This window comes from Solanum stenotomum, chromosome 4 (genome assembly GCF_019186545.1).
Source record: "Solanum stenotomum isolate F172 chromosome 4, ASM1918654v1, whole genome shotgun sequence".
Lineage (NCBI taxonomy): Eukaryota > Viridiplantae > Streptophyta > Magnoliopsida > Solanales > Solanaceae > Solanum > Solanum stenotomum.
Genome location: NC_064285.1, coordinates 31,575,972 through 31,648,060, shown reverse-complemented (window position 1 = coordinate 31,648,060; position 72,089 = coordinate 31,575,972). Strand labels below are relative to the sequence as shown.

Genomic DNA, 72,089 nt, shown 5'->3' with positions numbered 1-72,089 from the left:
TGATTAAGTATGGTAGATTGATGATGAATTGATGACTTGTGAGCATGGCCTTGAAGGGGCAAGTTATGATTTATTTCTTGAATGGTGAATTAGATGTTGATCCACTTGAATGGTGGAGGTGTTTGCTTACTATGTACATTGTGATCATTGCCTTGAAGGCATAATGTGAGGAATTGAAGTATTATCATGTTGTTGTATATATGAATGTTAAGTGAAGCATGTGTGTGATCTAAATGAGTGGATGAAGATCATGATTAGAAGCTAATTTGTGTTAGGATTGTAGGTGATCTCTCTATTAACACTTGTAAATAATGGTGATTATTTGAAAGTCTATTCTCACACAGACACACATGAATGAACGAATGAATGAGTTTAATGAAAATGTTATGAATGTGGAATCTATTGAAAGACTGTTTCTCAATTGTACTCTAATGAATGAAAAAGCATGTTGTGAAAGGGATTTCTCATAATAAGGGATTCACAGGTGAAAGGCTATTCTCATCTTTGATCTATGAGCTTTCCAATGAATGAATGAATGTTGGTTTTGGGATGGATGCTCATCTGAGTTGAGGCGGGGTATCTAGTAGCAATCCCTTATCCTATAACAAACTAATGTGAATAATGTAATGTACTTCCTGGGGAATAATGCTGAGCACCGAGTGGATATGGATTGGGATGGGTGTTCATCTGAGTTGAGGTGGGGAACCTAGTAGTAATCTCTGGAGATGGATGCTCATCTGAGTAGAGGCGGGGCATCTAGTAGCAATCTCCCTATCCCTTAAACTATGTTCCCACATAGGTCTAGCTAGTGGATCTACTTAAGGTTAAACAAAGGATGGTCCTACCTTAGAAAAGTAGGAATCTCTTTATCCGGTGAGGGTGACACCGGGATTTCATGTCAAGCTCACATGGTCTATGTACGTTAAGGCTTACCCCCACAATAATGCTAATGAACTATGGTTTCTTAAGTATGTACTACTTAATGTGGGTGGTGGAATGGGATGCCCTCTATGCATTGCACAAGTAGGCATTTGAGAGAGGTCATGTTGTGTTCCTTATAATGTTAATAAATGTATGGGCTCTTGTAATGAAGCTAATGAAGAATGTTGCCTCTTATATGTTTTGATGTAGATGATGCATGCTATACTTGCATTGTGTTATAAGTTACTTCCTTGTCTTGACTATTGTAAATGAATGTGCCTTGTCTATGGTGACTTCAAAGGAGTACTTAATGTAAGTAGTAGTATGGGATGCTACTTGAAAATTTCACAAGAATAACTTAGAGTTGTTTTAAATGTTGGTCTTAATGCGATAATGTGATGTTTATGGTTCTTATATGATTTATTGTGAAAAGGTGCAGAAGACGAATGGTAAGTTCACTTTGATGATCCAAATGTGGCACCTTGGTGTGGATGGCGGTATGGGACGCTATCCATACATTTCACAAGGTGTAGCATGAAGGTTACTTAAGGTGGAGGCTAAAGGTAAAGGTAAAGGTATATATGTATATGTGATATTGTTCAAATGTGAAAATGTGACTTGTATGTTGGTTGTGACTTATATTATGCCTCTTATATAAATATTCATGAAGTTTTATCAAAATGGTATACTGGCATGACTTTCCAACAAAAATGTCCTTTTAAGCATGTTTTTGCATGGTCATCATACTTAGTACATTTTTGTGTTCTAACCCATATTCTTTTATTTTTACTACAAGTGTAGTTTGCGGTAATTAAGTATCTCTGTAGTTGGAGCTTGAACTAGACTTCTTTCAAGACATCTTTTGGTATGTCCTCATAGATCAAGGACAAGGAGTTTTAATGTATCTAGTTCCTTTATGTTTTAATAGTATTGTTAAGATTTCGTTTGTAAAAGGGTCGTGCCCCTATCTTGTTAAGTTTTGTCTTAAGATGGCCATGTGAGACTTTAGTATTCCGCTGCTTTATAGATGAATTTTTGATTGTTGGTTTTATTAAGAAAAGTTTTAATTGTGCACTATTTTTATTACCTAAGCGATGACTAGATGCTATAAGGCTTGTATAAGACCCCTTCGCGATCGAGTACGCCATGTCACATCCGGGGCCTAGACTCGGGTCGTGACAACTCTCCTTTGTAATTCCATATCCTAGTATAATTTGTATAGATTTTTAAGCTTTGTGGTGGTGTTTTTGATGCTGTAGTTGTCAGCAGCCCTTTTTCTTGTTTAATTGGCTGTTATTATGGTTTAGTGATGGTTTTAAAGTGCTGGAGGTAATTAGGGGGTTGGTGTGATTCTTATAAGAGCCGCATACGATGGTTGTTAGATTGAACGACGTGAAATACAACTAGTTATTCTACCTCGGGAGCTTGTCTCTCCTTTCAGATGGTGTTGGAATGCGTTTAATTAAGTTAGCTTGTGATTGTTGTTGTTATTTGCTTCACTTTGTGGTTTGGACTTGGCTAGTCAGGAGTGTGGTAATAGTGTCTTATTGATTAGTCATAGCTTGTTCTTACAGCCTCGATGCTTTCCACATTGTTGCATTACTTTTGTTGGGCAAGCTTCATAGATCAACCATTTGGCCTTTGGTTAGAAGGTATGTCAAGGCTATTATTTCTCTTCTGGCATGATCCTAATTGCCTAAGATTGTTTTGGTCAGTGTATTATAATTACTTGACCTGTAGCCTTGTCCTGTTAGGTTGGCTACGGCCTTCTGATATAATGTCTATCCGTGACACTCTACTCCTTACTTAGTAGCCTAGAAAAGCAGGTCATGATTTTGTATTGACTAGTTATGATTACTTGTTATTGTTGTGATGTTTTATTTTCTAGTTGTTTCCTATGAACATGTTTTGGTCCTAGAAGACATTAACATTGCAGTGAATTGGATCCAAGTAACAACACGTAAGAAAAAGGAATGAATATTCCTAATTCCTATAGCCTCTTGAAGAAAAGTGTAGGTGTCCTCGTACCATTCCGCAAGACTTTAGTACACTTTTCCTAGTGTGATGAGATCACCAAACCTAAAGCTCTGATAGAATGTTCGTCATGACCCAAAATGAGTGCTAAAAGGAACCCTCTCTTAACCACCTAGGTGGGAGAACCAACCAATTAAAACCCCAACTTATATTAATTGTTCAACATACGAAATACAACCATGATGTGGAAGTTCAAATCTTAGCAATATGAAAACAAAATCAACTTGAGTCTATTACATATTACCTCCAAAACCAAAAAGTCATCACATCAAGGATATCTACTCTGAAAATACCATATGAAAGACACTAAATTAAGCAAATAAATTGTTATGTTCAAAAACTAAGGACATCATGACATAATCGAGAGAATCCAACACAGGCTAGAATGAATAGATCTACCTCTAATTTGATGTGCAGGAGACCGATTAGAGCTGAGGGCGAGTCAAAGTTGCTGGTACACTAGCTGCAGTACACAAAAGGAAAATGAAGAAAACACAAGTAGGGGTTGATATAAGACTACATGTACAGAGTATTTATCATTGGTAGACTCAAAATACAAATATATATGCAATAAGTAATAGTATAAAATCATCTATAGAACTTAACATGGGGCAAGAAACAAACAACATGAACAAATGACCACAACACTAAAACAAGTATGTAATCAGTCAACAATATCAAGAACAGACAAGTGAGGACTCATGCCTCCACACCACACTCTTTTGGGAATTAGATTCTTGAGATTGAGTACATTATGTTATTTTAATATGTTCTTCTTTAGTTTTACCTTGTCAGAACATGACACTCGATTCAATAATATTGTGCCAACTCGTGACAATAGATCAAAATATATCCCGGCAGTTTGTGGCACCTGATCCAATGACATAGTTAACTCATCATTATTTTCATCACATTAAACTTCATTAACAATATTTTAAAAAGCCTTATTTATTCAAGGAACACATTAATAGAACAAGTTCAAAGTTATGGATTTCGCGACCTTAAGATTTTAGACCAATCACAAACAATACTTGAATTAGCAAATCCACAACAACCAAGTACATAGGAAATTTCACAATATTACTCAATTATGATCAATCATTATTAAGAGTTATTCTATAACATAGAATAAACTATAACCTATCTCAACCGAAGAGCCGAAGTCAAGCAGGCTGATTCTCCAATGCTTTTCCTTTCCTCAATGCCTCCAAACGTTTCCAATCTATCAAGAATATAATATTCATAAGGAAATGAGTCTTTATACATCCATATTACTATATATATCTACCTTAGTACAATAACCCATCCCAATCAATAGGTAATTCCTAAAGTTCAAGCCTAAGAGTAAGTCTTAATTCCTTAAAATAACATAACTCTAATGCATTTTATATAATACAATACACATAATATTTAATTATCTATGCCAGTATGTCGAAACTTGATCATAATATCATAATAAAATGTAAATCACAATCTGCTAATTATGGCACGTTGTACAGTAGTACACAATCTTAACTAAGAAATTATTAATGTCACTCAAATTGTAGAAACACCACAAACATCCATCCAGTTTGTGTATATCAAGACCTTCTCCTTAGTTCTTAATTACATATTCTATTAGCTGTAGAAAAATTCCATCATGTATACACCTAGCCCCTCAATTCGAATATATTCTATTATATATATATATATATATATATATATATTGCTGACAAAATATTCTACATAACACAATTGTATTGCATTACAGAAGGGGACACACACACGATATGTGCGAATAACGCCCAACATTACACTAATGAATAAATCATATGCATGCCATTAATATAAACAATAAGGTTTAAAGTAATAGGTCACCTTAAGACGTTTCTTGAATTTCTTATGACAATCACGAGGCTCTTTTTTATTTTTTCTCTTCTACATATTATTTATTACCCTTATTATTAAATATGACTAATTATAAAAGTAATGAAAGTAGCCCACTACAAATTTTAATGCTCTTTTCTTTAGCCACAAACTTAATTAATTATTAAAATTACCCCATTAATTTTATTATTGCAGTTACGAATAGTCCAAAATACCTACTAAGAATCTATCACAACATTATTTTATGAGTTAAGAAGATCTAGTACTCCAAACAACCTAATGGGTTGTTAAAATGAGTAATTTAGTTATGTTTTTTCATGTATGAGGTTATGCTTATGAAATTAACTATTCTATTGGGATTTAACTTATCACCGAGAAAATTTTGAGGTATAGGCTCAAATAGGGTAGTTTGTAATAGCAACCTCAAGTTTTAAACTACATGCCCCTGTAGTATCGTCTTAAATGACCTAGCTAGTTGATCCAGAAATAGCATATGAATCATGATATAGATTTCTACCTTGGCAAACTGGCTCTGTCTTTTCACTGTTAGAGTTACATCACATGGTCTTTTATCAGTTAAACATAATATAACACAAAATGAACTAAGTTGCTTTTAAACGTTTTATGAAGAGTTCATCCTGATTTTAAGATGCATTAAACATGTTCTTGATTTATAATTTTTCATTAATGGCTTTTATATGTTAAAATCTTGCTCATGCATATCATGTTTTCCCCCATGTCCTTTTATGATCATATTTTACATTTTTATGCATATCTCTCAATATAAGTACATTCCATTTACTAGTGAATACTTGTGCCTACGTTGTTTTAAAATGTAGAGTTCGACGATCTTCCTTCTCTTGCTCGTGGTTAGTGGATTGATTTCTAGATAGAAGACTTGGTGAGTGCTCATGTTCCGAGGCCCTTATCACCTATGTTTAAATTCTTTTATGTCTTTAGTTTCTTGAATTCTTTTACGTCCCAACCGCTCATGATGTATTTGATTGGCTTATCAAGACTATGATTAGATTTCTACTTTTATATCAAATTCATTTATGATATAAGCCTGTCTAGTTAAATTCTCCTATTCTCTATTATATTTTATTGTATGCATGTAAAATGGCTTGTGTAAGGGTATACTTTGGATCATGACAATCTTGGTAAAGGTCCTGAAATGAGTGACAAGCCATGTTAAGTAGAATCTTGTTCATGAGTGGAATAAGTTGCACGATTATGAATAGGAGGCTACAAATCAGTTAGAAAACTGCACTTCCTTCATTACACTAAAGTCGTTCCATAAATTTTATCACTATCAAAACCCTACTTCTAAATTTTGTCCGATGCTTTTCAGGATATGGCCCTTCAAAGAGATTTTTTGAGGAGGAATTTGAGTGACAATGTCGGGCCTGAGGTTCCTCAAGTTTCAATTGACCCTTTTGCCGAGCAAGTTAATCATGCCAAATTCTAAGTCATTTTCTACATATTGGCTCAAGCGATGACGACTCAAGAAAATAGAGAATTTATTTCTCTCGTGAACCAAAATGTGGGTACGACAATGATAAGAAGAAAGACTTCACAAGGATGAATCCTACAGAGTTCAAGGGTACCAAGGTTGATGAGGATCCACAAAACTTAATCAATGAGGTTCATAATATAGTGGGAATTATGGTTTTGTCTACCATGGAGAAGGAAAATTTGGTCGCTTATAAATTAAAGGGTATTACTTAAGTTCGGTTTGAACAATGGAAAAGTTAGAGGGTTGTTTATGCGGGTCCCCGTGATTGGGAGAAATTCAAAGGAGATTTTCTTGATTATTTCATTTCTCTTCAAATGAGGGAGGTAAAAGTGTTTGAGTTCATAAATCTTCAACAAGGGAATATGAGTGTGAAGGAGTATGGTTTGAAGTTTACTCAATAGTCTAAGTATTCTCCGACTATGATTGCCGACTCAAGGGTAAGAATAAATAAGTTTCTGTGTGGTGTATCCGACTTAGTCGTCAAATAATGTCAAACCGCTATGCTAATCAAGGAGATTGATATATCTCATTTGCTAATACAATAGATTAAAGAAGAGAAACTCAAAGAGGGGGCAAGGGAATCCAAGAGGGATCGTATGGGTGATGGTGACTTTTTTCATTCAAGGTATGGTGGACAAAGTTGTTTTTGAGTGAGTATTCATATGTGTTATTGATGATCTTCCACGTATTTCTCCCGAAAGGGGAATATACTTGAATATTGACATTATCATAGACACGTAACCTATTTTTATTCCTCTTTACCGTATAGCCCCAGAAGAACTTAAAGAGTTTAAAGATTTAGTGCATAAGGGTTTTATTAAACTAAGTATCTCACCGAGGGGGGGCTCCAGTTTTTTTTGTTCAAAAGAAATATGGTTCCCTCTGAATGTACATTGATTATCGGTAATTAAATAAGGTTACCATAAAGAATAAGTATTCTATTCCAAGGAAAAATGAATTGTATGACCAACTACAAGGATCAATTTACTTCTCCAAGATTGTCTTTGGTCGGGTTATCACCAATTGGGGGTGAAGGAGAATTATATTATGAAGATGGCTTTTTGAACTCAGTATGGTAATTATGAGTTTTTGTTGATTTTTTTTTACTATCCCACGGCGGTGTTTATGGATTTGATTAATAGGGTCATTAAAGAATAACTTGATATGTTTGTGATTATGTTTATTGATGATAGTTTAATACTTACGGAATAAGGATGAGCATGTTGAGAATTTGAGGATTGTACTGTAAATAATAAATGATTGGGAATTGTATGCTATGTTTAGCAAATGTGAGTTTTGGTTGAGGTCTATTGCTTTCCTTGGCCATATTGTCGCCTCCAATGGTATTCATGTTGATCAGAAGAAAACTTAGGCAGTTAAAAATTGACCTAGACCTTTATCCACTTTACGCATATGGAGTTTCTTGGGTTTTTCCAATTATTTCAGAAGATTTATGGAAGAATTCTCTTCTTTTGCTTTGCCGTTGACAACATTGACTCAAAAGAAGGTGAAACTCCTATTGTCGAAAGCTTGTGAGAAGAGTTTCTAAGATTTCAAGGATAGATTCACTGCATCCTCTAATTTAACATTAATGGAAGGATCAAATGGTTTTGTAGTTTATTGTGATGCTTCACAGATTGGTCTTCATTGTGTTTTGATTCAGCATGGGAAAATAATCGCCTATGCATCAAGGCAATTGATGGTTCATGAAAAGAATTATCCGACTCATATTTTTGACTTGGAAGTGGTACTGTTTTCCCTAAAGATTTGCTGGCATTTTTGTACGGTGTTCATTTAGATGTGTTTACCATCCCCAAGAGTTTGAAATATGTGTTCACTTAAAAGTATTTGAATCTTTGCAAAATAAGATAACTATAGTAATTGAATCATTATGACATGAGGGTCCTCTATAATCCCGATAAGAAAAATGTGGTGGCGGATGCTCTTAGTCGACTATCGATGGTAAGTGTTGCTGGTGTTGAGGATGAGAAGAAGTAGTTAGTCCGTGATGTTTATAGGTTGTCCCGATTTGGTGTGCTCTTGGTTTATTCTATTGAAAGTGGTGTGCTTTTTCATAATGGATTGGAATCATCTTTGGTATCAAATCTTAAAGTTAATCAAGTTCTTGATCCGTTGTTAGTTGACTTGAAGCGGTCGATTTCAAGCCATTGAGTCTTTCTTCGAAAGGGTAGATGAAATCCTTTGATAACAAGGTCGGTTATGTGTTGTGAATGTTGATGATTTGAGGAATAAGATTTTGATAGAAGATCATAGTTCTCGGTGTCCTATTCAGTTTGGAACCACTTAGATGTACCTTGATTTGCGGAAAGTCCATTCATTGAATGAGATAAAGAAGGATATTGAGGAATTTGTGGCTAAATGTCCGAATTTTAAACAAGTTAAAGTTGAGCATTAGAGACTTGGCGATTTGGCTCAAATAATTAGTATCCATACATAGAAGTGGGATGATTTTAATATTGACTTCATTATGAGTTTACCTCGTACTTGTTGTCAGTTTGATTCAATTTAGGTTATTATAGATCGAATGAAAAAATTGGCTTGCTTTCTGCCTATTAAAACTTCATTTTAAGCAGAGAAGTATGCCAAGCTTTATATTTGGGGGATAGTGAGGTTTTATGTAGTGCCCTTGTCCATAATCTCCAATTCTGGTACTCAGTTGATAGCTTTTTCTTGAAAATCGTTTAAAAAAATGTCTAGGTACTTAGGTTGGAATTCATCTATAGGTTTCATTCGCCCATTGCCCAAAGGATCTCAATTCTCTGAATTCAATTTCATCAAAATATATGACGTTTTAATCTTATTATCAATGGGTCTTCAATGCTATGATTCAATTGATTGGTTGTAGTCTTGTTATGATTAGTTTGATTTAGTTACATGTTTCCCATTTTCTTCCATATGGCTCCAAGCCTTAGTCATGAATTTTACTATGAATTTATGAATATATGAGTTTTTGAAGAAAGTTATGAACTTATGAATGATGTTTTATAAAATTTAATGCATTATTTATGAAAAGGTGTTTTATGATATAAATTATACTTTTGTGATAAGCACCAACGAAATTGTGAAAGGTTTTCTACCATATTAAGAAACCATTGTTGGTTTAAGGTTTCCTCTCATAGGCATGATTAATGATTTAAGGATCTACTCAATGATGATATAAGCTTGCATGAGTAATTTTGTTATGCTTTTCCATGTATGAGTTTATATCTATCAAATTAACTATTCTATTGGGATTTAACTTAGCAGCTGTCATGACCCAGGGGTACACCCTAGATGTAACATGGCGTATAGAACCCCGAAGGACTTCATACAAACAACTTAACATATCATAATATAAGCAATAGAAAAATAAGAGTAAAAACGCATTTCAAGTCTAAAATTTTCATAAAAGAAAAGAGGAAGTTTAGACTCTAAGTCTCAACATAGCCATCTATTACAATATTCTAAGTGAAAAGAGATACAACCCATATAACAAAGTCCGAAAAGGGAATATAGGAAAGGAACTACGATCAGATAACATCCATCCTCGAATCGTAATGACTCACCAACAAGCTAGGAGAATAAGAAAATCCAAGCTTTAGCCACAACGATGGTCACCTTGAAAACTGGACCCTACACTTGGGAAAATGTAGGAAAAGTAGGTGTTAGTACAAAAATGTACTAAGTGTGATAGCCATGCATAAAAACATTTAAAGATGCAAAAAGGGAGATTTTATTTGAATGCATGCAATTTACTAAGTTTGAACATCATCATGAAGATAGTGGAAAATCATAAGTCGTAAGTGTATTCAATACATGGATCATCATAATATAAGAGAAACAGTTCATAAATATTCTCTAAGCATACTTTTGCAATGCATGAATAAGACCCCATAAATCTCACCCACGCTAAGTTAACCTCTTTAGGCCTATATTCATATTCATTACCTGTAAGATCTTGGATCCTCATTTAAAAGCTTCTTGAGTAACCATAGTTCATAATTCATATTCTTGTTCTTATTATTGTGGGAATAATCCTTAACTGACATGAAGCTATATGAGTTATACATGGACCCCCGGTGTTACCCACACCAAAAGGGGTTGTCCTACTTGCCTAAGGTAGGACCATACTCTTAGCTTAAGTGGATCCACTAGCTAAACAATCTATGGGGCATATAGTTTATGGGATAAGAAGATTGCTACTAGAAACCCGAACTCAACTACGGTAGAAGATCTCTATCACATGAGACATACTTTGGGAACCCGGACAAAACTAGTGTAAAAGGTCCTATTGGGAAGCCGGACTAAACTAGTGTAAAAGCTTCCATCTCATATTCAATATCCATTTGGTGCTAAGCATGGATTCCCACAGAGTTCATATTAAGTCTTGACTTACGTTCGTATACATAGATGAATGTCTTGACACTTAGTCTAACATAATTCATAAGATAGCTCATTAGATCATGCATGAGAATAACTTTTCACCATCCTTGTCTACATATAGATTCAATAGGTGAGTAATCCTTTGAACATGTAAATGTTCATATTGTGAGAAAACCTTTCACATCATATCATATTCATGCATAAGTGTGTATATGAGAATAACCTTTCAACAACATAACAAGTAGATCATAATCATAGATACTTCACTATCGAAGTGTTCTTAAAGCATATACAAAGACTTCATAAACATGCATAATATCATAATTTTCCCTATCAAGGATCAGAGCTCATATCAAATCAACACATCTATAATTCACTACATTAGACATGGATATTAATATAATTCAAGTAACCCAATTACTACAAGCATAATCCCATAATATCCTTCATTCATCCACTAACCCACATGACAAGATCATAATTGGGAAATATAGGAATTTCAAAATAAAAAACATAATAAATCATCAATTCAATTATAATATAAAGTAATTCAAGCATTGGAATCATTTTTGAAAGGAACCCACGGCTTTGGAATCACACCCTAGATTTTGGGGATTTCTATCTTTGAAATTGGGATTTGGAAGGGGCTCCAAGGATGAATTCTATTCATGGATGAAGAGCTACCATCCTTAGCAATGAAACCCAATGAATTTGAGAATAAAACCTTGCTCCTTGAACCCTAGCTCCAACTTCTTTCTTGAAGTTCTAGAGAGAAAATTTTTTCGGTGAGGATGAAGTTTGGAAATTGATTTGGGTTTTAGAAATAATGGGGTGAATGACTTAATTTAGTGGATTTAAATACTTATATAGGTGATATAATTTAGGCTAAAAATGACATCACTTAATATTAATTAAAACTGGAAAACCCCAAAGTGCCCCTAAACTTTACCACCAAAAACTAACTCCCAGGCCGCATCCACGACCCTCACTGATAGACCGTGCATGAACCCATGGGCCGTGCTGGTTAAGGGTGGGTTGGGGTTCAGAGACTTGGTTTTAGGCCTTGACCTATGGCCTCTCACCCACGGGGTGTGGACCCACCCACGTGGCATGGGTTCTACCATGGTTCACTACTGTAGGGCAGTTCCGAGGGCCCTCCTCAGGACCCATGGTTGGTCTTTGGGGGTCGTACCTTTGCGTTCTAACACGAAACCCTCTCTTTTTAAGTATGGGGAGTTACGTATACAACTCTAACCCTCATGTTAAGCTCTAGTTTAGCCTTCTAGTTTCCGGAGTGTTACAATATCTCCTCCTTGGGAACATTCGTCCTCGAATAATGATCTAGACACCCTACGGAAGTAAAGATCCAAGACTAGCTGCCAATCATGCATGAAACATCAAAATAATGCACAATTTAAAGGAGGAAACATCAACTCTATCTCAAACTTAATAATGCATCATAAGGAAGTAGAAACTACATCTAACAACCCATTATGCAAAGCTAAAAATATCTCATATTCATAGGAGGAACTACCTTATCCAAACTAAAAGCATAGTCAACAAAATCTCAAAGAGCATTTATGCAATATGCTTCCAAAAAGGACAACTAAGCATGTTCATCAATTTATCTCATGAAGCATATAGGCAACTCTTACTCAATGCACAACAACATGAGGAAAATCAATCATATAAACTCACTTTCTTAAAAACATGAATTTCTTAAGAACATGCATAACATAAGGAAATCATGGAAACACATAAATCACACATGACTCCTAAATAAGAAAACTCTAGAGGAAGTACTTAACTCAAGCTTGAATAGGAGTAGAAGGAAAAAGATTAGGATATCGAGACTTCATATTTGTCTCGGCCTCCCAAGTAGAACCCTCAACTATGTGATTCCTCCATAATACCTTCACGGAGGCAACTTCCTTGTTTCTCAACCTCTTGACTTGCCGGTATAGAATCTCAACTGGCAAACTCATTTGGCAAATCTAACTCATATGAAAACTTGCCAACACTCATCAAAATCTCCTAAGGACCCACAAAATGAGGGCTAAGTTTCCCCTTCTTTCCAAGCCTCATAACACCCTTCATGGGCTATATTTTCAAATAAACCCAATCATGGACATCGAATTCGAGATATCTCCTTCTAACATTGGCATAGGACTTTAGCTTGCTTTAGGTCGTTCTCAACGTCTCCCTAATAACCCGAATCTTCTCAATGACCTCATGCACCAATTTCAGACCTAGGAGAGCAACTTCCCACACTTCAGTCCATCCAATAGGAGACCTACATCTCCTACCATAGATATCCTCAAAGGGAGCCAAGTCTATACTCAAATGATAACTGTTATTATAAGCAAACGAATGGTGCATTCCGCTTGACCATCTATTTGATGGTGAAAAGTTGTGATAAGCTTCACCTTGGTACCTAGCCCCTTTTGGAAAGACTTCTAAAATTTTGAAGTAAATTGGGGACCTCGATCAAAAATTATAGACAAGGGTACTCCATGTAACCTTACTATCTCCCTCACATAAAACTTAGAATAGTCTTCCACTGAGTAGTACACGTTGATAGGAATAAAATGAGCGGACTTAGTCATTTGGTTTACTATTACCCATATCGAGGCATGTTGCCGATGAGTATGTGGCAAGCCTACAATAAAATCCATGTTCACATCTTCCCACTTCCAAGAAGGAATAGCAATATCTTGTGACAAGCCTCCCGACCTTTGGTGCTCAACCTTAACTTGTTGACAATTAGGACATTTTTCCACAAACTTTGTGCTGTCCTTTTTCATCCCATTCCACAAATAGACTTCTCGTAGGTCACGGTACATCTTGGTGTCTCCCAGTGAATAGAATACCGAGAACTATGGGTTTCTTCTAAAATTTGCTCCCTCAAGCTGTCAACATTTGGAACACATAACCTACCTTGATACCTTAGTACCCCATCTCCCCGTTAGAAGAAAGTTTCAACGGAGTTTCTAAGTACCCCCTCTTTCAACTCAACTAAGATTGGATAAAGACTTTGCTTAGACTTCAAATCAATCACAAAGGATGATTCGAAACCATTATGGACCATGACATCACCCTTGGTGGAATCCACTAGTTGAACACCTAGTCAGGCCAACCTATGCACATAACGAACCAACTCTTTCTTTTCATCCTCTATATGAGCCACACTACCCTTCGACAATCGAGTAAGAGCATCCGTTACTACATTAGCTTTATCAGGGTTATAAAGGACACTAATGTAATAATCCTTCAATAACTCAAATTACCTTCTTTGGTGAAAATTCAAGTCCTTTTGACTAAACGTATATTGTATACTATTGTGATCGGTGAAAACATCAACATGGACCCCACACAAATAATTCCTCTATATTTTTAAGGCAAACACAACCGCTGCTTACTCAACGTCATGTGTAGGATAATTCTTCTCATGGACTTTAAGTTTCCTTGAAGTATCGACAATCACCTTACCATTTTGCATAAGCACACATCCCAACCCAACTCTAAATTCACCAAAATACACCACAAAACCATCCGTACCTTCCAGTAAGGTCAACACCAAAGCGGAAGTAAGTATATCTTTCAACTCTTGGAACCTTTTCTCACAAGCTTCCGACCGCACAAACTTATCTTTCTTTTGAGTCAAAGTCGTCAAAGGATAAGCAATGGAAGAAAATCCCTCAAGAAAACTTCTATAGTACTAGCCAAACCCAAAAAACTTTTAATGACGAAAGGAGTTAGAGGTCTAGGAAGCTCTTGACCTCATCCGTCTTCTTCAGATCTACTTCAATACCCTCAATTGACACAATATTACCAAGGAAAGTTACGGATCTTAACCAAAATTCACACTTGCTAAACTTTGCGAAACGTTGGCGGTCTTTAAGAACTTGCAACACAATGCTCAAATGGTCCACATGTTCATTCTTACTCTTTGAATAGATGAAGATATCATCATTAAACACAAACACAAACATGTCTAAGTATTGACTAAACACTCTATTAATAAAGTCCATGAACACCGCCAGAGAATTAGTCAACCCAAACAACTTTACTAAGAATTCATAATGACCATACCGAGTTTGGAAAGCCATTTTGGGAATATCAATGCTTCTCACCCTCAATTGGTTATAACCCACACAAAGATCAATCTTGGAGAAATAACTAGCCCCTTAAAGTTGGTCAAACAATTCAACTATCCTTTGAAGAGGATACTTGTTCTTGATGGACACCTTATTCAATTGACGATAATCAATGCACATTCTAAGAGACCCATCCTTCTTCCTAACAAACAACACAGGAGCACCCCATGGAGAGATACTCGGTTGGATGAAACCCTTCTCCAGCAAATCCTTTAGTTGCTCTTTCAACTTTTTTAACTCCACCGATGCCATTTTATAAGGTTGGATTGAGATAGATTGCGTATCCAGTAAAAGGTCAATACCAATATCTATTTCCCGTTCGGGAGGAATATGATTTCACGTATCATGACACTTCTTTCAATTCTAAGTGCCAACGATCGTTAGTCAGTATAATAACCCAACTAAATGAGTTGGGGTTGAATCCCACAAGGAGTGGTACGTGTTTGAGAATCAAGAGTAAAGTACGAATATGTTCAAGTCAATCATAAGAATAGACATTTACGAATAAAAACATAATTCAAATTAAGGGTTGACACAAGTGTCAAATATGGGGGGTTTTGATTCTAACTATCAACTACAACAACAACAAATAACACGAATTAATAAGTAATGAGACGGGTTCTTGGGATGTGATTGGATTATAGGCTAATATTGACAAATGGGTAATTGCAATTGTTAGTAAATAGTTGTGAATCAACAAATAAGCTAGACTTTAGTAGGGATAAACTTTCTCTCGAACAATTGACCCTGAATCAAGTTGGTTTCTCTCGAACACCAACAATAAGCAATTAAGAACTGCCTACGCTTTAGTCCATTCACTCTTTCGAGCTGAATGTGTGGAAAAAGATTTAGGATTCACTCTCTCGAGTAGAACCCATGACATCCCAATACCCATAGACTATTAATTCAGTAATCTTAGTTTTAAAACCTCTCTCTCTCGCAAGCCAAAAACACGAAGGTAGAGTTGCATTTGCAACTACAACACTATAAATTAAATCACGATTACTGATTGAAATCACTTTTAAACAATATTTAAATTATTAATTAGCAATACCCATAAACTAAATCAACCCATAATCACATAATCACACCCCAATAATCGGGGTTTTAGCTAGACATCATAAAAAGATAGAAATCGTTACCAAATTGTGTTTCCATCAACTGGGTTAGATTAAATTCATCTTTACAAAGGTCCAAATTGAAGAATCGCAAAGACCCACCTCCAATTTCTCAAAAATGGAAAACTTCAATTCTTCAAAGCTAAGGAGAACTTAGTCTGAAAACACATAGTTCAAACTCAAAAATTACTCTAATGAATGTTCAGAATACAATTTGATACTAAACATAATGTTTGAAAATGTATTTATAGATGCCAAAAATATGCTGCGAAGGACTATTCGGTGCAGTAAGTCGGAATGGCCGATCAGCTCGGCGATCTACCCTTTGGTCAGTTCCATCGCCTTTTTGCTTTGGCCTTCAACATCCTCAAGTTCTATAACTTTGGGCGATCCAATCACTACATCGTGGAATCGTTTGGTGACTAGCCGACTTCTTCTTTCTATCACCAAATTGATTTTGTCCTTCAGGGCTTGGGACACTGGAACTTTGAGCGAGGTAATAGCCATTCAGCGACTCGCCCAATGGATTAGGCTATCAACATGGCTTCTTTTCATTGTTCTTTCAGCTGCCTTGTTCTTTTTTACTCGTTAGTGTCCATGCTTTGTTTCTCAATCCAAATACCTCGAAATCAAGGACTTTACATCAGTTATTGGCACAAAATAAGAATTTCACGACACTAAATCTATCCAAATGATGCCCTAAATGAGTCCAAATCATGGACTCATCAACATCCCTAACTTAAACTTTTGGTTGTCCTCAAGTAAAACTCAAGTTCAGCAGTTCAAAAAGGATATCTCAAATAGTGCTACACAAGACTCAATCATGAATGCACACAAAAAGACTCAAATTACTCATGCAAGGATCAATTCTGCACTCAAAGATTCAAGTTGTGACTCACCAACATCAAAGATTCTCAGGATCACAATACTTGCTTCAAATGCACGTTCAAGCTCCACAAAGGTACTCAAATGCCCTCACACAAAGAATGATTCCATATTCACAAACAATGGTTCAACAATTTATATCTCCGAAATCACAATCAACACTCAGACTCAAAAATATAAAGACAATGCATGACTTCACCCATAGGTTTGCCCTTATTTTCCAATAAACAATTGTTTCAGCTCACTCAAGATCAAAAAAGTCTTTTCAAGGCTTGTAACGAGGATGAGTGCAAAGGTATGTTCATTTAGGCTCAATGGTTGTAATCTTTATGAAATGTGGTATGAACAATTCTTTCTTTCCAATTTTTTTTTATCATACTCATTCATGCTCAAAAGTCTTCCCATTATTCATCTTCCATGGACTTTTGGACACCCCATTTTCTTTGCACTTTAACAACTTTATTCCACAAATTTTTCATTCTTTTTCTTTTTCAAATTTCTTATCTTTTTCTCTCTTTTTTTTATGGAGGGGTTCCATCTTTCTCAAAATCATGGGTCAAAGGGGACTTCTTTGCATTTCTTGATTTACCTTCTCTTTTAACCACATAGTTGGCTATTAAAACAAACCACAAATCATGAGGATTATGGGTAATGGATAAAGAAAGGTCACAATTTCTTCAAGTTTCTTCCAAGAAAAGGTTAAGGCTAAAAAGGTGTTCAAGCGATGTTCACAAACTCACAAGGTAGGCCACAAAAGAGGTATAATGTCAAACTGTTTCACACTCTTCAAAGTTGCCCAAGATCATTTCAAGAGATTGCATCACTTAGTCAATCGTACCAACAGGGAAAATTCTAGGTGTCGTCACACATGGTTCACGGTAAGCTCATCAAACAACGCATTGACACCAATGTCAAACAAGACACCACACTTTCACTAGTGTGCAATGTTCATCAGAAGAGACTCAATTTGCTAACTGGCTAGTCACAACGAGATGCAAAAATTTCACATAATGTCTACGCAACTTCATTTGGCCTCATCAAAGCCGCACATTCATTGCCGTTCAATTATAAGTACTATTCAAGTCATAGATATTGTTCAAGACCAATACTCAAATTTGCAAGAGAACAACCACATTCAAACACAAACAAGAGGTGTCACAAAATTTTTGAAAGGGTCTAAAAATCATTTACAATTGAAACAAGGAGCCACAAGCTCAAACATCCACAAAATAAAGTGCTAAACACAATATATAGCTCAAAAACCCAATATAAATAGAAGAATAATAAAAAAAATGTGGCCCTTACCTCACCACAAAATAAAAGCTATTTGTCCTCAAATGCAAGTAATAAAATATCCAAAAGTTAAATAAAAATAAGATAGAGAGGGAGGTAAAGAGGGATCTTGACTAAAAAGTTGCTCCGTCTGTCGAGGCATCAATGCCCGGTGTTGTGCTCTGAACCTGGGGTCTCAGCACCCTCAGTAACATCAACAACACTACTAGCTGCACTCAGCCATAGTCGTCTCTATCAGCGATGTCTAGATCACTGGCTGTATAATTGTCTTCTCCAGATCTGGCAGGTCTACATATATGCTCTCCTCCCTCACATCAATATGCTATTCGTCGGTCTCTGCCTCTGACTCGTCAGCTGCTATGTCATCCCTATGTTCATCTCCGGTGGTAGCCGGAGGAATATCAGAAGTCTCTGGGGCATCAACATCATCAGTGGCCTCCAGTAGTCAAGTGAATTCTGTAGACTTTAGATAGTCCACGTCCTTTCTCAGATCCGCAACTACGGCTTTCAAAGAGGTAACCTCAGAGATCTCCCCCTGCCTACTCTCACAAACCACAACTTTCTCAGTGAGAGTGTCAATGGAAGTCGGGAGGGGGGGTAAGTGCAACTAAAATGGCACCTTCAATCATCCATGGCACAAAAGCCTCTAATCCGATAACTCTCACATCGGCCGAATATGCCAGGTGCCCCATCTTCAGGATCATAGCCTGAGTGATCTTGGTGGGCTGGGCATAGGTAAAGGCACCCAAAGTCTTATGAAGAAAAAGAAGTCAGAGCAAATTTACCTGAAGCCCCGGAGGTCGGAGTAGGCAAAGATGCCTCTACAGGTATAGAATCGAAATCCACCTCCGAAAAAGTATCTGTCGGAACTGCTCTCCTCCCATCAGCCTCCTCTTGTGTGTACTCGACCTCAATACGCTGAATGTCGGTGGAGGAAGATGGGGTAACCTCAATAATTCTCGTATCATCCCGGGGCACTCCACCACGCTGTCATAACTCTGTGATCAAGACCAGGAATGGTAGGGAAGTTTGCCTCTGCTTGTCCCTCATGGTCATCCCCTGCTCTATAAGGAGTCCCAGGTTGATGCTCCTACGAGATATGATAGACCCAAGGCAGGCCGCCTTAGGGTGACACATGATGGACTCATTCTGGGATGGCGTGATGGTACTGCTAATAAAGCCAAACCAGAATCGACCAGCAATACTCTGATCTCTCATCTCTATGGGGACCCTAGCCTCGATTCACCTCGAGGTGGTATCAGAGATCAATGGAGCAAGCCATCCCTTCAAGTCATCCAATGACTGAGTAGTTGGCAAGCCCTTATATGCTACTGTAGCTCATAGACCCCTACCAAGTATGGTATTAATGTACCTACCACTGCACCCGACTTTTTTACCCCAGACCATGACCGAATTAACCAATTTGAACTTACTGACCTTCTTCTTTCTCATAGGTACGAGATCACCATATGCTCAGTAAAATTCCCTGACCCATCTAGGAATATAGGGGCGTCAGGGCCTGGTGAACTACTCAAATTGGTGGAAATGGAGGGTATCCCTCACCTCGGAGTATCTTCCCTCAAGTCCCTCTGTAGATAACAACTTCTCCTCAAGGATAGTTTGCAATCCACCAACTTTTAGTCCGTTAAGTAGCCATGGTGGACGAACCACTTATGGTACTGCAGCTACATGAGGTGGTGGAGATGGCATTGAATCTGCTGTGGTGGAAGCTGAAGGGACTTTAGCTGATTCATGGCGAGATCTAGCACTGATCTCAGCCCACCGGGACTGTAAGGGATGTTCATCCTCAGGCTTAGATAATGTAGCCTGGAGTCAACAGACACTCTCTCTCTATCGGAGGTGCGCTCCGAAACTTCAGATGTTGGCATGTTACCTTTGCCCATGACTCCTGTTGGAGGCTCTGCTTTTCCCTTTGTAGGGAGATTTTCTCCTCCTTCATTTTGCAATATACCCCATTCTCTTTTGTGGGTGTGAAACACCCCATAATTTGGTGAGTTCTAGATCCTTTGGTAAGAATTTGGAGTGTCGTACGAGGGTTAAAACTTGTAAAATGGGTCCCGTACTTAGAATTGGGGTTAAACATCCAGGTACGACTCCCCTAGGACCACCCAAGGGGTCCTTGAGGAGGACCCCAAAGTAGTCCGTAAAACTTTCAAAATATAGTGACCTACGAATGGCCATTTATGGCCAGTAGATCAGACCACGCCCCATAGGTCAAAGGTGTAGGTCAAGGCCTACACCAGGCCTGCAAATATTAACCTCAGGAGCAAACCACGAAGGTGATTGACGTCCAATAGCTCCACCTATGGTCCGTAGGTGGAGCGGCGTAGCTGCTGCAAGTTTTTGGAGTTTTAGTTTTTAGTTAGGTGTTTGGGAATTAATTAGCTAATTAATTAGGGGTTAAGGTAGGTCAGTTAATTAGTTAATTAATCACCTATATAAGCTAATAAGACCCTAAACTAAGTCATTAAAGCATTATAACCCAAGACCCCAAATCAAAACCCAACTATTCTTCCTTCGAAGAATTTTCTCTCTAGAACTTCCATCAAAGAACAAAGAAAGAGACCAAGTAAAGCTTGAAGGAAGATGATTTTCAATACAAATTTGGAAGGATTCTACACCTAAGGTATGGGAGTTGTTTATCCTTATGAAGATATCACCCAAGGAGCCCTTTCAAAAGCTTTCAACTCAAATCTAGAAAACCCAATTAGCTAGGGTTTCAACTCAACTCCATGGATTCATTTTAAAGTTACTTTTAAAGGTTGAATTATGTTTTTTTATGAATGTATGATTGATTTTATATGATTTTAACTCAACTCCTTCAAGAATCCATGAGACACCCCCAACCCTAGTTATGATTCTTCTTTACATTATGTGATGGTTTTGCATGTTGGTCCAATTGATTTGATGTGAGTTAATTATGATGTAATTTCATAATCAAAGTATGATTCTACTTGTATATTTGATGAACCTAAGATTTCTATGGTGAATTGATATTTCTAGGGTTATGTCATGAAAGAGGCGAATTGAGGGTTAGAGGTGACCTTCTAAGATTGATGAACTTCTTTATGTAATGCCTTAGATTAGATCACCTAGACTTGAATTGATTTGGGGTAAAGCTTCTAGACATGAATTGACTTGATCATGACATATATGAATGATCATGTTTGTGTAGTGTTGGGATTGAGTTTATATGTTCCTATATGGCTATAATTGATCAAGAATGAGGCATGTGGTTAGATTACCTTGAGAATTAGGTATACTTGGTGATCATGTGAGGCATGGATTGAGAGTAAGGCTTGTAATATCAAGATGACTCCTAGTGATTGAGGGTAAAAAGCAAAAATGACTAAACGAAGGGTCTTAAGGCTCCAAGAAGGAAGCCATTATGTATGTTGAATTGTGTATGGCCTTATTGTGAGAAGTCTTCATCTACATGACCTCTAACATGAGCATATGAGTTTATGCAAGGAATGAATGTTTTACTTGAGTTATGATTATATCTATGTTTCATGTATGGAATGCTAGATGTGTGAAAGTTCTGATATCTATAGGAGAGGTAGGTCTAGTCCATTGTTTCACTTCTTCTATTTTCTGAGAATCAACTCAGATCCCTTCGCTAGACACAATATGCCTAAGAAAAGCAACAAATTGCAAAAACAACTCACATTTTCTAAACTTAGCAAATAACAGGTGATCTTTGAGACTACTATAACTGACTTAATAGAATATGTTATTAAATAATCATTTTTTTTGTTTTCTAATTAACGTGGATGGGGAACCTGGAAAGGTGATAAATATATCTAGTACTAGTACAGAATAACATTATTAACTACACTAATTAACATAAAATTGTTTAGGTTTTGTAGTGTTGTCACACAAGATAAGCACGCCGCCCGCCTGCTGGCCGGGCGACTCGAAGTTATCTTCCGGTCAACTGTCCACCCAGTCAAGTGCAAAAAACATAGTAGAATCAAACTAAAAGACTGACTTTCATTCATTATCATTAGTCCAGCGTGAAACTAAGAAAGAGAGATGTGCCTAAGGCGGCGTGTAAGCAAACTGTGCACGCTAAGAGAAGAGGAGAGATGTTCGCAATTACTACCACAAGAAAGCCGCCCCTTATCTTCTAAAGGGGCCCATCACAACCCCTCGGCAAAACTGGGATAAAGTTGAGCCAAAAGATCTCGATTCAAGATAAATTCATGAAGGAGTGGTATCTCTTTAGGATCTACTCCATTTTCTCCTAGACTTCCTAGGTAAATCCATTTTATTATTCAACAATGAGCCACTAGACACTATGTATCTACTGCAAGTACTTAATGCATATATACTTTTGTTTATAATATATGTACATATAGATATTTTATCCACATAGTGAATAATTCCGGAATAAAATAGAAAAGGTGATTCACTAGCATAGGAAACCTACTGAAGCCCAAGGTAAGAGAGGAGCGTCATGGCTAGAGGTCGAAGAATCTCCAACCCCGACCATCTAAGTGAGGTGATGCCTTTGAAGTAGCGAACCTATAGGTGTGACTGAACTCGCCGATCAAGTGTATATTGATGAAAATAAGATTCTTATGAGAGGAGTTTGCAGCTCAACCCTCAAATGCTTCACATGTTATTCCTCATTCTAGAGTAAATGAGGATATCATCAATAATGATGATAACAAACAAGTCCAAATACAGCTTGAACACTCTATTTATCAAATCCATGAAAGTCGTGGGAGCATAGGTTAGAACAAATGACATAACTACAAATTCATATTGACCATACCGAGTTCTGAAGGCTGTTTTTGGGATGTCACTATCTCTAACTCTGCAATGATGATAACCGGATCTGAGGTGTTACATTGAGAAATGACTAGCACCCTAAAGTTGGTAAAACAAGTTATCAATCCTGGGATAGGATACTTATCCTTGATTGTGACCTTTTTCAACTGCCTATAGTCAATGCGCATTCTGAGAGAACCATCTTTCTTTTTCACAAACAGCACTGGTGAACCCCATGGGAAAATACTAGGTATGATGAAGCCCTTTTCTAGAAGGTTTTTCAACTGGTCTTTCAATTCCTTAAACTCAGTTGGAGCTGTTTTATAAGGAGGAATAGATATAGGCTGGGTATCTCGAAGGAGATCAATTCCCAAGTTGATTTCCGTTTCGAGAGGAACTTTGGGAAGATCTTTTGGAAACACTTTTGGTAACTCATTTACAACAGGAACTGACTCAAAAGTTAGGGTTTTACATCTTAAATCCTTAACTTGAACTAGATGATAGAGATAACCCATATAGATCATCTTTCTGGCCTTAAGGTAAGAAATAAATCGACCCATAGGCGCTAAGCTACTACTCTATCATTCTAAGATTGGTTCATCTGGAAATTAAAAATGAACTATTCTAGTTCTACAATCGACTAAGGCATAATAGGAATGTAACCAATCCATGCCTAAAATTATATCAAACTCTACCATTTCTAACTCTACTAGATCTGCTGAGGTGACTTTCTGAGAGACTATGACAGGTCAATTTTTGTATACCCGTCTAGCTTTAACTGGGTCACCGACTGCAGTAGAGACTAAGAAGGGTTATGAGAGAGTTTCTGGACTAACATCGAATTTGACTACTATATAGGGAGTTAAAAAGGAGAGAGTAGCCTTGATGAGTCCACGATTTGGACTCACTTAGGGCTTATTTTAATATATTTAGTTTCCTCGAATACATATTTTATCTCAATAATTGATGTAAATCCTTGAATTTCAGGTATTTGGACTTAGGGACAAATCATGGACACTATTGACCAAAATAGAACAAGGCAGTTGAAAGAACGAAGAAAAGAAGGCCTGAGGATTGCCTAAACCATTGGACACGTCGCCGAATAGCCTTGGTCTCGCCTAATGTTACAGTGTACCAAGCCCTGAAGGATAAAATCAAGTCGGCGATAGAAAGGAGCAGTCGGCGAGTCACCGAACTGTTCCGCGATGCAGTGCCTTATGGCCCAAACTTACAAGATCTTCAAGGATACTGAAGGCAAAAGCAAAAAGGAGATACAAATGACCAAAGGAAGGATTGCCAAAAGGATCGATGATCCCGACTTATTGTGCCGACTAGTCCTTCACAACACACTTTTTGACAACTATAAATACTTGTTTGAATTTTTTGTTTAGGATTCAATTTTTAGAATATCAAGTTTATTATTCAGTTTTAGAGCTTAGAACTGCGATGGAGAGACATTTTTCCTTAGCTTTGAAGATTTGAAGACTTCCATTTCTAAGAATTTGGAAGTGGGTATTGAAGATTCTTCATCTTAGAGGTTTGTAAATACAATAAATTGATGCTTTGGCTGTAAAGTTCAGTCATGCTTTTTTGGCCAGAACCGAGGAATCCGAAGAAAGTTCCATAATAAAATGGTGGATAGATAGAAAGAAGAATGCCGCTAACCACTCTGCAGCCCCAACATAGCATTATAGCTCCCTATAATAGAATATTTGGACTCACCAAGCACCACAAACTATTGTTGGTATTGGAAAAAGATTAATGTTTTGAAGTAGATGAACGAACTTTGATCTAGTGGTAGGTGTGTAACATGTGACACGTTGGATTAGGTGCATCTAACAAAAGTTTAGTATTTAATTGTAGGAGGGTAAAGGAGCAGACACATTATCCACGGAATGTAGAATTGTGCCCCAAAAAATCCATGTTAAAAGCACACTCTGTGTAATGAATCTCTCACTTTTACCAGAAAAGGCGTTGTTCCAAGTAGAGGTAGAGCAGAGCATCAACCCCAAACCGTTCTTAGTTTATTAGTAACAAATATCAACATTGAGATCTCACGCACATTCAGCTTCTACGACACTTCAATTCAGCAAGAAGCAGCCACCACCTTCTTTACAATCAACCAATGGGAAACAAAGTTCTATTAGTTGTCCTTCCAACCTATATATGTCTTATTTAGGGATTTAGTAGCGAAAGAAAGATCAATAATCCATCAGAGCATGAAATACATTGATGCTAGGAAGTGGCTATTAAACTGTGCTTTATCTTCCAACCTAACTTTTAAAAAGTCTATTCTAATTCCTCCTAGTTGGGATGGTATACGATCACATTGCGGAAATTGTATTCTTGATGAGAGTACCAAAAAGTTAAAGGAAGCAAAGATCAGTTACTTGTTTTACCAGTTATACATTAATTAGATTTAATCGTCCTCTTCTACTTCACTTTTAACCTTTTTATCTAGAAATTTGTTTTATGACGATTCTCTAGTTTGTTCTCTAATGTATCATACATTTAATCTAATTATCACCTAACCACATGGGAATGCATTGTTGACATTTCTGCATTTGACTTATTGAAAATTTATAATGCAGATAAAGTATATGAAGGAAATGTATTTATTAGACCTCAATGATTTATACGAGAAAATTTCTCATAAAATGCAACAGGTATGTCATAAGCACCCCCTTTAAGTGCTTCATCATAGTTCCATCATTTGCATATTTTATTCTATTGGTTATTGGAAACTCCTCAAACTGGGAATTGATGCAGGAAGCCCAAGACACTAAATTCTCATTTTTTTCTTCTTCAATTGATGGAAACTTCTCAAATAAGATCCTTTCTTGTTGATTGTAATCTTGAGAAATAATGCTCTCATAGTTGTAATGCGGCTAATTCTTTTTTATTTCTAGCATCTGCAACATTTCTGTGTGTTGAAGCATTGTGAATGATTGTGAAGTCTTTTTTCGTTTTGAAGCATTGTGAATAATTGTAAAGTTGATGTGGTAGTAGATACCATAAAATAGTTATTTTCACATGAAATTTTTCTATTAGTTTGTTCTGCTTTTGGAGAAGGAATTAAGGCCTCCCTAGTTCTGCTAAATTGTGTGAACCATCCTAGCTATGTTATTTTCCTCCCTTTTTCATTGCCGTGGGTAGTTCTAGATGCATGAATTTCAAAAGTTTGCTAAGGGCAAGAAACAGGACTTTGACTAAACTGATTTTTTAGTGATTTTAGGAACGACTCTCTTCATTAGCATCTTCGAAATGAGAACATTAAAAATCTCAAGATGTTCAAGGTGACGCTGGAATGAATTATGCTTTTCAAGAGGCTTAACAAGCAGGATATTCTACTTAATCACAACAATAAACTGGTCATGGTTGAGAAGCACATAAGTTTCTTTCTTAGTTCCAATTGGGCATGCAACACGACTTCTTCTCCACAACAGCGGCAACTTCATCAATCTTCCATGCAACTTCAGAACCCACAATCTCTTGAAGGTAATACTAATCCATCGATGCAGCCCATACATTGTTCTATGGAGGTGATGCAATAGAATTATCTCAAAAACTTGCAACATATTTCCTTGTTTGGTGTTCCGACAATTTCCTATTCTCAACATCACATGATAAATATGGTAAAACCTGGTTCTAGATGGGATTTGGGACAAGGTAATTTGTTGAACTCGTCGCAGTAGGTGGCAAGTCGGTCCTTGCAACAAAATCATGTTAATTGTCTTCAACATGATAACATAAATTTATTAATTACACAGTGTGGAACGAACCCAGTTCTGGCAAATCTCGATCCTCTATAGCAAAATTTAAGCGTCTGGCAGAGAATGTCAGATGATTCCACGATTTGGACTCATTTAGGGCTTTATTTTAACAAAATTTGTCTCCTCAAATGCATGTTTTATGCCAATGAATGATGTAAATCCTTGAATTTTAGGTATTTCGATTGAGGAATGATTCATGGATACTATTGATCAAGAAGGGAACAAAGCAAGTTAAAGGAATGAAGAAATTAAGACATGCTGATCGCCAATGTCATTCTGTGAATCGCCAAATTGCCAAGATACCGTCTAAAGTTACAGAATGTTGCAGCTAAAATGGGGGTGAATTTGGCTAGCAGAAATTATATTCAGCATGTCACCGATCTAGTCGGCGAAGGACAACAAGGGTGCCAAAAGTGTTGAAGAAGATCCAAGCAAGTGCTGATGGGCGAGATAGAATGAAAAAAAGCTAATCACAGAGTTATTTGGTGACCCCAGCCTGGATCGCCTAAAGTTACAGTAGCCAAACCAAGAAAAAGTGAAAAATGAAGGAGCAATAAAGAACAATCGATGAATTGTCGATCTGTCGGCGACACCCGACTTACCTCGCCGAGTGGTCTTAAGCAGTGACACATCAGACTTGTTTAAATTAGTTTTGACTATAGAGAGAGATTTATTCACAAACGTGCGAATAAACCTAATTAGAGAAGATTTTTAGTTGATTTCCTTGTATAATTCTCATTTTGTACTCAACTATGGGAATGAGGATAGATGTTGATTTTTCTACTTTTGACATTAGTGGCTAAAACCCTTCTCTAGGGGTTTTTACTCTGAAGCCAATTGTTCATTTTTGCTAAGTGGGTATTGTTGAAATGCAAATAATGAGGTTAATTTGAAGTGGGTATGAGTTGCTGCTGCGTTTTGATGTTGTTTAGCATATTTAGTGTAACAAGTCTTGTGTTGTGAGCTTGCTCGAGAGAGAACCACCGAACCAAGGTAGCAAACTTAGCATCCTTAGTAGTGGGTTATCCGGATTTCAGCTTGAGAGAATTAAAGACGAAATCTATTCTTTGTATCTAGCTCGAGAGAGTGGATTTGATGAGGACAAAGGGATGTGCAACTTTCGATTAGTGTTGAAGTTCGAGAGAATTCATCATAGAAAAGGTAATTCTTCGAGAGAAAGTTATCTTATATATGGCCCGACCTATGCACAACAAATTACCCTATTGTAAGTATCAACATTCACCCTCTCAGTAAAATTCGACAATTGTCTGGTCAATTCCCCAAGTTCTACTTTAATATTTGTTTATTTCGTGTTGATTTGTGAAATTTGACATTTGAAAGTATAACCCTAAAGGCGTAACAAGTGTTTCATTGAAGAGATTGATGTCACAGCTTCATCTTTGAATTTTGAAGGAAAAACTACTCCCTTGGGACTCGACCCCAACTCACTAGTTGGGTTATATTACTATTGAACGTTCGCTGATACTTAGTATTAGATGAAGTACCTTTGATAGAGTTTATCAAAATGGCGCCGCTGCCGGGGAGTAGCGTTACATAGAATTCTTTGATTGAAGATTTTATACTCTCAAATTTGTTAGCTATAATTGAATTAGTTTTTGTTATATACAACATCAATAGTGTCTACAACCCAGCTCAATCGAGTGGAAACAGTGCAATTTGCATCCCACAAACTGATGAGAATGCGATGTTTGAAGTCACTAGCACAACTCTTCATCTACTCCAAATGAGGGGACTATATGGAGGGCTAGATCATAAATGTAATGCCCCTCAAAATGAGGTAGGAAGAACTAGAGCTTCACATGTGTTTTGATGGAGTATGGTTGTCCCGAGTAGTGTTTAAAAGAGTTTCATGAGTCAACGTCAAGGCACGTGCTAGACTCTATGTTGAAAAGGTGTTTTTAAATGATGGTTTAAGGAAGAGGCATGTGCCAAACCAAAGGGACAAGGCTTGCTCAACCTTGGCCAAACTACTGCCCTATGACCACGGACCACTTCACGGCCAGTGGTCATGACCACGGCTCGTAAAAGTGGCCGTGAAGGTCACTTGTTGGCAAAGCTTGCAAGCCTATTTAGTCAAGCCACTGCCTCCAAGTTCACGAGCATCACCACGACTCGTGGTGTTGACCACGGATAGTGGGAGCTTCCGTGAACTTGACTTGGCCTTGGAGGGCTTGGCAAGTGAGGGAGGCTCACTGCCTCAAGGACCACGGGAACCACCACGAGCCGTGGGCACCCTCACGACCCGTTTAGTTGGGTGTGGTCCCTGACAGGCTGCCTCAAGAGAAGGATTTTTAAGTAATTTCGTTTTAATTGTTTATTATGTTGTGTTGATTTTAAATGGTTTATAATATAAATATATAGGGTTTTAAGTCTTTTAACAAGTCATTTACTCTCTTTTCCCAAATCAAATCCCAAAGTTCTTCACTCTCAATATTTCTCTCTCAACTCAAGGAAGAAGGAGAAGTGGAAACCTAGGGTTTTAGATTTCAAGCTTTCTTCATCAAATTTTCGTGGGATATATCAAGTCTAAAGTATGATGACCCTTGATCCTTGATTATCCTTTCTTTCAAGGAGTCTATTCAAAAGGGTTTCAAAAGTCTTCAAAGAACAAAACACCTTATTTCTATTATAAGCATGGGTTCATTGATAAATTGTTTTCGAAAGCATTATATTGGTGAATTAAAGTAGAATTGATGATTTTATATGAACTTTCTTCAAGAATCCATGTTTTCACTAAAACCCTAAATTTGCTATGAAGTGGGTCTTTTTCTATAAATTCAAAGTTGATGGAGTTATGTGTAAAGTGAACTGTATTGATATCTCTTGTGGTGTTTAAGTTTTTATTTATGATTAATTGTTGATAATGGATGAATTAAGGGTGGTAAGCCTTATGGGTGAAGTATTGATGATTTTGGCTATGGCTTTGGATTATGGTAAGAAAGCTTGAACTCTCTTTATGGAATTGATTGTTGTTGGTAGGTTGAACCCACCTTTGGTGGAAGTGTTATATCTTATTCTTGTGTGGTATTATTGGGAATTGAGGCCATGAAGGTCAATATATGAGTGTTATTATATTGTTGTATTTTTATACATATATGAGGCTATATGTAAAGTCCTATGTGAAGCTATATGTAAAGTTTGTGTGAAGCTATAATGTGAAGATATTCTAACGGTATTAATTTCATAAGGTATAAAGTATTATTATGCTAATGTGGAAGCATGTATCTGTTGAAATTGTGATATGTGGTGATGATGGACTATGATGAGTTTTCATAAGATGATGTTGTAGATCATATGCTAGACTTGAGTATCTTGTCTTGTGTCATGGAAGCTTGATTATATATATGAATGTTTGGTTGGACTATGACTTAGTAATGGAGCTCTTCCTATAAATGCTAAAAGAGGAATTCTAGGCCAAGACTTGAATTGGTAGGCTTAAGCATAGTGCCTTTTTATGAGTCTAGATTTCCTAAGAAAATGTATAACCTTGAAGGATGGGCCTTAGGGCGATGTTCCCTTCTTGAGTGAAATGATAGACTTAGAGATTGATGGAGCCGGAACGACATGAAAATCCTTATCTAAGAAAGTCAAATGAGCTATCCTTATGAACCTAGATTGGCTATGACTAAGAAATGGGGCCATTCTTGGGAAGAGGTACTATGAGTTGGTTGAACTAGAAAAGGAACCCTCTCTAGTACATATGTGATTGAATACTCTATGGAAACCAAGGCTAAGCACGGAGTGGATGTGGTTAGGATGGTGGCCTAGTTGAGCATGAGATTAGCACAATGAACATCCTTGGACATCTCTTAAACCATGTACCAACATGGGTTGCTTTTAGTTCTACCCTTGGCAAGTAGAACAACCTCCACGGAGTAGGATAGACTCCGGATTCCATACCTTGCTAGTGTGGTCTATGTCGGTTAAGGCCTATTTCCATCATGTGGGATATGAACTCTAGTATTGGATAGGTTCTATAACGTGTAGGTAGTAGTATGGGATGCTATCTACACATGGCACGAGTAGGCTTAAACAATGCTAAAGTGAGTTCCCTAAGCCTTAGGGCAATTATGTGATTGTCCCATATATGCTTGTTTGTCTCTTAGATGGTTTTATAAAGAATGTTGACTTAGTGTGTTATAATGTAATGATAAAACCCTTGTCTATGGTAACTCTTAGGAACACTTAGGTGTATATGAAGAGGTTGTATGAGCGGTCACTTCATTATTCACTTAAGTGTGGCTTAGGGTGACTTGAGATAGAGGCTTAAATGGTAATGAAGGAATTACTTTACTATCTTGTTTAAGTATTGTGCACTTGAATTAATTGAGTTGTAAATGATGTGAATATGGTCTTAATTGTGAATGGTGACTTGAAATGTGGGTTTATTCTTGTGGTTGTAAAGGTTTGTTAAAGAAGGTCTTAAAAGCATACATTCCTTGTAAATGTCCGTTGTGCATGTTTTCTTGCATGGTCATCATACTTAGTACTTATTGAACTAACTCCATATTTATCTATTGTTATAAGTGTAGGTGGTGGGAAGTGAGGAGATCTTTTGAGGAAGCTTGGGATATTGACTCTTCTCAAGAAGCTTGGTATGTCCTCATATATTCGAGGACATAGTTGTTATCTTTCTAGTATTTCCACTTAGACATTGTATAAGACTTATTTTTTTCTATTGATGGAAAGGGCCGTGGCCCTAAAATGTTCTATTCGTGTCTAAGATGTTACATGAGACTTAGAAATTCTACTTCTTTACATTTGAAAGACTTTATGAGTATTATGGATTTGTTTTAAAAAGTGTTTTTATTCTTTACGGGTTTTTTCTTACCGAATGCGATGAATGAATGCTAAGGCTTGTATAAGACCTCCGAGAGGTCGAATACGCATGTGACGGCTAGGGGGTGCTCTTGGGTCGTTACAATGAAGACCCGCATGAGCATGTGAGAAACTTTACAAAGTTTTGTAGAGCTCTTTCATTGATAAATGTGTCGCAAGAGTCAATTCAGCGGCCGTTATTTCCACTGTCCTTAATGGGAGAAGCTAAAAATTGGTTAGCCGAGTTACCAAACAATTCCATCACATCATGGGAGGAGTTGGTTATAGCATTTAACACAAGGTTCTTTCCTCCATCAAGGATGCTGAAAGTTAGAGACGAAATTCAAAGTTTCAAGCGACGGGAAGGGGAGACCATCCATGAAATGTGGGTGAGATTCAAGAAGCTCCTACTTAAATGCCCAACTTATGGGATATAGACGATTTGTTACTTCAATATTTTTACCGACGTCTTGATTCGGTTTATAAGGGAGTGGTTGATCAATTGGTACGAGAAGGAATAATGTTACAATCATTTGAGGTAGCTTCGTTTCTTCTTGATGACATGACTAGAATAAACCAATCGTGGTACACCAAAGAGGATCAAGTCTCTCAATTTTGTTTTAGATTAACGCAAGAGCAACTTGATAAAGAGAGAGAGAGACGGATGAAAACATCAAAAATATGTTAACCCAAATGGATTTTCTACAAGACCATATGAAGGAGACTTGCGGAGTGTTTAGAGTTGAGGAGGGTTCTTCTTCCGATTACTCAAGGGTGGGGGAGAATCAAGGTTGGAACTCCAAGAGATATGACGAGGGTTTCCACCCACGCTATCTATAGCGAGGCAGAAATCAAGGTTTGAACTATCATAAGGGAGACGAACAAAGGAGATACTATCAAGATTGGGTTGAGAAAAATGATTATTGGAGAAGGGAAGATGATCACGAGGAGAACCATACTCACTCAAGTGAGAGCCCAAAATCAAAAGTGAGTGCAAGCAGTCCTCGGGTGAATGACTTGTTGTCACGCATACTTGATAAAGTTGAAGGTTCGGATGATTTGTTGAAAGGGATGAAAGATGACTTTTCATCATTGAACAGTAAAGTGAGCTCTCATGCCGATGCCATCAAGATACTTAAAAGACAACTGAGTTTATTATCAATTCAATTGAAACCAAAGATAAACATGGAAGATGATGATAGAGGGCTGGTTGTGGTTACTCGTAGAAAAAAGGTGGCAATCGGTAATGTGATGGGAAATGAAGATGCTCAAAAGCATGAAGAAGGTAAAGGAATGGAGGAACAAGAGTTACTTATCCATCAAAACCTTTCCAAAGAACCACAAAAGGAAGTTTAACCCCATGTTCAAATTCCAAAAGTCATGCAACCTTTACCAAAAATACCTCCACCATTTTCCCAACGCTTAAAGAAGAAGAATGAAGTTGAGAAGCTCAAGAAGTTCTTGCCAGTGTTCAAGACACTATCAATCAACCTCCCCCTTGTGGAGGCATTTTTGGAAATGCAGGGATATGCCAAGTTCATGAAAGAGGTAGTCACAAAGAAAAGGAGCTTGGATTTTGAGAGAATTGAAGTTTCCCATTGTTGCAGTGAAATTATGACTAAGGAGCTGATAAAAGAGAAACAATATCCCGGGGCACTCACCATCCTTGCACCATTGGCATGCTCCAATTCTCTAAAGCTTTATGCGATTTGGGGGCAAGCATCAGCTTAATGCCATATGTGATATACAATCAACTTGGGTTGGGTAAACCAAAAGAAACCACAATGAGACTCCTAATGGCTGACCGTTCTATCAAACATCCTGTAGGGATACATTACGACATCTTGGTGAAGGTTGATAGGTTCATCTTCCCAGCCAATTTTGTCATTCTTGGTTATGAAATAGATGCTGAAATTCCCATTATTTTTGGAAGACCATTTGTACCAAAAAGAAGAGTTTAGGTAGATGTTAAAAGCGGAGAATTGATGTTTCGGGTGAACGAAGATGAAGTAACATTCAATGTTTGTAAATCAATGAAACACCCAAGTGACATACATGTGGTGTCCACTGTTGATGATTGATGAGGCGGTGGCTAGCGTAAGGTATTTGATGTGCATGAGTGAACCTCTTGAAGCCGTACTTGCTAACTATGATGAATTTGAAATTCAAGGTTATGAAGAAGTAGTAGATGTTCTTTCAAGCTTGGGAGGGTATTCAAAGATTCCATTGAAATTGGAGATTGATTTGAAAAATAGAGAGAGTCCTCCCGCAAAGCCACCAACAGAAGACCCACCAAGTCTGGAATTAAAAGCACTTCCCCTCATCTCTGATATGCTTTCTTTCGGGCAAATAACACCCTACCGGTAATCATTGTGGCTGATTTGATTGAATGGCAGGTGAAATTGCGTCTTGAGGCGTTACGAAGGCATATTAAAGTTATAGGTTGGACCATAACGGACATAATGGGCATTCCTCTCGATATTTGTACGCAAAAAATTTAGCTTGATAATGATTGTAAGCCTAGTGTTGAACATCATCGAAGATTGAACCCACCAATGAAGGAAGTGGTAAAAAAGGAGATAATAAAGTGGTTGGATGCAGGTGTGATCTATCCTATTGCGGATAGCAAATGAGTAAGTCCGGTGCAATGTGTACCGAAAAAAGGAGGTATCACGGTAGTCCCAAATGAAAAGGGGAGCTTATGCCTACAATACCGGTGACCGGATGGAGAGTGTGCATGGATTACCGAAAGATAAATTAGTGGACTGAAAAGGATCATTTCCTCATGCCGTTCATAGATCAAATGCTTGATCGACTATCAGAGAGAGGTTGGTACTGCTTTCTAGATGGATACTCTGGTTACAACCAAATTTCCATTGCGCCTTACGAACAAGAGAAAACCACTTTCACCTATCCTTATAGAACATTTGCATTTAAAAGAATGCCATTCGGGCTATTTAATGCCCCAACAACATTTTAGTATTTCATGTTATCCATTTTCGCGGACATGATAGAGGATGCTATGGAAGTATTCATGGACGACTTCTCAGTCATTGGAGACACATTTGAAGAATGTTTGGCACACTTGGGGCAAGTGCTCCAAAGATGTGTGGAGACAAACTTGGTTCTGAATTGGGAAAAATGCCACTTCATGGTGAAGGAGGGCATAGTTCTCGAGACTAAGGTGTCACAAAAGGGATTATAGGTTGATAAGGCGAAGATTGAAGTGATTGAGAAACTACCTCCGCCAATTTCAGTGAAGGGTGTTCGTTGTTTCTTAGGGCATGCCGGTTTCTATCGGAGGTTCATTAAAGACTTCTCAAAGATTGCACATCCTCTATGCAAATTCTTAGAAAAAGAGGTGAAATTCCAATTTGATGATGCTTGTATGGTGGATTTCCGCTGCTTGAAGGAGAAATTAGTGTCCACCCCGGTCATTATTAGTCTTGATTGGTCAGAATCTTTTGAAGTAATTGATTAATGTATCAAGTGGCATTTCATCCAATAGTAAATGCCAACAATCGTTCATCTGTATAATAACCCAACTACGTATGTTGGGGTCGATCCCACAGGGAGTAGTTCTTCCTTCGAATTACTTTAATAAAAGTACAATGACAATCTCTTCAATCAAACATTTCTTGCACAATTAATATTGAAATCTCAAATTCTTGGTTTTAACTACCAAGTCAAACTTATAGCTCAACATAAACAATCAACTATTAGAGTAAAACTCGGAGAACTGATGAGCCAATTATTGAATCTCAAAAAAATGGGAAAACATTACTGCTCATAATGGACTAATTTGTTGTGGGTAGGTCGAACCATATATAGAGTAACTTTCTCTCAAACAATTACCTTTTCTATGTTGAATTCTCTCGAACTTCAACAATGATTGAATGAAGCCCAGCGCTTTACCCTTATCAAATCCACTTTCTCGAGCTGGATACAAAGGATGCGTTCCTTGTTTCACTCTGTCGAGCTGAAACTAAGGTAACCCACTACTAAGGATGCTAACATTGCCACCTTGGTCTTACACCTCTCTCACGAGCAAGTGCACCACTTAAATTGACACACGAAGTAACACAATTAAATCTCAAAAAACAGCAACAACTTAGACCCACTTCAAATTAGCACCATGCTTTGCAATTAAGAAACACCCATTAAGTAAATTTAGCAATTGGCTTCATGATGAAAACCCCAAGTAAAGGGTTTTAGTCACTCATCTCAAAAATAAAAAAGATAAAAATTAATTATCACCCCATAGTTGGGTACAAAATGACAATTATAGATGAAATACAATTGATAATCTTCTCTATTACAAAATCTCTCTCAAAATCTTGCTAAAATCGCTCCCCCAACCCTTTGGTAGTGTTTTGTCTGTAAATAATTCTTTTCTCTTTCTGAATGAATTTCTTTCTCTAGCCAAAACTAATTTAAACAAGTCTAGAATGTCACTGCTATGGGCTACTAGGCGAAGTAAGTCGTGTATTGCTGACAGGTCGACGATTCACCGATTGGTCTTTTTCTCGCGTTCACTTTTCCTTTTTCTTGGTCTGGTTATTGTAACTTTAAGCGATTTAGGTCAGTATCGCCGAATGACTCCACGATTCACCCATTATCCTTTCATCTCGACTATTAGCACTTGCCGAATAGATCGGCAATATGCCGAATTTGGTTGCTGCTCACCGAATTTGCCCCCATTTTAGCTTCAACTTTCTGTAACTTTAGGCGATATTTTGGCAATTCGGAATCTTGCTGAATGATATTGGCGATTCGTTGAACGACATCATAAATCATCAGTCCTTCTTTTATTCATTCCTAAGGATTTATTTGTTCCTTTTTGCCCAATAATGTCCATGCTTTTTCTCTAACTCCAAATACCTGAAACTCAAGGGTTTACATCAGTTATTGAGACAAAATATGCATTTGAGGACACTAATTCTATTAAAATATAACGTTAAATGAGTCCAAATTGTAGACTCATCAACACCCATAAGTTAAACTTTTTCTTGTCCTCGAGTAAAACTCAAGTTCAGCAGTTTAAAAAAGATGTCTCAAACAGTGCTACACAAGACTAAATCATGAATGTACACAACAAGGCTCAACTTACTCATGCAAGGATCAATTGTATATTGAAAGGCTCCAGTTGTGACACACCATTGTCAAAGATTCTCAAGCTCACTATACTTACTTCAAATGCAGGTTAGAGCTCAACAAAGGTATTCAAATTCCCTCACACAAAGAATGATTCCATATTCACACACAATGGTTTAGTCATTGAAAGTTCCGGAATCAAATGTAACACTCACTATCACAAAGAAGAACACAATGCATGCTTTCACCCATAGGTTTGCCCGTATTTTCCAGTCAACAATTCTTTCAGCTCACTCAAGATCAAAAAGGTCTTTTAAAGGCTTGTAATGTGGCTTAGTGCAAAGGTATGGTCATTTAGGCTCAGTGACTTTCATCCTCACGAAATGTGGTGCTTTCAACACTCCATTTCCTCTTCTTTCATCATTTTCTTTAGTGCTCATAAGTCATCCCATTATTCACTTCCATGGATTGTTTGGAACCCCCTTTCTTTTTACATTTCTCATAACTTTATTTCCCAAGTTTTTCCATTTCTTTTTCTTTTCCCTTTTTTTTGTATGGACGGGTTCCATTTTTCTCAACACCATGGGTTAAAGGCGACTTTTCTTGCACTTCTTGACTTGCCTTCTTTTTTACCACACCCCCAAGTTAGGCTTTTGGCCTAAGTTGCCTATTCAATCAACCACAATTCAAGAGGATTACAAGTAGCGGATTAACAAATGTCATGTTTTCATCATGTTTATTCCAAAGAAAGGTAAGGCTCATGTGGTGTTCAAAAGAGGTTCACGCACTCACAAGGTAGGCCAAAAAAAAGGTATATGTCAAATTGGCTCACACTCTTCGAAGTTGCCTAAGATCATATCAAGAGATAGCCTTAGTTAGTCAACCGGACCAACGGGGCAAATTTTAGGTGTTATCATGTGTGGTTCATAGTCATCTCATCACACAGCGCATCGATACCAACGTTAAACAAGACTCCACACTTTCTTTAGTGTGCAACGTTCATCACAAGATAATCAATTTGATACTTGGCTAGTCATAACGAGATGCAAAGATTTCACATGACTATGTAACTTCACTTGGTCTCTTTGTAGCCACACTTTCATGTTCGTTCAATTATGAGCACTATTTGGATCATCGATATTGATCCAAAATCGAGACTCGAATTTGCACAAGAAAAGTTATATTCCATACAAACAAGGGGTGTTGTTAACGTTGAGGAAATTGAGACATGAGCAGCATTGAGACATGAGCAATCTCCACACCCCCACAAAAACAGTCAACATTGTCCCCAATGTGGGTAGAGAGAGGGTATTTATTGCAAGTAAACTAAACATTTTAACAGTAAATAAAAATTGACAAGAGATGAAAACAATCTAGTGTGTAAACAAGTAGAGTAGGGTCACAAGGAAGCTTCACTAAATTGCCCGGTTGTCCATGGAGTGAACTGATAGTTGAGTGTTTGTACTCGCCGAAATAGTTCGATGACTCACCAGGAACACTTTTGTCTCGCTCATGATCCCTACTCCTGTAAAATCAATACACATTATTCAAAACACTAACACTTGGGTTGCCTCCCAAGAAGCCCCTTGTTTAACGTCGTGGCATGACATGAACATGCTCTCAATCATCTTCTAGGTACACCACCTCAATTAAAGAAATCTCCTGACATTCTCCAAAGTATAATTTTAAGAGTTGTCCATTCACCTTAAGTGCAGCTCCATCTTGCCCCTCATCTTCTATGGCACCATTGGTGAATACTCTTTTCACTCTAAATGATCCTGACCACTTGGACTTGAGCTTTTCTGGGAAGAGTCTCTATCGTGAATTGTATTGTAATACCCAGTCTCCCAATCTAAACACCCTCCTAAGGATTTTAGCATCATACCACTTATTAATTTTTTCCTTGTAGAGGGATGAACTTTCATAAGCTCTGAATTGGAATTCATCCAATTCGTTTAACTGTCCCACTCTCCCCCTTGAGGTCTTTGTCCGGTCAAGATTTAAAGCTTTCAGTGCTCACAATGCTTTGTGTTCCAACTCAACGGGCAGATGGAAAGATTTACCAAAAACTAGTTTATACAGAGACATTCCAATAGGTGTTTTGTAAGTGATTCGATAGGCCCATAGTGTGTCATCGAGCTTTCGAGAACAATTGGTTCTGTGGGCATTCACGGTTTTGGCCAAGATGTTTTTGATCTCCTGGTTTGACACTTCAACTTGGCCACTTGTATGGGGATGATATGGGGCTTCCAATTTGTGATTCACCCCATACTTACTTAATGCAGCGAAGAACCACTTGTTGCAAAAATGGGATCCCCCATCACTAATAATTTCCCTAGGAGTGCTAAATCTCGCAAAGATGTAGCGTTTCAGAAATTGGATGACGTTTTTTCCTTCGTTGTTTGGAAGTGCAACAGCCTCCACCCATTTGGAAACATAATCTACAACCACCAAGATATACTTATTTCGAAATGAGCTCACAAAGCGGCCCATGAAATCAATTCCCAAAACATAAAATAGCTCCACTTCTAGAATAAGAGTAAGGGGTAACTAGAGCCTTTTAGATACTCCACCTTTCTTCTAACATTGGACGCATTTCTTTAAAAATTCATACGCATCTTTGTAGAGGGATGGCCAGTAGTATCCACTCTGAAGAACTTTAGCAGCTGTATACACACCTCTATGGTGACCTCCCATTGGTGACGCATGATAACACTTGGAGAATTCCTACCACGTCTTCTTCTGGAGCACACCTTCTAATGATGTGATATGCACATTCTCTAAACGTACTTTTTAACGTCGAACATGAACCTTTTGCGTTAGTAGAAGTTCAGCTCATCTTGCAGTAGTCCACACACAATGTAATTTTCAAAATCTGCATGCTAGGGGTTTTTTTCAAGGGAGATTGCAAACACTTGCTCATCGGGGAAGGAATCGTCTATGTTAGTTTCAGGTTCATCATTTTTCTTGCCCTCCAACCTCGATAAGTGGTCAGCCACCTGATTTTCGCAACCTCTTCTATCTTTGACCTCAAAGTCAAATTTGTGTAATAGTATCACCCACCTTATCAATCGTAGTTTTACATCGTTCTTTGCCATCAAGTAACACAGTGCGGCATGATCAGTGTGAACAATTACTCTAGTGCCTAACAAGTATGCATGGAATTTCCCAAATGCATAAACTACCAAAAGCAACTCTTGGTCGGTGACGGTATAGTTACCTTGAGCACTATTTAGAGTCTTCCTTGCATAACAAATTGGGTGAAAAAGCTTGGTGTGTTTTTCCTCAATACCAATCCCAGTGCTGTGCCACTAGCATCACACATCACTTCGAAAGATTCGGATCAATCAAGGCTGAAAATGACTGGGGTGGATACTATTTTTTCTTTCAAGCATCGAAACACCGTCATACAAGCGTCATCAAAATAAAACTTTACTTCGTTCTCCAAGAGTTTGCACAGGGGGTGTGCAATCTTTGAGAAGTCTTTAATGAACCTCCGGTAGAAATCGGTGTGTCCCAATAAGCTGCGAACACCCTTAACTAAAATCGGCGGGGGTAATTTTTCAATCATTTCACTTTTTTCCTTATTGACTTCCAATCCCTTTTGTGACACCTTGTGCTCAAGAACTATGCCTTCCTTCACCATAAAGTGACATTTCTCCCAATTAAGAACTAGGTTTGTTTCCACGCATCTTTGGAGTACTTACCCCAAGTGTGCCAAATATTCTTCAAATGTATCTCCTACGACTGAAAAGTCATCCATGAATACCTCTATTGAGTCTTCTACCATATCCACAAAAATAGATAACATGCAACGCTGAAATGTCGCTGGGGCATTACATAGCCCAAATGACATTCTTTTAGATGCAAACGTTCCATCAGGTGAAGGTGGTTTTCTCTTGGTCTTCCGGCACAATAAAGATTTGGTTGTAACCGGTGTACCCATCTAGAAAGCAGTCCCATCCCCTCTCTGATAGCCGGTCAAACATTTGATCCATAAAGGGCATTGGAAAGTGATCCATTTCAGTCCATGAATTTAGCTTCTGATAATCCATGCATACTCTCCACCTTGTCACCGATCTAGCCGGTACAAGCTCCTCCTTTTCATTTGGGACTACAGTGATACCTCCCTTTTCCGGTACACATTGCACCAGCCTTACCCATCTGCTATATGCAATAGGGTAGATCACACCTGCATCCAACCACTTGATGATCTCCCTTTTTACCACTTCTTGCATTGGTGGGTTCAATCTCTGCTGATGCTCTACACTAGGCTTACAATCCGTATCAAGCTGAATCTTGTGAGTACAAATACTAGGGGGAATGCCTACTATATCAGCGATGGTCCATCCTATAGCTTCTATTTGCTTTCACAATACTTCAATGAGCAAACTCACCTACCATTCAAGAAAATCAGTTGCACTGATCATTGATAAAGTTTTGTTTGCCCCCAACAAAGCATATTGGAGATGAGAGGAAAGGACTTTCAATCCCATATAGGTAGTTCCTCAATTGACGACTTTGCAGTAGGACTTTCTCTATTTTTTTAGGTCAATATCCAAACTGATTGGATTCTTTGAATATGCTACTAATTCCATTAAGGCAGCTACTACTTCCTTATAGCCCTATACTTCGGATTCATCATAATTCGTAAGCACAGATTCAAGTGGTTCATTCATGCACATTAAATGGCTCACACTAGCTACCGCCTCATCAATAACATCCTTAGTAGACACCACATGAATATCAGTTGGGTGTTTCATGGATTTACAAAGATTGAATGTTACCTGATTATCGTTCACCCAAAACTTCAATTTTCCACATTCAACATCCACCAATGCTCTCCCAGTTTCCAAGAATGGACTTCCTAATATAATGGGTATTTTGGCGTCGATCTCACAATCTAAAATCATAAAATCGGTTGGAAAGATGAACCGATCTACCTTTACAAAGATGTCATAGAGTATCCCCAACAGATGTTTGATTGACCGGTCCGCCATCAGGAGTCTCATGGTGGTTGCTTTTGGTTCTCCCAAACCAAGTTGCTTGTATATTGATGTTTGTGTAATCAAGACACAACTTTTGATTCAAGCGTCTATGATCGTACAATAGAAATATAACCCAACCAAATGGGTTGAGGTCGAGTCCCAAGGGAGCGGTTTATGATAATTAAGAGTTAAGTGCGAAAGTGCTATAGTTAACCATAGCTAGAACATTATCGAGTTAAAACATCATAAATTAAGGGGTTGACATGAATGTCCATTATCAATGGGGGGTTTGTAGTCGATTAACAAGTAAAACAGCGAAAACAAAAAAATGCGAATATAGGGAGACGAGATTCTTGGGATGTAATAGGAATATGGGATAAACTACACAATCGGGTATATGCTATTAATAATCAATTGTTGAACATTTGTAACTAGGCTAGACTTTAGTGGGGGTAAATTCTCTCTCAAGAAACTTACCCCGAATCAACTCAATTTCTCCCGAACACCGAGTTGCCACTTTTAAGCATAACCTCCACCTTAGCCCATTTACTCTCTCGAGCTAAATGTGTGGGAAAAGGCCTAGGATTCAATATCTCGAGTTGAACCCATGACGACCCAATAACTAGCGACTATCAATTTAGTAGTCTTAGTTTTAAAACCTCTCTCTCAATCAAGCCAAAAACACTAAGATGAAATCGTATTTGTAACTACAATCCCATTAAGTTCAAACACAACTATTAAACGAAATCACATTTAAACAACAAATAGACTAACAATAAGCAATACCCAACAGGAAATTTAACCCATATTCACAAAATCAAACCCCAAGAATTGGGGTTTTAGCTAGACATAGAGAAAAGGAAGAAAATGATACCAAATCAAAATAGCATCAACTGGGTATGATTTATATTCACTGTAAACGAGTCTAGGATGAAGAATCTCAAACCCACTTCCAATTTCATGGAATTGGAAGTCTTCAATCTTCAAAAGCTCAGAACAAGGCCTCTTTACTTGAAACTTAGAAAAATAAAATGTTGTATCTGAAATTGCATACGACATTAAATTGATGCTTGCCCCTAAGTCGTACAAAGCTTTCGCGAATTAAAGCATGCCAGCGGTGCAAGGGATAGTGAATCACTCGGGGTCTTCTCTCTTTGTGATCAACTCTTTAGTCATAATTGCATTGCAACTATAGGACACTTCAATTGTTTCACAGTCCAAGTTCCTTTTCTTTGTGACTAGCTCTTTCATGTACTTGGCATATCCCGACATTTCCAATAATGCATCCACCAGCAGAAGGTTTATTGATAACTTTTGAAATACCAACAAGAATTTCTTGAACTTTTTATCTTCATTCTTCTTTTTAAGCATTGGGGAAATGGTGGAGATATTTTAGGTAAAGGTTGCATAGCTTTTGGAATTTGAACAAGTTGTTTCACTTCTTTTTGCGGTTCTTTAGCACGGTTTTGTTGAATAGGTGATTCTTGTTCCTCCATGCGTTTACCTTCTTCATGATTTTGAGTATCTTCATTTCCTAGCACCTTGTCAATCTCCACCTTTCCGCTACGTGTAATTACAGCCAGCCCTATTTTGTCATCTTCCATCAGTATCTTTGATGTCAACTGAGCTGATAATATACTCAGTTGTCGTTCAAGTATTTTGATGGCATTAACATGAGAATTTACTTTACTGTTCAATGATGAAAAGTCATCTTTCATTCCTTTCAACAAATCATCCGACCCTCAACTTTATTATGTATGCGTGATAATTAATCATTCACCCGGAGGCTGCCTGCACTCCCATTTCATTTTGGGCTTTCACTTGAGTGATTATGGTTCTCCTCATGGTCCTATCCATTTTCCAGTAATCATCTTTTTCAGCCCAATATTGATGATATCTTCCTTGTTCTTCTCTCATTTGATAGTTCCAACCTTGATTTCCACCTTGTTGTTGATGGCGTGGGTGGAAACCCTCCTCATATATTTTGAAGTTCCAACCTTGATTCTCCTTTTGCCTTGAGTAACCAGAAGAAGAACCTTCCTCAACTCGATATACTCCACATGTCCCCTTCATGTGCTCTTGTAGAACTTCCATTTGAGTTAGCATCTTCTTGATGTTCTCATCTCTGTCTTTCTTTATCAAGTTGTTCTTGCGTTAATCAAAAATGAAATGGAGATACCTGATCCTCTTGGGTGTACCATGCTTGGTTTATCCTAGTCATTTCATCCCAAAGAAACGAAGCTACCTCAAATGGTTGTAATATTATTCCTCCTCGTGCCAATTGATCAACTACTTCTTTATTAAATGAATCTAGACTCCATTAGAAATATTGAAGTGACAAATCATTTGGTAACCCTGCTCATACGGGTCTTCGTGGTCTAGCCCTCCATATATTCCCCTCATTTGGAGAAGATGAAGAGTTGTGCTAGTGACTTCAAACATCACACTCTCATCAGTTCGTGGGATGCAGATTGCACCCATCCCATCGGATTGAGCTGGGTTATAGACACTATTGATGTCATTTATACCTTCTCGATGACCTGCTCAACTGTCATTCATCTCTTCTTCTCTCATGTTGACTTTCACATAGTCCAACCACTACCTACACAAAGCGGGCGAAACTATTTCAACTACAGCTAACGAATTTTTAGAATGTCAAATGTTCAATCAAAGAATTCTAAGTAATGCTACACCTCGGTAGCGACGCCATTTTGATTAACATATCAAGTGGCATTTCATCCAATACTATATGAAAACAATCATTCTTCAGTATAATAACCCAACTGATTGAGTTAGGGTCAATCCCACAGGGAGTAGTGCTTCCTTCGAATTACTTTCTTGAACAATTAATAGTCAAATCTCAATTTCTAGGTTTTAACTACCACTTCCAACTTATAGGTCAACACAAGCAATCAAATATTAGAGGTAAAACTCGGAGAATTGATCAGCCAATTATTGAATCTCAAAAAAATGGGTAAGCATTACTGCTCATAATGGGCTAATTTGTTGTGGGTAGGTCGAACCATATATAAAGTAACTTTCTCTCGAACTTCAACATTGATTGAATGAAGCCCTGATCTTTACCCTCATCAAATCCACTCTCTCGAGATGGATACAAAGGAAGGGTTCCTTATTTCACTCTCTCGAGCTGAAACTAAGGAAACCCTCTACTAAGGATGCTAAGATTGCCACCTTGGTCTCACACCTCTCTCTCGAGCAAATGCACAACACTAAAATTGACACACGAAGTAACACAATTCAATCTTGAAACTTAGTAACAACTTAGACCCACTTCAAACTAGCACCATTCTTCGCAATTAACAAACACCCATAAAGTAAATTCAACAATTATCTTCATGATCAAACCCCCAAGTAACGGGTTTTAGCCACTCATCTCAAAAATAAAAAGATCAAAATTAATTGTCACCCCCATAGTTGGGTACAAAATGAGAATTATAGATGAAATTCAATTAATAATATTCTCTCCTACAAAATCTTGCTAAAATCGCTCCCCAACCCTTTGGTAGTGTTTTCTCTACAAATAATTATTTTCTCTCTTTCTGAATGAATTTCTCTCTCTAGCCAAAACTAATTTAAACAAGTCTGAAATGTCACTTCTCAAGGCTACCTGGTGAAGTAAGTCAGGTATCGCTGATGGGTCGGTGATTGGCTGATTCCTTTTCTTCTCGCCTTCATTTTTCACTTTTTCTTGGTCTGGCTACGGTAAGAATAGGCGATTCAGGTCGGTATCGCCGAATGACTCCGCGATTTACCCATTATCCTTTCATCTCTCCTATCAGCACTTGGTTGTATATTCTTTCATACTTTTGGCGACCTAGTTTTCCTTCGCTGAATAGATCTGCTATACGCTGAATATGCTTGTTGCTCGCCGAATTTGCCCCCATTTTAGCTCCAGCGTTCTGTAACTTTAGGTGATATCTTGGCGATTTAGTGTTTCGTTGAATGATATTGGCAATTTGGTGAACGACATCATAAATCATCAGGCCTTCTTTTATTCATTCCTAAGGCTTTCTTTGTTCCCTTTTGCCCAATAGTGTCCATGCTTTGTCTCTAACTCAAAATACCTAAAAATCAAGGGTTTACATCAGTTATTGAGACAAAATATGTGTTTGAGGACACTAATTCTATTAAAATATTGCCTTAAATGAGTCCAAATTATGAACTCATCAGTAATGTGTGATGCAAGTGGAACGACTTTGGGTGTTGTGTTGGGGAAAAAATGCAACAATCTATTTCACCCAATTTACTATGCGACTAAGACTCTAAACAGTGCTCAACGTAACTATACCATTACTGAACAAGAGTTGCTAGTAGTAGTCTATGCATTTGAGAAATTCTGGTCATACTTGTTAGGCACTAAAGTAATTGTTCACACACATCATGCTTCACTCCGTTACCTAATGTCAAAGAAGGATGTCAAACCAAGGTTGATAAGGTGGGTACTACTATTGCAAGAATTTGACTTTGAGGTCAAAGATAGAAGAGTTTGCACAAATCAAGTGGCTGACAACTTATCAAGATTAGAGGGAAGGGAGAATGACAAGCCTGAGGTTGAAATAGACGATTCTTTCTCTGATGAACAAGTGTTTGAAATAACTCTCAAACAAACTCCATGGTATCTAGATTTCGCTAATTACATAGTGTGCGGATTAATGTTGGACGAGCTGAACTTCTACCCATAAAAGAAGTTCATGTTCGATGTTAAAAAGTAATTTTGGGATGAACCATACTTGTTTTGAGAGTGTGCAAACCATATCACTAGAAGATATGTCCCGGAAGAAGAAGCGGTAGAAATTCTCCATGCTTGTCATTCTTTCCCTATTGGGGGCCACCATAGCGGTGTACGTACAACCGCTAAAGTTCTCCAAAGCAGCTATTACTGGTCATCCCTCTACAAGGATACGCATGAATTTGTGATGAAATGTGCTCAATGTCAGAAGCAAAGTGGAGTGTCTAGAAGACACGAACTACCCCTTACTCCCATTTTAAAAGTTAAATTATATGATGTTTGGGGAATAGATTTCATGGGCCCGTTTGTGAGTTCATTTGGTAATAAGTGTATCTTAGTGGCAGTAGATTATGTTTCAAAATGGTTGGAAGCTGTTGCACTTCCAAATAATGAAAAAAAAGTGTGGTTTAATTTCTGAAATGCTACATCTTTGCTAGATTCAGTACTCCTCGAGCTATCATTAGTGATGGCGGATCACACTTTTGCAATAAATGGTTTTCAGTAGCATTAAGTAAGTATGGGGTGAAACACAAGGTAGCAACTCCATATCATCCCGAAACAAGCGGTCAAGTTGAAGTGTCAAACTGGGAGATCAAAAGTATCTTGGCCAAGACAGTGAATGCTAACAGAACTTATTGGTCTAGAAAGCTTGATGATGCACTTTGGGCATATCACACTGCATACAAAACTCCAATTAGTATGTCTCCGTATCAGCTAGTTTTTGGAAAGTCTTGCCATTTACCAGTCGAATTGGAACAGAAAGTGATGTGGGCACTGAAAGCTCTGAATCTAGATGGGACAAAAACCTCAAAAAAGAGAGTAGAACAGTTAAACGAGTTGGACGAATTCTGGTTCAAAGCTTACGAAAGCTCAGCACTATACAAGGAAAATATGAAGAAGTGGAATGATGCTAAAATACTTAAGCGAGAGTTCAAGGTTGGAGATTAGCTGTTACTATGCAACTCCTGACTTAGACATTTTCCTAGAAAGCTCAAGTCCAAATGGTCTTGACCATTTTGAGTGACACGAGTATTCACAAATGGTGGCATAGAAGTTGAGAGTAAATAAGGAGCTACATTTAAGGTGAATGGGCAACGCTTGAAATTATACTTTAGAGAATGCCATGAGATTTCTATGATTGAGTTGGTGTACCTGGAAGATGCTTTAGTGCATTTCCACGTCATGCCACAATGTTAATTAAGGTGCTTCTTAGGAGGTAACCCAAGTGTTAGTTTTTTAAATAAGGTGCGTTGATTTTGCAGAAGAGGAATCATTAGCGAGACAAAGGTGCTCTTGGTGAGTCGCTGAACTAGTTCGGCGAGCATGATTTGGTTCGCCTTATGGATCTAATAAATGAGGTTGAGACGATGTGCTTAGGCAACCCGAATTTTGTCACCCTTTCTAGTCAATGCTGACAATGTCCCTCAAGGATCGACCGGCGATGTTCTGAGTTCATTATGCAGATCGTCGATCTGTTCAGCGACCCCGTAGATCATCGCCGATCTCTGGGAGTGCAGTTTACTGGAACTAAGGGTGATATGAAGAACATTAGGCACATCACCGAAGCATTAGGCACATCGCCGAAGCATTCAGCAACCGTTTAACTTCATCGCCAACTAGGCATTCAGTGAAGATTCCTCGTTACCCTGATCTACTTGTTTACAGACTAGACAATTCTTATTTCTTGTTAGTTTTTATTTATTATTCCTATTTTTTTTATTTGCGGTAATGCCCGCTCTATACCCACATTGAGGACAATGTTGAATGCTTTTGGTGGGTGGTGGAAATTGGTCAGTGAACTAAACGAACCTCCTCCTTTTTATGCCACCTCCCCTTTTTGTGAATGTGGTTGTTCTCTTGCAAATTTAAGTATCGATTTTGATCAATACCGATGACTTAAATAGTGATCATAATCGAAGAGAACTGAATGTGCGGCTATGATGAGGCCAAATGAAGTCGCATAGACAATATATGAAATCTTTGCATCTCGTTGTGACTAGCCAAGTATCAAATTGAATCTCTTGTGATGAGCATTGCACACTAGCGAAAGTGTGGAGTCTTGTCTGACATTGGTGTTTATGCCTTGTGTGATGAGCTTACCATGAACCATGTGTGATATCACCTAGAATTTGCCCTGATGGTTTGGTCGACTAAGTGATGAAAATTTCTTTATATGATCTTGGGCAACTTTGAAGAGTGTGAAACAATTTGTTATTATACCTCTTTTTTGGCCAACCTTGTGAGTGTATGAACCTCACTTGAGTACCCTTTGAGCCTTAACCTTTTCTTGGAAGAAACATGATGAAATTGTGACCTTTCTTAATCCATTAACCATAATCCTCATAATTTGTTGTTTGTTTGAATAGCCAACTTAGGCCAAAAGCCTAACTTGGGGGTGTGGTGAAAAAAAGGGTAATTCAAGAAGTGTAAAGATGTTCCCTTTTGATCCATGGTTTTTAGAAAAATGGAATCCTTCCATACAAAAAAAGAAGAAGAAAGAAAAAGTTGCAGAATAAAGTAGTGAAAATGCAAAAAGAAATGGGGTTTCCAACCGTCCATGGAATGTGAATAATGGGATGACTTGCTAGCACGAATGAACAATGATGAAGAAAAGGAAAGGAAATGATGCTCACACCACATTATAATGAGGACTATAGCCATTTAGCCTAAGTCACCATATCTTTGCACTCAGCCCCGTTACAAGCCTTGAAAAGACCTTTTTGATCTTGATTTAGCTGAAACAAATATTGGTTGGAAAATACGGGCACACCTATGGGTGAAATCATACATTGTGTTCATCTTTGTGAGTGTGAGCGTTGAATTTGATTCCGGAACTTAAAATTGTTGACCCATTGTGTATGAATATGGAATCATTCTTTGTGTAAAGGCATTTGAGTACCTTTGTTGAGCTTGAACTTGCATTTGAAACAAGTATTGCGAACTTGAGAATATTTGATAGTGGTGAGTCACAACTTGAATCTTTGAGTGCACAATTGATCCTTACATGACTAAATTGAGTACCTTTGTGTGCATTATTGATTGAATCTTTTGTAGAACTATTTGAGACATCCCTTTTTGAACTGCTGAACTTGAGTTTTTACTTGAGGACAAGCAAAAGTTTAAGTTTGGGGTGTTGATGAGTCCACGATTTGGACTCATTTAGGGCTTTATTTTAACAAAATTAGTGTCCTCAAATGCATGTTTTGTGCCAATGAATGATGTAAATCCTTGAATATCAGGTATTTGATTTAGGAACAATTCATGGACACTATTGATCAAGAAGGGAACAAACCAAGCTAAAGGAATGAAGAAATGAAGACTTGATGATCGCCAATGTCATTCAGCGAATCGCCAAATTGCCAAGATACCGCCTAAAGTTACATAATGCTAGAGCTAAAATGGGGGAGAATTCGGCGAGAAGAAATTCTATTAAGCGTGTCACCGATCTAGTCAGCGAAGGACAACCAGGTCACCAAAAGTGCTGAAGAAGATCCAAGCAAGTGTTGATGGGCGAGATAGAAGGAAAAAGGGAGAATCGCAGATTTATTCGGCGATCTCGATCTAGATCACATAAAGTTACAGTAGCCAGACCAAGATGAAGTTAAATATGAAGGCGAGATAAAGAACAATTGGGGAATCGCCGATCTATCGGAGACACCCGACTTACCTCGCCTAGTGGTCTTAAGCAGTGACACATCAGACTTGTTTAAATTAGTTTTGGCTAGAGAGAGATTCATTCATAAACGTGAGGACAAACCTAATTAGAGAGAAAACATTACCAAAGGCTTTTGAGAGTGATTTTATCATGATTTCTTAGTGATTTTGTAATAGAGAAGATTTTTAGTTGATTTCCTTATATAATTCTCATTTTGTACTAAACTATGGGAATGAGGATGGATGTTGATTTTGGTACTTTTGTCATGAGTGGCTAAAACCCTTCTCTTGGGGTTTTCACTATGAAGCCAATTGTTGATTTTTGCTAAGTTGGTATTGTTGAATTGCAAATAATGAGGTTAATTTGAAATGGGTCTGAGTTGCTATTGTGTTTTGAAGTTGTTTTGCATATTTAGTGTAACAAGTCTCGTGTTGTGAGCTTACTTGACAGAGAAGCACAGAACCAAGGTAGTAAACTTAGCATCCTTAGTAGTCGGTTATCTAGATTTCTACTCGAGATAGTGAAATACGAAATCTATCCTTTGTATCCAGCTCGAGAGAGTGGATTTGATGAGGACAAAGGGTTGGGCATCTTCCGATTAGTGTTGAAGTTCGAGAGAATTCATTATAGCTAAGGTAATTGTTCGATAGAAAGTTTTCTTATATATGGACCGACCTATCCACAACAAATTACCCTATTATGAGTATCATCATTCACCCTCTAAAGTAAAATTCGACAACTGGCTAGTCAATTCCCGAAGTTCTACTTTACTACTTCTTTATTTCGTGTTGATTCGTGAAATTGGAGTGAAATTTGACATTCGAAACTATAACCATAAAGTCGTAACAAGTGTTTCATCAAGAGATTGTTGTCACAACTTCATCTTCGAATTTTGAAGGAAAAACTACTCCATTGGGACTTGACCCCAACTCACTAGTTGGGTTATATTTCTATTGAACGATCGTTGATGCTTAGTATTGGATGAAGTATCTTTGATAGCGTTTATCAATGTCACAGAGACAAAATATGTTGCAGAACCAGCTATTTAGGCAGTAGTCCTACCATCGGCAGAGGCAACAACTACTTTTTCATAGACAGAAGTTAACGGAATAGCAGCAAGCAAAGCAACGGTTAAAGAAATAGGTAATCCTCGAATCCCTACAACAAAACTCAAATTCGCTGCGACATTTACATCTTATACAACACGGGGAACAAATGTTGAAGAACCAACAATTAACACCGCTATGCAACCTACTACTGATGCAACAACAATTTTTTCTAAGTCAATAGTTAATGAAACATCAGCAAGCAATGAACTCATTGTCTGGCGTATCGACAAATTCCAACTCTCAGCAAAACATGTTAAATACAATACCGCCTGGTTCAAATTCTTTGAACTCATTGTAACATGTGTCTACTGGCTTTTTGCAACAGAATCTTGTTAACCATCGTCAACAAGTTTACATAAGCTCATTAAGTTCTCAAAGTAAAACTAACCCAGTGCAGGAAAAGTTTGGTTCCCCACAGCAAAATTCAAGCGTCTGGCAGAGAATGTCGCATAGACAGAAAATGTTTCACAACCAGCAATTAAGACAGCAGTCCCACCATCAGCATATGCAACAACTACCTATTCAAAGACAAAAGTTAATGCAACAGAATAATTATACCAACTTGCAGCATAATTCCTTGTCTGGCGTATCGATAAATTCCAACTCTCAGCAAGATATGATAAATACAATACAACCTGGTTCTAATCCTTTGAACCCACTGCAACAGGTGTCTACGGGCTATTTGCAACAGAATCATGTTAACTGTCGTCAACAAGTTGACATAAGCTCATTAAGTTCACAAAGTGGAACTAACCCAGTATAGGGAAACCTCGGCTCCCCACAACAAACTTCAAGCGTCTGGCAGAGAATGATGCAGAGCCAGAAAATGTTGCATAAGCAGCAATTAAGACAACAGTCCCACCATCGGCATATGCAAAGACTAGTTTTTCAAAGACAACAGTAAATGTAATAGAAGCAAGCAAAGCAACAGTAGACAACACTATTGCCAACCCACCAGATGTCACAGCTTCAACAGTCTCCCATCCCGCTTCAGCAACCACAATATCTTGATTCTCAAAACTAATCAACATATTCAATCCGCACACGGTTCCATGGAAGGCAATGCAACAAAATAATATTATCAATTGCAACATGATTGTTTGGATAATTCAATTGCTTACATTTCGTGCACTCGTGTACTCATGCACCCTTCCCTAGATTATGTGAAGTATTGGATCTAATCTAATAAATTACTTATAATTTATGTGTGAACAGTTGCTAAAACTTGAAATATGTATCTCCAAATTTTTCTCTATGTGGATATTTAGCAACACTTTTATAAACAAAGGTCACAACATTTTTATGGTCTCTTTTTTTAAAACAAATCTTTTCTTTGATTTGTAAAGTGTGTTTCCTTAAATAATGATACTATTGTAATCGGTCTTTAAATATAAAAATTAGTTATACTATCTTCATGATAGTAATTGTTCTTTTTCTCCTTTCGGAACTCTTGATATAGTTATGACTGGCAAATTTTGTAAACTAGGTCTGTTAGAAAATTAAGAATTATCTAGAAACACCTAGTTTGGAGATATTTTGTAGTAGATATGTTAGAAAATTAAGTTTTGTCCAGAAATTCCTAGATAGTAGATATTTTGTAGTAAGATATGTAGTCTTGATTTAAAATGAGTGGTGGTTAGTTACACACATAGGTACATAGTTTTGTGTGATATATTTTGAATATTATGTGGTTGTAATTCTCACAATTTATGTTTAAATAGACCGTAGGCAATGAAACATCCTCAAGAATACTTAATCCTTCTTCTTCACTTTCAGATTTTCTGTAGCAATTTACAGTTTCGATTTCCTACTATTTACACCTTGTAGACCTGAAGTTCGTCTTCTTTTTCATCGTAACATGGTATCATACCCTATTTCCTAAGGGATCTGAATCAAATTTTGTTGTTTCACTCATCTACATTCTGTTCTTTCTTTAATTTGCTTGCTGAAAAAATTCATGGCACCTCTCTAAACTTTCAGATCTCGAAAGGTTTCACCAAGTATTCTTATCTAGTTCAAGGTTTCATCAAATTTTGTTGTTTCACTCATCTACATTATGTTCTTTCTTTAAATGGTATGTTGATAGCATGTGCACAAGGCACATGACCATTGATGAAAATTTGTTCGTTTCCTTGGACAAATCTGATAGAACCAAAGTGAAGCTTGAAAATGGCACATTGGTGGAAGCTCACGGTAGAGGGTTAGTAAAATTTCCTACTAACGAAGGTATAAAAATTATTAATGATGTTCTTTATGTGCCATATTTGACTCAAAACTTGGTAAGTGTTGCTCAATTACTTCATATTTATTATTCTATGAATTTTAAGGACAAACAATGTGTCATTTATGATCCTAAAGGTTGTGAAGTGGCTTAAATTATCACGATTGACAAATCCTTTCCAATTTCATGTTATTCTATTGATACTTGCTCTTTTAATGTTGAGTTGAGCGATACTTGGCTTTGAGAAAAAAGGTTCGATCATTATAATCTTAGCTTGCTCGTGTATATGCAATCACAGGGTATTGAAGTACCCAAAATTGACATGTGTAGAGATGTTTGTGAGTCAGTCAATGTGGTAAAATGCATAGACGACTCTGTCCTAAAGGAAGTCTTTGGAGAGCTAAGGAAAAGCTAGAGTTGGTTCATACAGATTTAGGTGGACCAATGAGGACGACTTCTTTGAGTGGAATCAAGTATTTTATTCTCTTTGTGGATGATCTGACTCGAATGACATGGGTCTATTTCTTAGTAGAAAATATCAAGTGTTTTATATTTTCAAATAATTTAGAGCTATGGTAGAAAGGGAGAGTGGCTGTAAATTGAAGTATATTAGATCCGATAATGGAACTGAATATACTTCATATTAGTTTAGTAAGTATTATAAAGATTTGGGTATCCAACAACAATTCACTGTTTGCTACACTCCACAACAGAACGGGGTTTCTGAGAGGAAGAACAGAACTGTGATAGAGATGGAAAGATGCATGTTGGTAGAAAAGAAGATGCATAAATACTTCTGGGCTGAAGTAGTCAATATTGTTGTGTATTAGCTAAAGAGATTACCAACTAGATCCGTCCAAGACATGACAACATTTGAAGCATGGAAGGGTATCAAGTCGTCTGCAAGACACTTGAAGGTATTTGGTTTGGTATGCTATGCACATGTTCCTGATTCTAAGAAAGGCAAATTACATAGCAACGCAAAACATTGTGTTCCGTTGGGCTATAGTACAGTTGCAAAAGGATATAAAGTGTACAATGTTAGTAGTAAGAAGGTGTTTGTTAGTAGAGATCTTGTAGTGGATGAGTCTAAACACTATGATTGGGATCGAGATATTTTTATGAAAAACAAATGTGGGTGTAATTCAGTTGCAACTCCAAATTAGACAAAAGGTGATACTCCCTCTAGTCCTATTGCTGGAACAAAAAACAATTCAGATGTTGAATTGACTACATACTCTCCTGTTTTGAAGACCATATCACTAGCAGAAGTTTATGAGCAATGCAATTTTGCTCTTGTTGAACCATCCTCATTTGAAGAACCAGCAAACCATAAATTTTGGATTTCAGCAAAGTAAGAGGAACTTGGCATGATTAATAAAAATGATACTTGGGAGTTGGGTGATAGGCCAGAAGAGAAGAATGTTATTGATGTCAAATGGGTCTATTGAATAAAGTACAATCTAGATGGATCCATCTTCTAGCATAAAGCCAGACTTGTAGTTAAAGGCTATTCTCAACAGCCTAGAGTGGACTTTGGAGAAACATTAGCTCCTGTTGCATGGTATGAGACAGTAATGTTTCTAGTTGCTCTCGTAGCACAATACAAGTGGAAAATCTTCCATCTGGATGTCAAATCTGCATTTCTCAATGGATTGCTTGAGGAAGACATTTATGTTTAACAACCTGAAAGTTTTACAGTTGCAGGTGAAGAAGAAAAGGTGTACAAGCTTAAAAAGGCTTTCTATGGTCTTAAACAAGCCCCAAGAGCATGGTATAGTAGGATGGATTCTCATTTGTTGCCTCAAGGCCTTAACATAAGCCTAAATGAGCCTACTTTGTACTTCAAAAGGCAAGCGGATGGGATGTTGATCATGATACAAGTTTATGTTGATGATTTGATGATTACACGTGAAAATCCTCTTGTTGTTCAAAAGTTAAAAATGAAATGCTAAAAATTTTTGAGATGTCCGATCTAGGAGAAATGAAGTTTTTCCTGGGAATAGAGATATCTCAATCTTGTGAAGGAATTTTCTTCTCCCAAAAGAGGTATGCCTTGAATCTGTTAAAAAGGTTCAATCTTGACAAGTGCAAAGTTGTTGCAACTCCACTAGTTATGAATGAAAAATTAATGAAGGATGATGGAGAAGAGAGGGCAGATCCAAAAGTTTATAGAAGTCTTATTGGAAGTCTATTATATCTAACAACTTCTAGGCCAGACATAATGTTCACTGTCAGTTTGTTATCTCGATACATGCAAAGTCCAAGCACTAAGTATTTTGGAGATGCTAAAGGGTACTAAGGTACATTAGAGGGACGATTAATTATGGAATCTGGTATAGAAATGTGGAGAATGGAGCGCTTATTGGCTATTCAGATAGTGATTCGGGTGGATGTTTTGATGATTACAAAAGCACTTCTGGTTACTGTTTTTCGTTTGGTTCTGGCATTTTTTCTTGGAGAACAAAGAAGCAAGATATTGTAGCACAATCTTCAGCAAAATCCGAGTATGTGGTTGTTGCATATTCTACAAATCAAATAATTTGGTTAAGAAATATTTTCTTGGAATTGAATTTGTTGCCAAAAGAACCAACGCTGATCTATGGGGACAATGAATATGCCATTGCGATGGCTGAAAATCCGGGGCAGCATGAAAGAAAAAGCATATCAACTTAAGGTTTCATGCTTGAAGAGATGCTGAGAAGAATGGTGAAGTTATGTTGGGCATTACATCAGTGAAGATCAGCAGGCTGATATTCTGACCAAGGCTCTTTTCACTAAGAACTTTGAGTTTCAATGGTTGTTGCGAGGAGTTTCAATGAAAAATCTTAAGGAGTGTTAGAAAATTAAGATTTGTCTGGAAATTCCTAGATTGGAGATATTTTCTATTAGATATGTTAGAAAAGTAAGATTTGTGTAGAAACTCCTAGGTTGGAGATATTTTGTAGTAGATATGTTAGAAAATTATGTTTGTCTAGAAACTCCTAGATAATAGATATTTTGTAGTAAGATATGTAGTCTTGATTTAAAATGAGTGGTGATTAGTGAGCCACATAGGTACATAGTTTGGTGTGAGATATTTTGCTTATTATGTGGTTGTAATCTCACACTTTATCTGTAGATAGACCATCTGTAATGAATTATCTAGTGAAAAAAATTTAACTCAAGAAACTTAAACCTTCTTCTTAACTTTCAGATTTTCTATAGTAATTTACCGTTGTGATATCCTACTATTTACACATTTTAGACCTGAAGTTCTTCTTCCTTTTCATTGTAACAAAGTCACTAAAATTACTCATCTTTGTCTTTTAATCTAAGATCTCACCTGTTAAAATTAATAATCCCTTGCCATTTGTAAATCTTTTCAGTTACTAATGTTATCTCAAATTTTTCGTATGAACCCTCTATCTTAAGGACCAATTTTGTTATTTTCCATTCATTATTTTATATAATTTAACAATGGAGAGAACTTTTTAAAAACAATATATGTCTTTTCTCTCTAAATTGCACTTTTGAAAATTAAGTTCCACATTCAATATTATAGGTTAATTTCTTATACAATCATGCCCCCAACCTTTCTAGTGGAGCTATCTTATAGTTAGGAATGTGACATCAATCTTGTGTATCAAAGTACAGTTGATTGCGAAGGATAGTTATACATTTGCCAATAGTTAAGATTGAAAAATTGTACAAATTAAATTCATTAATAATTTGTCAACTTTGGATAGAAACATGGAAATAAACTTTCTAGTGGAGAAATCTTATAGTTAGAAATGTGACACATCATTATTTTGTATCGAAGTATGGTTGACTCCAGACAATAGTTGTACATCCGTCAACAATAATTATTGAAAACCTGTACAAATTAAATTCATTGATAACTTATCACCTTTGAGTAGAAGCATGGTAATAAAAAGAAGAACGAAAGGAAAGATAATTGAATCAATAATTGTAGTTACTAGACTAGCTCTTAAGTTAGATGTGACATTATCGATTGATGTGTCTTAAAAGTTTGATCTTAATAACATTGAATAAAGGATTTTAATGCATTGTTCGAGGGTGTAATTCCTTATGCGGTAAATCAATAATATTAGATTTAGTTTTTTCTTTCTCACTAACTTTTCAAGGTTGATTTGATCTCTTTTCGAGCTATAGCATGGTTAAGTGATTTTTTGATTATAAAAAAATAGTGTTAAATAACTTTTTGAAATAATTATGAATAGTTGAGTGAGTTTTATATTACGAAAAAAAATTGACTAGTTCCTTATTATACAATAAAGTAAAATAAATTTTAAAGATAATTATCATTAGTTGAGTGAACATTATTTTACAAAAAAAAACAAAGTTGATAAAAAATATAATACTATTTGGGAGACTATAAACAAAATTAACTCCACATATAAATATATAAACTAGGGCTCAGGTTAGGGTGTCATAAGTTTGGTCAAGATGGAGAGGTATATTGATAAAAATAATGCTCAAGGTAGTGATTTTCCTTCTTTTGTTTCAATCTTTACCTGTACTTGCTTTTTTTTTCTTCTATTTTGTCAATGATTTTACACAACTACTATGAAAATTATTTAGTGGTGTTTATTTTTACTGTGTTGTTTGTAGGCTATCGTCTTGGAGTGGGGTTTACTTTATGAGTACTCAAAAGTAGTAGAAAGTGTGGGTTTTGGTTGGGACAAGTTATCCTATTAGGATCTCGATTAGGATCTGATTGTAAATTGCGATTTCAAAATAAATCAACTCAGTTTTTTTGGGACAATTTTCTCTGATTTATATAAATTGCAAATTGGATGTCTAATATAATGAAATTGAATACTAGTTAAATCTAAGATAGTGGGAATGAGTGGGTATCCATGGAAGATCTTGAATCGGCAGATAGAAGAAAAGGAGAATATCATAATTAGAGAAGAAGAGAATAGAAGGAAAGAGAGAGGAGAAATCAGGGAGAAATAGATTTACCAGAAATTCATTGTTGTTTTCTCTCACCTTGTGCAGCTTATAACAAACTTTAAATAGCGTGGTGAGATCCCGACTCTTATGCCTCATTAATTCAGATTTAATCTTGGTCATTTGTTTTCCAAAGTAGTTACTCTCCTTCCGTAATTAAGCTTCGAACTAAGCTGTAATAAGTAAGATCATTACATATCGCAAATTAAAACTCATCTTAGTATTGTTGTCCATGATTGTTATCCAATAATAATAGCACTATAATCTCTAATAGTTATTCATCATAGTGAGGTCTTTCAGTAGATAGACTCTTGGCTCAAAAGAAGTATAATCATTAATTGTAATAACAATATTATCCAACACACTTTCACTTATGAATGGTAAGCAAATTTTGTGTTGGAGGTTCATAATTTTATAATAGTATAGATTAAAATATAGTAGTATTAATATTTTACAAAAAACCCAAGAATAGTGGTAATTAGTTAACTTTCGTTGACTAAGCACATTTGGACGCAAGGATGTGACGTAGTAGTTAATGAAGTAGTTGAGAACCATGAGGTCTTAAGTACGAATCCCACCGAAGGTTAAAAAAAACACTATCTGATTTCATAGCCTAAGAACACTAGGTGATTCATCCCATCTTTCATAGCCTTAGTTGATAGAGCAACCTAGTACTTATTGTTGGTGGGAGGTGCTCGGACAACACGATCAGTAATAATAAAGTAATAATATGCCTGAAATATGTAACATTGTCGCAACATATTTCTAGAAATTTTAATGATGGAAGTCTTCAAGTTCTTTAACATTTGTGTTATCCTCAGTTTTTGCTTTACTTGTAAAACATTAAATTATACCGTTTATATGTAAAATACAAATGGAGCTAATTGGAAGGAAGAGGTTTACAAAGAAGTATGGTTTGCCATAACACTTTTAATTTACACAAGATTTTGAAAAATGTTGAAATTTGATATGTGGACTTTCATAAACTGGTTGGGACACGACTGCGTCGGGAACCATGCGGGCCGGGAATGTTTTGTCATGTTTTTAGAGGATTTCTTTGGCTATTTTGGGAGAGAAGGCTATAACACTGGTGATCGAGCAGAGTTTAAGAGTCATGAGAGGGCCGTGGATTTTGGCTAGCAATTGGTTGGGTCTTGAGCCGAGTTGGAGGAGTAAGCCGATTATTGCGAGACCAGTAGGACCGGGTGGTAGCTTTGGAATAGAGATATGGTTTCATGAAGAACCAATATAAATTAGTGACATGAAGAGGAGAAGGATGGGAAGTTCCATTATTTTGTCTTCAATTTCCTGTTTAATAGATTACAAAATAAGACTGGTGTAGAGCTTTCTTACATATATGTGTTCTGATTATATTTTTTTTTGATAAGCTTGTTTTTTTACTAGCGTATCTCATAAAAAGGAAATCTAATCCATCCGAAAAAAGGAAAGAGGTGATTCCCCATATCCTTAAAATATAAGCTATGATATCTTATAATAGGTGATGAGCTTGGTTTGTTCTTTGAGTTTGCCTTCCATGATAAGGAAGACTAGAGGCGGTTACCTATGTCTTGACTATGGATGAATTGAGGATACTTCAAGACGTAATCCTTACATGTTGAGATGGTCTATTATGTGCATTGATTATACTTTATGACTTATGTTGTCTAACTCTTATGTTATGTTTATCCATGCTATCAGACTTGGTACATATTTGTACCAACGCATACTCTTGCCTACATTTCTCATCCAAATATAGGGTTCGACATTTCTGATTCTCACCTCTGTGCATAGGATCCATAGTAGAAGAAGGGTTTGAGATGGTCAGTCCTTATTCATCCGAGGATTTGGCCATTACTTTTCTTATGTTCTTTTCATTTTAAGTTTTGAACATTGTTGTATGGTCTATGTCTCAAGATTCTATTGTATTAACCGGTTTTTGAGACAAGTGTTTAGACTTCCGCTTTACTTTTAAAATATTTGGTTCTGTTGAAATAATGTTTAAATCTTATCGATTTCTATTATTTTGACTATGAAATCTAAGTGGATTGTATGACGCCTCTTGGGTTCTTGTACGCCATGTTACATCTAGGGTCTACCCCTCGGTCATGACAGATTGAAACTGATGTAATTCCTTTATAGCTTAGCAATGCATCTTACAAAAAAAAGCATAGAAATACAAACCCTAATAAGAGTTAAGAATAAATATAACTCTATTAGGTTCCTCTGTGTTTCTTTGAGAAAGATTTTGCTCAAGAAAGGCGTTTGCTTTTGTGAATTTCTGGATGCAAAAACTACGTTGTGTCATTGGAGAAGATACTTATATAGGATAAACATAAAACCCTTGGAGCAATGCCATTGTCTGAGAGTATTATTGCTCTACAAATAGACGCACACTAACCACAACAGTGGTGACAGTATTGCAGCTTATAGATAGTTGTCATTTTAAGAACAAAACTCTCACTCTTACCTAAGATCGGGTTCCTTATTTTATCAAAAGTTTGTTAAAACATCAAAACTTTAGAGTCAAATCAAAATAACATTTTCCCTCTTTTTAATTATGACAAACTTACTCTACTTCTTCCCCTTTCATCAGCTCCCTATATCAGCGTGACTAGGTCCTCTTCAAGAAACTACTAATGGATCTCATACCTTTAATAATTTCCCCCTTTTTGACATCATACAAAGAGGTAAAGTAGTAAACCATGTTAACAAAAATGGAGTTCAAGAAAATTCATGGTCGCTCGGTGTCACGCCCCGAAGCTACCCCCAGGATGTAGACACATGACCTAAGATCATGAGTGACCCTAAGCTAACCCCGATGGCATATCTTAATCAAAAGATAAACTGAAATGATGGGGAATACCCATTCTAAGTTTGAATACATATAAAACTGACAAGAGTTTAAGATACTGAAATAGAACTCAAGTGCTAAAACTAAATCTAACTATGTCTGAAATTAATCCTCTAACTGATTAGAAGTGCTGGGACATGCCCCAACTAAATCTAGCGAAAACTGAAACTAAAGACTGAAATGTAGAAAAGAAACATGTTTGTCGTCCTCGGAGAATGAGGAATCCCCACTGATACAGTTGAGTTGAAGATCGAGAATCGATCAATGCGTGATTTAAATGATGAGGACTTGAACCTACATCACGAGAAGATGTAGTGTAGAGTATGCGTCACAACTTGAAAGGTACTGAGCGTGTAGGTGTAAATACTCAAAAAATGATAGCTTAAACTAGAGCCTAAACGTGGAATTAATGTCATGAGTTAAGGGCAAAGGCTAAGGGTTTTTGGTGTAGGCCATGGTTTGGGAACCTAGGCTACCTAAAATTGTCCTGGCTAGTGCCTCCCTAGACCACGAGGGTCTTCACGACCCGCGGTGGCAAGACAGCATACTAAAGTTTGGTGCCAAGGTAAGACACCCCTTCACGAGCAACATCACGCTTCTAAGTTGAAAGACTATGTGATGATGAATCCTCTAGTGTTTCTAGGTTCTAAGTTGGGAGAAGATCCCCAAGAATTTTTGGAAAAGGTGTATAAGGTAGTGAGGGATATGGGGGTGACTTCTAAAGAAAAGGCGGAGCTTACCTCCTATCAATTGAAAGAGGTTGCCCAATTTTGGTTCACTCAATGGAAGGCCAATAGGTCGGTGGGAGCGGATCCTATAGAATGGGAGGAGTTTAAGGAAGCTTTCTTGGTAGGTACTTTCCCCGTGAGAAGCGGGAGTGTATGGTTGAGGAGTTTATCAACCTTATGTAACGTAATACGAGTGTGCAAGAGTACTCCTTGAGGTTTACCCAATTTTCTAAGTATGCTCCATCTTTGGCGTCAAACCCTATGGATGAGATGAGTAGGTTTGTGACCGGTGTATCTGACCTAGTCAAGGAAGAGTGCCATAAGGCAATGGTCCATAATGACATGAACATTTCTAGGCTCAGAGCGTATGCGCAATCCATTGAGGAGTCTAAACTTAAGAGGATTAATAGGAATGTGAAGAGGGGTAGATCCAATGAGCAAGGTTAACCTAGGTTCAAGAAAAGGGCTCCAAACCAAGATTGTTCAAGTTCTCCTAAGGTTAACCAAGAGAAAGGTGGTGGATCTCAATTTTCTAAACCTACTTGCACCACTTGTGGCAAGAGGCACTACGGGAAATGCCTAGCCAGTACAAATGGGTGTTATGGTTGTGAAAAGAATGATTACAAGGTGAAAGATTGTCCTACTCTTACCACTAGAGGAAGGGAAGCCAAGAAAGCTTCTAAAAATGGTGCGGTTCCTATCCCTCCAAATTATGGCCGTTTCTATGCTCTCAAAGCTAACAAGGACAAATAAGCTAGTTCGGATAAAGCGACCGGTAAGTTATAGTTCCTTGTTGTTGTTTCTTTCATGTTGACCCTAGTATGAGTTTTTCCTTAAGTGGGGGATGGTATGATGAATAGTAGATTGTGGTGAATTTTGATATCCTTGTCAGTTTCTTCTACTCCTCTTCAAGCTTGAGACCAAGAGTTTCTTGTAGCTTGTTTCATATTTTGGAGTCATGAGTGTTAATGAGTTTTTCATGGCTTCCTTTTGTTATGCATGCTCTTGATGAATGTATGTTTAAATGTTAAAATGAGTTTTGACTTATGTTCCTCATGGTTCATATGCATCTAGTATGAATTTTCTATTATGCTTCATGAGGTTAAATGTTGAGCATGTTGAAATGTGGTTTTGAGAAAAGATGAATAATTTCCTTATGATGTTGTAATGAGCATGATGTGATGTGGAGAAGGTAGTTCCTCCAATGAAATGATAAATTCCATTGTTTTTTGCATAATGAGCTTGCCGATGTAGTCCATACTTTCTTGTATTGCATTGAGCTTATTGATGTGGAGTTGATGTTTCCTCCTATGGAATATGCATTATATTGATATGACTTGATTGTTGGGCTGCTAGTTTTGAGTCGTTTTTCCCTTATAAGGGTTTAAAGTGTCATTCGAGGATGAATATTTCTTAGTGGGGGATAATGTAATGACTCGGAAGATGATAGGTTAAACTAGAGCCTAAACGTGGGGTTAATGTCATGAGTTAAGGGCAAGGGCTAAGGGTTTTGGGTGTAGGCCATGGTTTGGGAACCTAGGCTACCTAAAACTAGTCCTAGCTACTGCCTCCCCATTAACGAGCAAAAACATAGTAAATTAAAGGGGGTGACACAAAAGTGTCAAATATCAATTGGAGTTTTTGTCACAAAAAATAAAAACAATAAAAATAACAAGAAAATCAAATATGGGGAAAGGTTCTTTGGGTTTGACTGCAATACAAGCTGAGATAACTCGTTGGGTACATGCTTTCGATAGTAAATTTGCAAGATAATAGTGACTAGGCTAAACTTTAGATGGAAATAAGTTCCCTCGCGGGCAACTTACCCCGTTTCAAATGCGTTCCTCTAGGAGTCCCATTTGCCGAATGAAGGCCAGCTTACGCCTTACCCCACTCACTCTCTTGAGCTGAGTGTTAGGATATCGGACTAGGACTCACCCTCTCGGGCTGAACCTCATGTTGACCCACTCCATAGGCCATCAGTCTAGTGGTTTAGTTTCGCGACCTCCCTCTCGGGCAATCCAAAAACACATGGGTGGTTTCTTATTTGAAACTACAAACCCATTAAATTAAACCACAACCACTAGGTGAAATCACCATTAAAATACATCTAACCTATCAGCAAGCAAGACCCAGCAATAATATCAACACATATTTGCTAAATCGCACCCCAAGAATGGGGTTTTTAGCCACACATCAAGAAATAACAAAATACACCTAAAATGATACTAAAATCAAATGGGTATAAGGAACTAAACCTATATTTAAGAAAAGGAAGAACAATGGAGAAGATCCATTTCCAACTTGGGGAAGATGAAATCCTTCTTCCTTCAAGTCTCCCACAAAACCCTCTCCAAACTTGAGAGAAAAATATCCCAAAAAGTACTATTCTATTATGGAAATTAAAATAATAATTCGACTCCTTAAAATTAATACAGATTTTAGTATTTATAGACCTCAGTAATTAGTGTTAGCGGATTGTTTGGCGAGGTCAGTCGATGTTGCCGAATGACTCGGCGACTCGCCCTTCTTCTATTTCATCGTCGTTTCGTGTTTGCCTTTAGCATCTTCATGTTCTGGGCCATTGGGTGGTATAGTACTGCTCCACGGAACCATTCAGCGAAGCGCCGACTGCTCCTTTCATCGCCCTTTTGATCCTTCTCCTTCAAGGCTTCGCGTACTAGAACAGATGGTGGAGTGCATCCCTTTGGCGAATCGCCAAGTGTGCTTGGCGATGGTCAGGCTTTAGCTTCTTCGTTATTTTCAGCCTTATTGTTCCTTTTTGTGCCTAAGTGTACATGCTTCCACTAAAACTTCAAGTACCCGAAACATAAGAGTTTTCATCAGATATTAAGACAAAGTAAGCATTTGAGGGCACTTTTTCTATCAAAATAAAGCCATAAATGAGTCCAATTTGTGGATTCATCAGCACGCCCAACTTAAACTTTTTCTTGTCCTCAAGCAAACTTAAGTTCAGCCGTTCAAAAAGGCTATCTCAAATAGTGCTACACAAGACTCAATCATGAATGCACACAACAAGACTCAATTTACTTATGTAAGGATAAATGGTGTACTCAAAGATTCAAGCTGTGACACACCATTATCAAAGATTTTCATGCTCGCAATACTTGCTAGTTTTGCAAGTTTAACCTCAACAAACAGTATTTAAATGCCCTCACATAAAGACTGATTCCATATCCAAACACAAAGGTTAATCAATTTAAGATCTGGAATCAAATGCAACGCTCACACTCAAAAAAAGAGGAACACAATGCATGTTTTCACCGATAGGTTTGCCCTTATTTTCCAACCGACTTTTGATTTGGCTTACTCAAGATCAAAAGAGTCTTTCTAAGGCTTGTATTGGGGATGAGTGCAATGGTATGGTCATTTAGGTTCAGTTACTTTTCCTATTGATATGTGGTATTCTCAAGGCATTCTGTTCTTTTCATTTATCAATTCTTTTTCTAGTGCTTCTAAGTCACCTTTTTATTCACCTCCATGGATTTCTTGAAACCTGCTATCCTTTGTACTTTATTCCACATTTTTTTTGAATTGACGGAGTTCCATTTTTATATAATAACATGAGTTAATGGGGACTTTTCTTGAACTTCTTGACTTTTCCTTTTCCTTTTCACCACACCCCTAACTTAGGCTTTTGGCCTAAGTTGGCTATTCGCTTAAACCACAAATCAAGAGGACTATAGATAGTGGGTCAAGTAAGGTCTAGGGTTCATCAAGGTTCTTCCAAAGAAATGTAAGGCTCAAGGGGTGTTCAAAAGAGTTTCATACTCTCACGGGTAGGCCACAAAAGCGGTATATGTCAAATTTGGCTCCCACCATTTAAAGTTGCCTAAGATCATCTCAAGAGGACACCTTTCTAAATCAATCAAACTAACGGGGCAAATTCTAGGCTTATTCATGCATGGATCAAAGCAAGCTAAGCACACAAGGCATTGACACTTAAGTCAAACAATACTACACACTTTAGCTGGAGTGCAATGGTCATTACAAAAGAATCAATTTGATAAATGGCTAATCACAATGAGATGTAAAAAGTTCACATATTGTTTATGCAACTTCATTTGGCCTCGTCGTAGTCGTGCATTCATGTTCGTTCAATTGAGAGCACTATCCAAGTCATCGGTAATGATCGAAACCTAGACTCAAATTTTGCAAAACAACAACCACATAAACTCACAAGGGGTGACAAAAATTTGTGAAGAATTCAAAAAAATTTGGAAAGATCAAAATCATTTTGCAAATAAAATTAAACGGAGCCACAATCTCAAACAATCACGAAGCAGTTTTTTTAAACACAATATGAAATAGACAACCCAAATGTACACCAAGTATCCGAAAAAAGAAAAACAAGGTGGGCCTCACCCCACCATAGATAAGAGTGTTTGTCCTCAAATGCAAATAATATAGAATCCAAAAGTCCAAGTAAAGAAAGACAGAGAGGGGGTGAATAAAGGTCCTGTCTATGCAGTCTCTCTCTCTATCGGAGTCTCAGTGGCCGGAGTAGTCTCAGATGGAAAAACAGTGCCAGATCCACTAGTAGCTGTTGTGGACGTCTCGGTCGGTAATGTCTGGATCACCGGCTACATAACCGTCTCTACTAGATCTGGCAGATCTCTGAATATGCTTGCATCTTGTCTCTCTCTTATCTCCCCACCATCTGCTCTCAGCTCCTCGTCGGTGTCTGCATCCGACTCTGCATTTGTTATGCTATCCCTCTGCATCTCTCCGGTGGCCTAAGGAGCATCCTCATCATCTTCCCTCTCTATTAGTTAAGTGAAGTCAGTAGACTTAAGGTAGTCTACGTCCTTCCCCAAACTCGCAATCTTGGCTTTTAAAGCCGCCACCTCAAAGGTTTCCCCTTGTCTGCTCTCGTAAGCAACGACTTTTATTGTCAAGGCATGAACAATTGTCTGAAGTGGGGTGACTGCTGCTAGTATGGCCCTGTCGATGATCCCTGAAATAGACCTCCCCAGCCAGGTAGTTCTCACATCAGCTGAATAGGCAAACTGCCCCATCTTCAAGATCATGGATTGAGTGATCCTGGCAGGCTAGGAGGATGAGAAAGCACCTGGAACCTATGATGAAGAAGAAGAGGGATTTGGTATACCTGAGGGCTTAGGGGCCAGGGTGGGCAAGGGTGTCTCTTCTGATAATGAGTCAACATCGACCTCAGGAGAAGTATCTGCTGGGGCTTATCTCCTACTGTCAACATCCTCTCGTGTGAACTCGGGCTTTATACACTAGATATCGGTGGAAGAAGACGAGGTGACCTCTATATCGATGGCAGGGTCCCGGGGTACTCCGGCACGCTGACATAACTTGGTGATCAGAACAGGAAAAGGCAGAGATGTTTGTGTTTGTTTGGCTGTCATAGCCATATCCTGTAAAACTAGCAGTCCCAGGTCGATCCGCCTCCTGTCCATGATATAACTAAGGCAAGCAGCCTTAGGATGATGCTGAATTGAATCGTTCTGGGATGGCATGATAGTGTTGATAATGAAACCAAACCATTACCGGGAGGCAATGTTTATATCCCTCTTTTCAATCGGAGCTCCCACACCCAACCACATCAGGGTGATGGCAGAAATCATCTGAGCTAACCAACCCTTCAAATCATCCATGGACGGAACAATAGGTAGACCCTGGTAAGGCAGTATCGAGTGCAGTGGTCGACCTCGTACATCATTGATATGATCTCTGTGACACTCCACCTCCTTGCCTCTAACCATAACCGACTTCACCGATCGGAACTCACTAGCCTTCTCTTACTTTTTGGGACCAACTCCCCATAGGCTAGTTAGAATTCCCGAACCCAGGAAAGGATGTAATGGCCCCGTGCCTTAGTGAACAGCTCGAACTCATGATACTTAAACGTGTCAAGCACCTCAACATGCTTACCTTCCAAACCCTCCACATATAGTATTTTTTTCTTCTAGAATGGTTCGTAAACCATCGCCTTTCAATATGTTCAGCAATCTGGGTGGAGGTGGAGCTACGGGGTGTGCAGGGGCCACTAGAGGTGTTGTTGAAGTTGGCACTGATTCAGTACTCGGGAGAGTTGCAGCTGATGTAACTCTAATCGGTGTTGATTGAGGTCAATCTCTGAGCCTATTCCGCCGGTGAATCAAGGGCTATCCATTTTCCGGCTCAGAAAAATATGGTTCAACATTTGTGCCCTTCCTAGCTATGTGCTTTTTTCGTTTTCCTTTATCTCCCGGTGGGAGATCTTGCTTTCTTTTCTGTGAGGGATGTGATTCTCCTTCATTGATCATAATTCCCTTTGCGTTCTTCTGAGGTGGGTCGTTTAAGTTTGTGCGTACCATATCTGCAAAAGTTTGTGATTAGTCAGAAGAACAATCACACTAAAACAAAGAAAATTATGAAGCAAAAAGGTTCGCTGATCAGTCGGTGAATCCCCATATCTCTTTGGCGAGCTAGGTCAAAATCACCGAAGGGATTAGCTTGAAATCTAGGAAAATTAGCAATGAAAAAGTCTATTTGGCGAGGCACCGATTACCTTCGGCAACCATGGATGTGTCCGCCGAAAGTTACAGATCTCTCAACACTATGGACATGAATTAAGGGCGATCCAAGACCATTAGGGGAACTACTGAATCATTTGGCGAACTCGACCCAACTCATCGAATGATTTAACGTGCTTACTTTTCGGAACACTTCTTAGAATAAACCTTACAAGCCTTGGAAATGAACTCAAAGCATGCATACACGAAATTCACACAAGACCCACTCATCCCATCACCCCAGAATACTCAGACTTCTTCCGGTCCTGCCAAATTTTGGCCATTTAACTACGATCACCCATAAGAATGTCGTCACCCATTCTTTCATTGAATAATTTTCATTTTTAGCACAAATGTGGGCTATCTAGGTGTTACCCAACAAAAATAACAACAATCAAGCTACACCTATTGCAATCTCAATTAAATTAAAGCACAAACAACAAGGCATTCGACTATTTAAATAATGCAGACAAAATTTTCAAATAAACAATAGCATCACAACACCTTATTTCTATCAGAGCGGCTCAACACACATCACCCTGGTACTATAATTATAAGATAGTGCAAAATTAGCAAAAATAAGTTCGGAGTTTTAGAGACTAACCTTTGATGATGATCATATTTCTTTTTGAAACGCTAGGTAGCAAAGAAATCCAACCCGAAACACTAGTCAGCAACTAAAATACAACTATAAGCAAAAAATCTACGAAAAAGTAGCTTTTGTGTGATTTTTAGGAGTTTGAAACGAGGGAAACTGAGAGATTCAAAAAATTGATCTTTGGCCTTTATATGACCGTTCAGTTCTTGGCCATTCGGAGACGCAACGAACGCATACTTACATCGCCGAGTTTTACAGGGCATCCCTTATTTTGGGGTGCCAATGGTGGATTAAGTCGGAATCGCCGATAAGTTCGGCGATTCACCCATTGGATCCTTGGCTCGCCAACTTGCACTTTTCAACCCCTTTCCTCGGTTTATCCTGCAACATCAACATCATTATTTAAAAACATGAAATCCTAAACATTTACGACCTTGGGTTGCCTCCCAAGAAGCTCTTTATTTTACGTCATGGCACGACGCAAGGTCTGTCTCACTCTCTATTATTGAGGTTAGCCCAAGTGTCACTATGTGACCCCAATATGTCATTTGGGTAGAGATGAGGCACTTCAAAACTCAAGAATGACCTGATTAGCTGGATTGATCTAGAATGAGATCCAATCATTTGATTCAACACTTCAATATTCTCCTTCATTTCTTCCAACACTCGATCTTGATTGGTGATCTTTTGGAGAATGATTTGAAGTATGTCCTCGACATGATTTTTCTCTGCATTTCTAGACTTCATCTTCTCCTGAGGGGGTATGTAACTCTCCCTGTTATTGCATTGGACTTCCACCTCTAAAATTTTGGTGGCCAAGTTATTTAGCTGAGATGCCAGTTTGGTCAGCGTGAGGTCCTTTTGGACTCCTTGGCTCATTTCGACCAATTTGCCACTACTCTGCTCAACCATGCTCATCTAAATGGACAAATATATGGAAAAACAAAACTAAAAGTAAAGTTAGTGAACTCCAACTAAGAAGAACAACAATTTTACTAATCTAAAAATTCTCATATAAAACCACGTGGGTGGTTTTGTATTTGCAACTACAAACCCATTAAATTAAACCACAACCACTAGGTCAAATCACCATTAAAATACATCTAACCTATCAGGAAGCAATTCCCAGCAATAATATCAACACATATTTGCTAAATCACACCCCATGAACGGAGGTTTTTAGCCACACATCAAGAAATAACATAATACACCTAAAATGGTACTAAAATAAAATGGGTATAAGGGATTAAACCTTGATTTAGGCAAAGGAAGACGAATGGAGAAGACCCACTTCCAACTTGGGAAAGATGAAATCCTTCTTTCTTCAAGTCTCCCACAAAACCCTCTCCAAACTTGAGAGAAAAATATCCCAAAAAGTACTATTCTATTCTGGAAATTAAAATAATAATTCGACTCCTTAAAATTAATAAAGAGTTTAGTATTTATAGACTTCAGAAATTAGTGCTGGCTAATCGCTCGGCGAGGTTAGTCGATGTCGCCGAATGACTCGGCGACTCGCCCTTCTTCTATTTCATCGTCGTTTCGTGCTTGCCTTTAGCATCTTCAAGTTCTGGACCATTGAGTGGTATACTACTACTTCTGGAACTATTCAGCGAAGCGCTGACTGCTCCTTTCATCGCCTTTTTGATCCTTCTCCTTCAGGGCTTCGCGTAACAGAATAAAGGGCGGAGTGCATCCCTTCGGTGAATTGCCAAGTGTGCTTGGCAATGCTCATGCTTCAGCTTCTTTGTTATTTTCAGCCTTTCCTTTTAGCACCTAAGTGTCCATGCTTCCACTAAAACTTCAAATACCTGAAACTTAAGAGGTTTCATCAGATATTGAGACAAAATAAGCATTTGAGGGCACTATTTCTATCAAAATAAAGCCCTAAATGAATCCAATTGGTGGACTCATCACTGACCCTAGTCCACTCGGTATTAAGTTACTCCTAATTGATTATGTAATTAACAATTTATGACTGAATTTTTGTAATACTGGATAGCACTAATTACTGACATTCTAACTAAAAATGCAACATTTATATATGATAATGGAACATTTGAAAACTGAGGCATGTAAGTCTGTTTATCTTTTCTAGCTAGTGTTATTCATGGACTAAAAGAACTACATAACTAGGGTTATGAATTAATGCATGAATCTATGAAAAACAATAAAAAAATCATGATAATTTGAATAGGAACATTAATGTAACTAATTCATAATAATCTACTAAAATTCTAGAAACCCCAGGTCTAGATAATATGAAGGGAATGAAGAATCTTACTAAATTCTAGGGACCTAAGGGGTGAAAGGAACCCGGTAGTGAAATCCCACATACCTGGTGACAAATTCCACAGAGAAATCTTTCGATTTCGGAGCTGAGACTGATGAAAACCTATTGGGTTTTTGGACTAGGGCTTGGTCGACTCTTTCTCTTTCTTTTCGTTCAACTTGATGAATTTTTGGAGAATGAGTTCACTAAGGGTAAGTTCTAATTAAGTTACTAGGCTAAAACATACCAAAACTATGTCATTTAGGGGGTTAAACTATGTAGTTTAGGGGTTTAACGAATAAGGAAAAGACCAAACGACCCCTGACTTAAAAGATGTCGGGGTCACCGACAGACCGTCAATGGACTGATGGTCCGGTCTGGTCGTCCGTCGTTCGACTTTAGAGAGTGGATTTTAGGGCCTCGACCTATGATCCATGGGTCAACCCTTAGAAAATTTTCTAGACATTTTTCGGGAAGGGTTGGAGGTGGCCATCCACGGACCAACAACATGGACCGTGGGTCACCTTACTGTCCGTAGGTGGCACCTGTAGGTTGCACTTGCAAATTTTGGAAATTTGCTTATTGGTCTCTTTTCAAATACGGGGTGTTACATTATCTCCCCCTTAGGAACATTCGTCTCAAATGAAGAATAAACTAGTTGAATATGGAGAGGAAGAGCAGAAACCCTACCACTAAAATACTAAAAACTGATTTCTGATTGAAATAAGTTCCAAGAACGT

The 72,089-nt window shown here is 37.6% G+C and overlaps 1 pseudogene; it reads left to right on the top strand.

Moving 5' to 3' along the window:
• The first annotated feature begins 24,175 nt into the window (after positions 1-24,175).
• On the top strand, positions 24,176-51,903 carry LOC125861436 (mediator of RNA polymerase II transcription subunit 15a-like; annotated as a pseudogene).
• The last annotated feature ends 20,186 nt before the right edge of the window (positions 51,904-72,089 follow it).